This window comes from Salvelinus sp. IW2-2015, linkage group LG13 (assembly GCF_002910315.2).
Source record: "Salvelinus sp. IW2-2015 linkage group LG13, ASM291031v2, whole genome shotgun sequence".
Taxonomy (NCBI): Eukaryota; Metazoa; Chordata; class Actinopteri; order Salmoniformes; family Salmonidae; genus Salvelinus; species Salvelinus sp. IW2-2015.
In genome coordinates, this window is record NC_036853.1 from 44,567,179 (window position 1) to 44,629,678 (window position 62,500).

Here is a 62,500-nt window from a genome sequence, read left to right on the forward strand (position 1 = left end):
AGTACTGAAATGGTGGTCTGAAATAAATACATATACCATACTGAAATGGTCGTTTGATTCAACCACCTGAAATACAAACACACTATACGGAAATGGTGGTTTGTATCATATTGAAATAGTTTTGTATCAACCTGCCCACATTGCCAGTTTAGTRATGAAGTCTTAATTGTCTCTTTATTGACTATATTGGTTGAGTGGATTGTTTTGTGTACAATGCTCCAACTTTTTTGATCTTGTGGTTCATTCACAACTGCAAGATGCCAGTCTGGATCTCAACTGATTGAATTCCACTTTCTCCTCTCGTTTGGGAAAAAATATTACAAAACGATGCACACACACACATGCATTCAACCATCCTCTGAATATTTCCAAAAAGCCTTTTTATATGATTGCATGCATAATTAATTTATTTTCCGTCATGCGGAGAAATTGGATCTTTGGAAAATGATAAAAGGGCCTCTTGATTGCTTTGAGATTCGAGTGGTAATTGTCTTTTTCAAATCGCTTTTTTTCCTCAAGTTTCACTCCATATAACCAATTCAATTTCTATTTTTTCCCTTTCCCGGGTCCTATAAGCATATCCTACTCATTGCCATGCACCACTGCTCATGTGGGCCATTACCGCCAACATCAGATAGGTTCCACAAGTGTTGTCATACAGGGCATTGCGTCTTCATCTCAGCCCTGCATGTGAGGTATGAGGTTAATATACACTTTTCATCCTCAATGTTCTGTTATTTGCATCCTAATGTTGCCCGAGAGAGAACAGCCGTCACAATAGGCTGGGTCTTAAGATCCTGTGGTGCAGAAGACACGCGCTACTCCCTGTACCACAATAGCCCAGGCCGTGGGTAGAAACAGATGGACACTCACATACGGGTAAGTTAAGAGATAGGATGCGTCCCGAATGGCACCGTATTCCCCACATAGTGCACTATTTTTGACCAGGGCTATAGGACTCTGGTCCAAAGTAGTGCACTATGTAGGGAATAGGGTGCAATTTGGGATGCAGCCGTAGTGTTGTACACATATGCCATGGAGACCCTATGGTTGCACGTATAGACATAGAACACGGGTAGTGTCTGTTCCTCTCAAATAATTGATTGGATTTATATTTTAGTGCTTACATAGTAACGGGGAACTCACTTGAGATTGGATTACAGTGCAGGCTACTTCTATGCTACGTATCTCATGAGTCAAACAGCGTTTTAGTATCTTTTTTGTTGTATCTCGCCATTGCATGTACAGCACAAGAAAAGGACGCCCCTAACCTCAAAAACCCGACGATGCATCAATGAAGATCACACACCTAGTTCTCTTTTCAAATACTTGTTCCAGTATCTCACTACAGATAACGACATTATCCGAGTAGCCTTAAGGTGTACCTTATGACAAATATGTAGTACACCTCTCTCCATACAGTACAGAAACACAGCAGCGAAAACATAACCACCAGCAGAACCAGCAGAGTCTTTTTGAAGCTTCACTCATGACAGGCCTACAGTACCGTAGCCCACGGCAGCATTAACTACTCTCTGTGTCTTGTTTAATATGCTGTATTATTCCGCTGTCACGGCCGTAACGCCGGGGAGCAGACAGCAGCACTTCATGTCAAGCCTGTGATACCAAAGGTGACGGCGAGGCAGCCCAGTGTTGTTTTTGAATACCCATGACACCCCTGTGTTGCAGGTCAATTACTTACCCAGAAGATGACAGAAGACGGCAATTAAGACCTCTAGCGTGGTGGAGCGAGGGAGGGAGGAGGCGCGGGGGCGGCGGGGGGGTAACGTATAGTTTACCACAAGGGGACGGAGGTGGTGGCGTCAGTGTTTAATATTCTGCCACCTGCTTAACATCAACTCACCCAACCTTCCTGTCGCAAGCTATCAAGCGTCCCCGCCTGGCTTTGTCAGTGTTAATTCACATGTGTGTTTCTCTCTCTCTCAATTCAATTCAAARGGCTTTATTGGCATGTTAAACATATGTTTACATTGCCAAAGCATGTGAAATAGTTTTTTTCCCCCTTTTGTTTATTGTCTATCAGAAAGGATCCGTAAAAAAAAAAATATGTAGACATTTCAGTGTTGTAACAATGTGCAAATAGTTGAAGTATGACAGAGAAGAAAAAAAATAAACAGATAAATATGGGTTGTATTTCCAATGGTGTTTGTTCTTCACTGGTTGTCCTTTTCTTCTGGTAACAGGTCACACATCTTGCGGCTGTGGTGGCACACTGTGGTATTTTACCCAATAGAAATGGGAGTTTATCAAGATTGGTGACCTGTTGCCACAAGAAAAGGACAACCAGTGAAGCACAAAAAAAAAATTAAAAAAATATTTGTGGGTCTGTGTAATTGGAGGGAAATATTTGTCTCTAATATGGTCATACTTTTGGCAGGAGGTTAGGAAGCACAGCTCAGTTTCCACCTCCTTTTGTSGGCAGCTTTTCTTAATTTTGGGTCAGTCACAGTGGTCAGGTATTCTGCTACTGTGTATTCCCTGTTTAGAGACAAACAACATTTCAATTTGATGTTTTTTTTATTGATTCTCTTTTTGTTTTCTTCTGATTTGGTTGGGTCTAATTGTGTTGCTGTCCTGAGGCTCTGTGGGACATGTCTGTGTTTCTGAACAGARTTCCGGTAACAGCTGTCTGAGGGGAGTCTTCTCCAGGTTCATCTCTCTGTGGATKAATTTTTTTTAATTTGACATTTTATTTCACCTTTATTTAACTAGGTAGGCCAGTTGAGAACAAGTTCTCATTTACAACTGCGACCTGGCCAAGATAGAGCAAAGCAGTGTGACACAAACAACACAGAGTTACACATGGGATTAACAAACATACAGTCAATAACACATTAGAAAAGTATATATACAGTGTGTGCAAATGTAGTAAGATTAGGGAGGTAAGGCAACAAATAGGCCATATTGGCAAAATAATTACAATTTAACACAATTAAACACTGGAGTGATAGATGTGCAGAAGATAAATGTGCAAGTAGAGATACTGGGGTGCACAGGAGCAAAAAAATAAATAACAATATGGGGGTGAGGTAGTTGGGTGGGCTATTTACAGATGGGCTATGTACAGGTGCAATGATCGGTAAGCTGCTCTGCCAGCTGATGCTTAAAGTTAGTGAGGGAGATATACGTATCTAGCTTGAGGGCTTTGTTATGGAAGGTTTGAGAATCGCTTCCTTTTAGGTGGCTGTAGAATTTAATTGCTCTTTTCTGGATTTTGATGATTAGCGGGAATCATCCTAATTCTACTCTGCATGCATTATTTGGTGTTTTACACTGCACACGGAAAACACCAAATTAAACATGCCCCCCCCCCCCTCCAAACCTGTAATGGATATAGAGGCCATGTTTTCATCCTGTCTTTGCTTGTGTGGCAGCAAACATCTCTGAGAGATATAAGAAGTCTGGTTGAAATGATCCAAATTACTCTACAATCAAGACTGATTTCAACAGAAAGCCAAATGAAGGGATTGAATGAATTGCACAGTTACATTTGAGAACTCCAGTGAAGGGATAAATAGCTAATTAGCTAATAGACCAATTAAAACAAACAAACAACAGTCAACATCCCGAACACTGTGTCCTTTAGCTTTGTATGGAAGACAGTGGGCAAATAGGCAAACAACCAACAAAAAACTGGTATCATTTATGTCATTTAAGCAGATGTTTTTTATTATCCAAAGCGAGTTACAACACGTGCGTACATGTTCTTATTGTTGGCCCCAGAGGGAATCGAACCCATGACCCTGATGTTTTTAGTCACCCACCAACTGAGCAACACATCTATTTACCCTGGCGAACTCATCTCCAGGATGATTTAACGCCCTCGTCTCTTGCAGCTATGGAAACGAGATGATTTTCACTGCCAAAGAAACATCCCAAATACATTTTCTAGAGTGCTGGTCTGCCTTTGCAATATATTTTGCATTCTCTCAAGTGCTCCAACATAGAGAATCTTTTATTCATTTGTCATTGTTTATTGGGGAGTCTATTTCCCCATTGGACACAGCCATGCCATGGAATCTGATTCTATTAGGATTTCTAGGTCCAAAACAAAACACTGCTCTATGGATTCAAAAAGGTGGACAACCAAAAGTTTGCTTGACACAGAACCTCTCCGCGCCAACTTTGCCAGTTTTGTGGGATTTTGCCATGGTTCTGTAGCTGTCACGACTTCTACCGAAGATAACCCCTCTCCCTGTTCGGGCAGCGCTCGGCGCTCGGCGTCGCCGGTTTACTAGCCGCCACCGATCCCTTTTTCCTTTTCTGGTTGTTTTGTCTGTGTTAATTTTCACACCTGGTTTCAATTGCGTTTATTTCTGTGTGTATATAGGGCACCTGTTACCTGCCTTATTTCGTGCGGGATTAAGCTTGTGTGTATTTGCGCTTGTTTATCTTTGATGCTTCTTGTTTTCGTTATTACGCACGTGTAGTTTAGTTTCGGAACTGAGTTTGTTCCTCCGTGTGTTTGGCACAAGTTTCTGTTTTTGTTTTCACATTTTTTTGGCACTTGTATGTAGTGTCGGAACTGTGGTTGTTCCTCCGTGTGTTGGCACGAGTTTCTGGGTCCGTGGGAGAGCGTAGTTTTGGATTTTCGTCTGTGGTAATTTTTGTATTGATGGACTTTATATAGATATATAATATTATATATTAAACACGCTTCTCAGAAATCCCTGCTCTCCTGCGCCTGACTCCTACACCTCTCACCGAGACGCACCTTATCACAGAATCCCGCACCACAAATATTATGGAGTCAGCAGGAGCCGACGCACTCCCAGGGTCCGTGGAGGAGCGAGTTCAACACCACACGGCAGTGTTACACCGGCTGGGAACCGCCATGGATCAGGTGATGGCGACGATGGAGAGATGGGAGAGAGGTGGCCTTCCCACACCTTTATCAGCCACACCCCAACCAGTACCACTACCCTCTCCTTCATTGCCTGAGCACAGTGGGATTCGACTCGCCCTCCCGAGGGAGTACGATGGGACGGCGGCCGGRTGCCAGGGGTTCTTACTCCAGATGGACCTATACCTGGAGACCGTTCGTCCGGCTCCTTCGGGAGGTGAGAGCGTGAACGCCCTCTTCTCCTGCCTCTCCGGTAAAGCCCTGGAGTGGGCCAACGCGGTATGGAATGATCCTGACTCGGCGAGGGACCACTACCCAGAGTTCACCCGCCGCTTTCGGGCCTTGTTCGATCACCCACCTGAGGGTCGAGCGGCGGGTGAACGGCTGTTCCATCTGAGGCAGGAGAAGAGGAGTGCTYAGGACTTTGCTCTAGAGTTCCGGACCTTGGCCGCTGGCGCGGGATGGAACGACAGGGCCTTGATCGATCACTATAGGTGTAGTTTGCGTGAGGACGTGCGTAGGGAGCTGGCCTGTAGAGACACCACCCTCTCCTTGGACCAGTTGATCGACATGTCCATTCGGTTGGACAACTTGCTGGCGACCCGCGGACGTCCAGATCGGGCTCTGTCAGTTCCATTCCCCAGCTCCACCACTCCAACACCCATGGAGCTAGGTGGTGCTGCAGCGAGTGCGGCCGGAGGAGGGGGCCTTTCCTGTGCCAGCTGTGGTCGCAGATGGCACACTGCTGACCGGTGTTGGGGGGTCCTCCAGGGAGTCGAGACGCCAGGCCGAGCACTGCTCGGACACCTCAGGTGAGTCGGCACCAGGCTCACCCAGAGCCCCCTGTTGGTCACATGTATGTATGGATTGGATTTTCCCCTCTTTCCCGGCATAAGGCGCTAGTAGATTCAGGCGCGGCGGGGAATTTTATTGACTGCGGTTTAGCGCACAGGTTAGGGATCCCCCTTGTTCAGCTTGACAAACCCTTCCCAGTGCACGCCTTAGATAGCCGACCATTAGGGTCAGGGCTAGTCAGGGAGGCCACGGCTCCACTGGGCATGGTCACGCAGGAGGGTCATGAGGAGAGAATTAGTCTCTTCCTCATTGATTCTCCTGCGTTTCCGGTGGTGCTGGGGATCCCCTGGTTGGCCCGTCACAACCCCAGGATTTCGTGGCAACAGAGGGCTCTACAGGGGTGGTCGGAGGAGTGCTCAGGCAGGTGTGTAGGAGTTTCCATYGGTGCTACAACGGTGGAGAGTCCAGACCAAGTCTCCACCGTGCGCATTCCCTCAGAATATGCCGATTTGGCTATCGCCTTCTGTAAAAAGAAGGCGACCCAATTACCACCTCATCGWCGAGGGGATTGTGCGATAAATCTCCTGGTAGGCGCTGCACTTCCCAGGAGTCACGTGTATCCCCTGTCCCAGGAGGAAACGGTGGCTATGGAGACATACATATCTGAATCTCTGGGGCAGGGGTACATTCGGCCCTCCATCTCGCCTGCCTCCTCGAGTTTCTTTTTTGTGAAGAAGAAGGAGGGAGGTCTGCGTCCGTGCATTGACTATAGAGGTCTAAATTCCATCACGGTGGGGTATAGTTACCYGCTACCTCTCATTGCCACGGCGATTGAGTCATTTCACGGAGCACGGTTTTTCACAAAACTGGATCTCAGGAGTGCATATAACTTGGTGCGTATCCGGAAGGGAGATGAGTGGAAGACAGCGTTTAGTACCACATCCGGCCATTATGAGTACCTCGTCATGCCGTACGGGTTGAAGAATGCTCCAGCAGTCTTCCAATCTTTTGTAGACGAGATTCTCAGGGACCTGCACGGTCAGGGTGTGGTGGTTTACATCGATGAYATTCTKGTCTATTCCGCTACACGCGCCGCGCATGTGTCYCTGGTGCGCAAGGTACTTGGGCGAYTGTTGGAGCATGACCTGTACGTCAAGGCTGAGAAATGCTTGTTCTTCCAACAGGCCGTCTCTTTCCTTGGGTATCGCATTTCCACATCAGGGTTGGTGATGGAGTGTGACCGCATTGCAGCCGTGCGTAATTGGCCGACTCCAACCACGGTAAAGGAGGTGCAGCGGTTCTTAGGGTTTGCCAACTACTACCGGAGGTTTATCCRGGGTTTTGGGCAGGTGGYTGCTCCCATTACGTCACTGCTGAAGGGGGGGCCGGCGCGTCTGGGGTGGTCGGCTGAGGCGGACAGGGCTTTTGGTCGCCTGAAGGCTCTTTTTACCTCGGCTCCCGTGCTGGCGCATCCGAGGCTGGGGTTGGAGCCGTGCTCTCCCAGCGCTCGGGTACGCCACCGAAGCTCCGCCCCTGTGCTTTCTTTTCTCGGAAGCTCAGCCCGGCGGAGCGAAACTATGACGTGGGGGATCGGGAGTTGCTGGCTGTTGTCAGAGCCCTGAAGGTGTGGAGACATTGGCTTGAGGGGGCCCAACACCCTTTTCTCATCTGGACTGACCACCGTAATCTAGAGTACATTCGGGCAGCGAGGAGACTGAACCCTCGTCAGGCAAGGTGGGCCATGTTTTTAATATTGTATTGATGGACTTTATATATATATATATAATATTATATATTAAACACGCTTCTCAGAAATCCCTGCTCTCCTGTGCCTGACTCCTACACCTCTCACCGAGACGCACCTTATCACAGTAGCTCAAACCCAGAACATATAACTAAGAAGTTGGTCAGCGATGCTCCAAATTAGGAAGAAATTACATTTGAAGGGAAACATCTGTCCATCTGGCTGCCTATCCAAAAGGTTGAATTAACGTGACACATGCAGACCCAGGTCAATTAACTTGAGCTCAAAGCCAGTGGACAACAACAACAACCGTGACACAAAGGTCACCATCTTTACAGGCACATGACTGACGGCCAATCAGCTGCTTCTAGTTCTCGCAAAACAGTTGCACATGTCTAGATCAGTGCCACGCGCATCTTTTAATGTGAGTCAAACGTGGCCACCAGGGCTAACCATGAGGACCTCTCTCTCTCTCTTGGAGATCAGGCACAATATTAGACACACACACACACACTCAAACCCCTCCATACTCCATTGAGCATGTTTCTCTCTCTCTGGTGCCCTGTATTTCAAGGTCTTGCGAGTTAATGAGGGCAGGCTGAGGTGAGAAAGCGAGAGAGAGAGAGACTATCAGCCTTTTATTACTCTCCATTAATAGTCTTCTCAGCACCCTCCATGTTTAAGACCTAATGCTAGCTGTGCTAATGCTACAGTAGGCTTAATGATACTGATCATTGACTTTGAGAACTATCAATTCAATGAGACGGCTTAAGTGTATTCAGACAATGTTCACTGTTCAGAACAATCTTTCCTGAGATTGAATGTTGACTGGTCAACGTTGTCAAAGTTTAAATGCAAGATTCAATAATTGTCCCATCTGAATTCATTTTTCAGCCAGCGGCCATTTTGGCTTCAGGCAGACAAGAGGCAAAGAAGCAGAAGATTTGGCTTCTGTGTTTTGTATTCAGTCACAGTCTGCAGGCGGAGATCAATATTCATGAATATGATGTCCAGATCATTACAAGGCCACTGTTCCCACATCAAAGAGAGTATGCTGCATCCCAAAATGCACCCCATTCCTTATATACTGCACTACTTTTGACCAGGGCTTATAGGGCTCTAGTCAAAAGTAGTGCACTATTTAGCGTTAAGGGTGCCATGTGGTACACAACCCACTTTTCATTACCTATAAACAATAGGAGAGTTTAAAGACCCAGGAAACCAAACATTTGTTTCAAGCTCCTGTAAAACACCCAGTTTGGGCAAATTACTCTGAAAGATGGTTGCGTTTGTACTGTGTCTACGGTCAGGAGAGGTTTATTTTCCAGCTAGTTTTTTAATGAGTGTCTGCCCGGGGGCTTGTGTTACACCCTGTAACTCTATTCTACTTTGYCGAGTTTGATATCGTATTGTTGTAATGGTATTGTGTGGCAATGTCTGTTTGAGAGATAGATACATTGCTGGATATGGCTCATCAGCACAGACAATGTTTTCATGCTAGCCTAGATAATTAAATGTGTACTAGTCCATTTCAACCTGGGATCGATTGACTCCAGGTGCTTCTGTAGTGAGGGAAACCACACACACACACACCACACACACACACACACACACACACACACACCACACACACACACACACACACACACACACCACACACACACACACAACACACACACAGTCTGGTAGTTAAGCAATAGGCTCATGTGTTGCACTACCACAGGTCCAAAACTTCATCCATTATTGACCTCCGTGGTCTGGGCCAGCTGCTTTAGAGTGTTAGGAACAGAGAGGAATTTAAAGTATATGCCTATTACCTGTTGTGTGTGTGTGTGTGTGTGTGTGTGTGTGTGTGTGTGTGTGTGTGTGTGTGTGTGTGTGTGTGTGTGTGTGTGTTCCTGCATAGCAATAACAAGTCAACTTCAGTATGTCTTTTCCTTAAATCCCATATGAAAAACCATGACAGGAATTTATCTAAATGATGCAGGGAGGAGAAAGCAAAGTTGTTTTTACTAAAGCAGCAATGTAATATTTGATCTATTTGCGATAGTTACGGTACATTGTTAGCCAGATGAAAATAACAAGAGGGCCCCATGGTCGATCAGTTTTAATATAAAACGACACACATGTAAATTACACAAACATACATGCTGTAATTTTCTGAATTAAAAGCTCATTTGCATTAGAAACACAACCTAACCTTACATGTTAAAACATATACAATCACTCAGCTGTTGTTTTTCTTCGTAGACTGTACTAGACTTTAGGGAGGAGTCACTAATTTAAATGGCTTTTTCAAGCTCATAGAGAATAGCACGTTCAACGCAGCATCTCTAACCATCCATTATTTGGCGAGAGTTTTGCTTACAGACATTAAATTAAACATCCGACATCTGGTAATGTTCATCTGTGTGTCGTTACCGGGAGGTTTCGCTTTATGACATTCACTTTCATCTTGTCACATTCCATGAATATCATTTCTTAACATTCATTTGGATTGTCCCAAAAAAGTGGGGGTCTGACTTAATTGTATGCAAATGTGCCATTTTACTTCATTATGATATCGCTATGAAACGGGATTGCTGCGGGGTTATTGAGAAAACAAATACCTCGGGCCAAATACATCTGGGATTTAATACATGTTTTGTTTTTTTATCACCCTTTGGACAGAGAGCATATTTTGTTCGACTTCTTTGCTATATTGACCTACTGAATCCATTTATTTTAACAAGAAAAAAATGTGCTTTTATTTGTCTCAGGAAAGATCAAGCACATTTAGCATTTCTGTTTTTAAGCTAGAGATATCTGCATTGGATGCGTCTCAAGCCAATGCATCCTCCAATATCGCACTTCTACATCTGCGGTGAAAGGTGGCAGAGCTAGAGCATCTTTGTCAGACCATGAGACATCCCGAAAATTGGTGTTCTCACGAAAACATCTGTAGCGTCTGAAACGGTTTGACCTGCAAACTCTACAGAAAGGGGAGATTCTCACAAACTTGATTGTGTTCTCCGGTTTGCTCCGCGACCCCCACAAGTGTCAAGGGACTCTCTGAAGGTAACCAGTACCAGTTTAAAAACATTTATGGAAGTATGAAGGTACTTTTGTGCCTACCAATTAAATTATTTAAATTGGTTTAATTGAATATACTTATTTCATTTAATATTTCCTTGTTTCTTATGATTTCTTATTTGACTGTCGTTTTTTTGCCATTTATGAATGGGTTATTCAATGCGTCTATCAGGGCTATAGAAGTAAAGGCCAAACTATTTTTTTATTTTATTATTTTACCCCCTTTTCTCCCCAATTTTCGTGGTAATTACTATCTTGTCTCATCGCTACAACTCCCGTACGGGCTCGGGAGAGACGAAGGTCGAAAGCCATGTGTCCTCCGAAGCACAACCCAACCAAGCTGCACTGTTTCTTAACACAGTGCGCCTCCAACCCGGAAGCCAGCCGCACCAATGTGTCGGAGGAAACACCGTGCACCTGGCCCCCTCGGTTAGCGCGCACTGCGCCCGGCCCGCCACAGGAGTCGCTGGAGCGCGATGAGACAAGGATATCCCTACCGGCCAAACCCTCCCTAACCCGGACGACGCTAGGCCAATTGTGCGTCGCCCCACGGACCTCCCGGTCGCGGCCGGCTGCGACAGAGCCTGGGCGCGAACCCAGAGACTCTGGTGGCGCAGCTAGCGCTGCAATGCAGTGCCCTAGACCACTGCGCCACCCGGGAGGCCGGCCAAACAATTTTTTAAATAAAATGTAATCATTTTTGTATTGCTAAATGGGTCCCAAAGTTCTAAATCAAATAGTTAAATGATCCATAGTATGACCATCTTAAAACAATACCACATGTCAGTTTAGACAATTGTAACAATGAATGATTCCTGCTCTTGTTGTTGATACAGGGCTGACAATGCATCATCACGCATTCATCTCCTTTTCCAAATGTTACATATCCCAACCACTTTCTCAGTGAGGGAGGGGAGTGTGGCAGGAGTTTTACATGGTCAGAGAGCCGGAGTAGAGAGCAGCCATCTCTTGTTAGGACTGCAACGCTGCGTTTCCTCAACCAAGGGTGTGATCCGACTGCAAAAATGCCCATTTCGCCTGATCACATCACATCCCAAAATGACTCCTCTCCCTCCACCGARAGCTTGATAAATTGTCGCGCCTCACCGGCAGCAGCCCCTTTTACACCTTGTCAATGACTGAGCATTTCTTGTATGTGGGTCGGATTATTCGTCAGTGTTTTTTATTCTATTTGCCCCCCTTATTTTCTCCAGTCTTTATCCTAAGCTCTTTTCCCCTCTCCTTTTTACAGTTTCCTGGTTACATGACATAGCAAATTCATAGTGAGAGCCACTGAAGACAGCATGTTTTGGCTGCATGTTCTCCCCAGTGATCTCTCACTGTCACACTCCCAGGATGTATAAATGCTAATCCCTATGAATATTTCCATCCCCCTGTTCATCCGTCTCTCTCCTCTACCACTGTTATTGATGCTTCTGTTGCCTCTACCATAGAATAATACTTCATAACCATTACATATAACATGTAACATACCAACGCATTAAAAAACATAGCCTAACTTAATATACAGTGGCTTGCGAAAGTATTCACCCTACTTGGCATTTTTCCTATTTTGTTGCCTTACAACCTGGAATTAAWATGAATTTTTCGGGGGTTTGTATCATTTGATTTACACAACATGCCTACCAATTTGAAAATGCTAAATATTTTTTCTTGTGAAACAAACAAGAAATAAGAMAAAAAAACAGAACTTGAGCGTGCATAACTCTTCACCCCAACTAAAGCCAATACTTTGTAGAGCCACCTTTTTGCAGCAATTACAGCTGCAAGTCTCTTGGGGTATGTCTCTATAAGCTTAGCACATCTAGCCACTGGGATCTTTGCCCATTCGTCAAGGCAAAACTGCTCCAGCTCCTTCAAGTTGGATGTGTTCCGCTGGTGTACAGCAATCTTTAAGTCATACCACAGATTCTCAATTGGATTGAGGTCTGGGCTTTGACTAGGCCATTCCAAGACATTTAAATGTTTCCCCTTAAACCACCCGAGTGTTGCTTTAGCAGTATGCTTAGGGTCATTGTCCTGCTGGAAGGTGAACCTCCGTCCCAGTCTCAAATCTCTGGAARACTGAAACAGGTTCCTTCAATTCTGACCAGTTTCCCAGTCCCTACCGATGAAAAACATCCCCACAGCATGACGCTGCCACCACCATGCTTCACTGTGGGGATGGTGTTCTCAGGGTGATGAGATGTGTTGGGTTTGCGCCAGACATAGTATTTTCATTGATGGCCGAAAAGCTCAATTTTAGTCCCACATGCCTTATAGCGAACACCAAACGTGTTTGCTAATTTTTTTCTTTAAGCAATGGCTTTTTTCTGGCCACTCTTCCGTAAAGCCCAGCCCTGTGGAGTGTACAGCTTAAAGTGGTCCTATGGACAGATACTCCAATCTCCGCTGTGGAGCTTTGTAGCTCCTTCAGGGTTTTCGTTAGTCTCTTTGTTGCCTCTCTGATTAATGCCCTCCTTGCCTGGTCTGTGAGTTTTGGTGGGCAGCCCTCTCTTGGCAGCTTTGTTGTGGTGCCATATTCTTTCCATTTTTTAATAATGTATTTAATGATGCTCCGGGGGATGTTCAAAGTTTCTGATATTTTTTTGTAACCCAACCCTGATCTGTACTTCTCCACAACTTTGTCCCTGACCTGTTTGGAGAGCTCCTTGGTCTTCATGGTGCTGCTTGCTTGTTGGTGCCCCTTGCTTGRTGATGTTGCAGACTCTGGGGCCTTTCAGAACAGGTGTATATTTAATGAGATCATGTGACAGACAGATCATGTGACACTTAGATTGCACACAGGTGGACTTTGTTTAGCTAATTATGTGACTTCTGAAGGCAATTGGACGCACCAGATCTTATTTAGTGGCTTCATAGCAACGGGGGTGAAATACTTATGCACGCACCCGTTTTCCATTTTCTATTTTGTATAATTGTTTGAAACAATCAATTTTTTTTCATTTCATTTCACCAATTTGGACTATTTTGTGTATGTCCATTACATGAAATCCAAATAAAAATCGATTTAAATTACAGGTTGTAATGCAACAAAATAGGAGTAACGCCAAGGGGGGATGTAACGCTCGTCTTTCGGTGGAAGAGAGGAGGACCAAGGCGCAGCGTGGTGAATGTTCATGATGTTGAATTTTAATGATTTATCCAACTAAATAAAACACAAAATACAAAATAACGTGAACAGACCTGAACTTGAGAACATCAAACATGAACGCACGAACAGGAACAAACGAACGAACGAACGAAACGAAACAGTACCGTGTGGCGAACAAACACAGACACAGCAACAATCACCCACAAACAAACAGTGAGAACAGCCTACCTTAATATGGTTCTCAATCAGAGGAAACGTAAAACACCTGCCCCTGATTGAGAACCATATCAGGCTAATGCAATGAACCCAACATAGAAACACATAACATAGAATGCCCACCCAGCTCACATCCTGACCAACTAAACAAGGCTAAACAAAGGAAATAAGGTCAGGAACGTGACAGGGGATGAATACTTTTGCAAGGCACTGTATCATAACATGACACATAACAACATAAAATAAGACCGGCGTTTTTAAACTGGGGCATACAGACCCCCGTGGGACAGCAGGGAAGCACCAGCGGGTCCACAATTATTTATTTATAATATTTGTTTTATTATACCTGCAAAACATGAGTCTTGATAATATGAAATATCTGTCTTTTCTATCCACCCCCTCTGACAATCATGTTTTTCCTATCCAGGGATTTTATTTATGATCAGGTTTTGTGAGAGATGTAGTCACTTTAAATTTTTTCAGATGATGGGTGCTTCGCTAGTCTGTTGTGCTTGTTGCAGTAAAACTACGTGTGGTTATTATGAGGACCACAACGTCGAATGTTGGCTTCAACTTGGCTTGTCATACAAAGCGTTCCAGTACAATATGAATCCGTTTTTTGGTCGCTTGCTTCTTTCGAAAAACATGACACAATAACCCAACATCTCAAATGGCTCGGGTGAGATTCATAGCCACGGGAAATAGTTTGGGGATACAGAACTAGCAAAGGCCCAGTGCACTACTTTATGTGAAATTGTAAACTAAATGTATTTGAGTGTTTACAAGCATTTGTAACTTGTGTCTGATAAGTATCTTTACAAAACAGTTAATCTGATAATGCTTGTGGAATATAAAAATACTTCCTCGATATGTTTTCAAGTTTCTTAAAACACTTTGCAAATGCAACTTGTTTCTACGTGAAAACTGAAATGGTCTTTTCATTCCTTTTCAGTAGCTGCTCTGATCTGGAGGGACGTGCAGTTGTGAGGGCATACATTTTCATACTGGTGTCCAGTGGGAATCGAACCCACAACCCCAGGTACAAACATAGATGAGCAGCCTGTGTACAATACAGTAATGTACATTAACACATTGTGTTTGATAAAAATAATGTTTTTTGATTGTATTGTCTACAGGTACAAACCTAGACGAGCAGCCTATGTACAATACAGTAATGTACATGAACACATAAAAATGGCCTACCCAAGCTGACCCAAAGCCAATTGTGCGCCACCCTATGGGACTCCCGATCACGGCCGGTTGTGATACAGCACAGGATCGAACCAGGGTTTGTAGTGATGGCTCTAGCACTGAGATGCAATCCTTTAGACTGCTGCACCACTAGGGAGAACTGGTTTGTAAGTATGGTGAATTAATACTGCACAAAAGTGGTTGTCTTCCATGTATTTGATCAAGAAAAAAATATTGAATTTAATGTTTATGTTTTGTRTTTTTGACAAATTTTGCACCTTTTGATGTAAATGTTTGAGGACAAGGTTTTGTTCTTTCTGGATTCCCCTAGAATGACAATCGCGGAGAAAGGTACAGTGCAACAACTCTTACAAATCTGACTACTGAATCCTGCAAGATACTATTGTTAATTATACAACTACCTTTTTGCCAAAGCAATTTTTGCTCCGTTTTTGGCCACACTACAGAGGTCTATGTTGGTCGGCGAATACTGGTAAAGGCCCAGTGAACTATTTTTGCGAGAAAAAAAATATTATTAAAAAATCATATTTTCTTTATTGATCATTTTTATTTTATTCTGATTTTCAGCACCCTCAGCGCCCCTCCTTCCCGCGGCTATGGAGAGATGAATGCTTCTGCAACATGAACATAGGCTTCAGCAACATCTACCGGTATTCACATCCCCATGCATGCATCCAATCTATTTCAGCTAATGTACACATTATTCTGACATATTTTAAATGTAAAAATAATTTCACTGCCAATACATTGGAAAGGCCTATAGAACGTATTATTCTTAAAGTGGTAATGCATACTTTTTTTTGCATACTTTATGGGGGAGTTTCTTTCTATATTAGGCCTACAACAATATATGAAATTGAGGTCCTTGAATATTACAATTAAGTGCTTGAAAAATTCCTTGAAAGTTCATGAATTTGACTTGCCAATGTCTGTATGAACCGTGTAGCCTATTAGTAACACATATCGGCCTAAACAAAATTATATAGGCCTACACGTGTACAAGGTGAAAATACATTAGACAAAAAACATTCGTACGGGTTCCTTGGCCATGGGCTCAACATATTTGGGGGTCCCTGTCATAAAGAAATTGGAAAACCCCTGCCATAAGAGACACACCTACACACACATAACAATGTTCAATGCATCAAGGCCTATACTACATGTTTTATTTTATTTAACCTTGATTTAACTARGCAAGTCAGTTAATGATCTCAATCAAAATCTCCATCCGACTGAAAAACACCCCAGTACGTCCTACTGTTTGTGTTTATAGTACCACTGTGCAAACCAGCCACCCGGTACCCTCCCACCACTGGCGTTGCTCTAGCCCCAGGACCAGGCCTCTACACTGGGGACGACGGGCCTCCACAGGGTATGCCTTCACTGGGGCACTGAGAATGAGAAGCCTAGCAGAGCCTGTCTAATTGAGGGAGCGGTGTATTATTTGTAATATTTGTCATAAGAAGCTCCCGCTTCTCAGAAAGTGCCGCTAATACGCTGTAGCTGCTTTCCCACAGCATACTGCATGTTGGTATTGGAAATATCTTGTATCAACAATTTCTCCATGACATCCTAAAGGTAGAGGATTGAAGGGATAAAGCTTTTCATTCCAACATCACTTCTTTCTTCTTCGAGTAGAAAGTATTCACACTCCTTGACTTTTTCCACATTTTGTTGTTACCAAGTGGGATTAAAATTGATTAAATTATGACATGATATATACAAAACAATGTCAGTGGAAGAAAAATTTCAACATTTGTAAAAAACAACAACAAAAAAACATGATTAATTAAGTATTCAACCTCCTGAGTCAATATGCAGTGGCAAGAAAAAGTATGTGAACCCTTCATCAAATTTGATCTGATCTTAATCACAATAATAGACAAACATAGTGGGCTTAAACTAATAACACACAAGTTATTGTATTTTTCTTGTCTATATTGAATACATAATTTAAACATTCACAGTGTAGGTTGGAAAAAGTATGTGAACCCCTAGGCTAATGACTTCTCCAAAAGMTAATTGGAGTCAGGAGTCAGCTAACCTGGAGTCCAATCAATGAGACGAGATTGGAGATGTTGGTTAGAGCTGCCTTGCCCTATAAAAAACACACACAATTTGAGTTTTCTATTCTCAAGACGCATTGCYTGATGTGAACCATGCCTCGAACAAAAGAGATCTCAGAAGGATTAAGGATTAAGAATTGTTGACTTGCATAAAGCTGGAAAGGGTTACAAAAGTATCTCTAAAAGCCTTTATGCGCATCAGTCCATGGAAAGACAAAATGTCTATAATGGAGAAAGTTCAGCGCTGTTGCTACTCTCCCTAGGAGTGGCCGTCCTGCAAAAATGACTGCAAGAACGCAGCGCAGAATGCTCAATGAGGTTAAGAAGAATCCTAGAGTGTCAGCTAATGACTTACAGAAATCTCTGGAACATGCTAACATCTCTGTTGACGAGTCTACGATACGTAAAACACTAAACAAGAATGGTGATCATGGGAGGACACCACAAAAGAAACAACTGCTGTCCAATAAAAACATTGCTGCACGTCTGAAGTTTGCAAAAGCGCACCTGGGATGTTCCACAGCGCAACTGGCAAAATATTCTGTGGACAGATGAAACTACAGTTGAGTTGTTTGGAAGGAACACATAACACTATTTGTGGAGAAAAAAGGCACAGCACAGCACAGCACACCAACATCAAAACCTCAACCCAACTGTAAATTATGGTGAAGGGAGTATCATGGTTTGGAGCTGCTTTGTTGCCTCAGGGCCTGGACAGCTTGCTATCATCGACGGAAAAGGGAATTCCCAAGTTTATCAAGACATTTTGCAGGAGAATGTTAGGCTATCTGTCTGCCAGTTGAAGCTCAACAGAAGTTGGGTGATGCAATAGGACAACAACCCAGAACACAGAAGTAAATCAACAACAGAATGGCTTCAACAGAAGAAAATACGCCTTCTGGAGTGGCCCAGTCAGAGTCCTGACCTCAACCCGACTGAGATATTTTGCCATCTACAGTGGTTCCTCCTTTTAAAGTTGCAAGCTTACACCGCGGGACTTAGAGGAACCAGCGTCACGGATTCATTCCTCGAGACCCTGCAAGGGGGAGTTAGAGCACTCATTATGCATTTGGGTTCCAATGACGAATTTGACACGAGACACCCATCCCTGGTGACTTTCTTCAGCAAAGATGGCTGACATAACATTACGGTGGAAGCAAATGTAAGTAATTATAACGTCATAACGAGTCAAGCAAAACATTTACAATTGAGAGGAATATGTTAGTTAATGTAGAGACAAATGATTGTGCATATGTTTTTGTCATAAAGTTAAATTACGAAATTCGCATTTAGCAAGTTTTTTTTCAGTCATATCCAATACCAGGTGTATCAAACTCCATTCTTTGAATGATGCTGTGTCTGCATGTATGTATTACAGTTATACACCTCAACAGTGGTTTCCACTCCTGCCCCTGGGACATCAAAGATCACACATTGTAACTATGCAATAGACTAGAAACAGTGAAGTTAAGGCTGACTTGTAATTCGTATATAGTACAGAAAATAACAGTACACTACACTTCCTATGCATATCTAACTCCCTTCGTCTGCATTAATCGGAGGAGGTTCTCCCAGACATGTGGACGATTGAAAACAGGGCAGCAAAGTTTGTTTGTCACGTGAGCGGTTTAGAGCATATTACTACTTGCCTGTGAATACCATACCTTCTCCGCTATGAAATCTGGTTTCAGAGCTGGTCATGGGTACAGCACAGCCACGCTCAAGGTCCTAAACGATATCATAACCGCCATCGATAAGAGACATTACTGTGCAGCCGTATTCATCGACCTGGCTAAGGCTTTCTACTCTGTCAATCCCAACATTCTTATTGGCAGACTCAACAGCCTTGGTTTCTCAAATGATTGCCTCRCCTGGTTCACCAACTACTTCTCTGATAGAGTTCAGTGTGTCAAATCGGAGGGCCTGTTGTCCGGAGCTCTGGCCGTCTCTATGGGGGTGCCTCAGGGTTAAATTCTCGGGCCAACTCTCTTCTCTGTATACATCAATGATGTCGCTCTTGCTGCTGGTGATTCTTTGATCCACCTCTACGCAGACGACACCATTCTGTATACCTCTGGCCCTTCTTTGGACACTGTGTTAACTAACCTCCGGACGAGCTTCAATGTCATACAACTCTCCTTCCGTGGCCTCCAACTGCTCTTAAATGCAAGTAAAACTAAATGAATGCTCTTCAACCCGATCGCTGCCCGCGCCTGCCCGCCCATCCAGCATCACTACTCTGGACGGTTCTGACTCAGAATATGTGGACAACTACAAATACCTAGGTGTCTGGTTAGACTGTAAACTCTCCTTCCAGACTCACATTAAACATCTCCAATCCTAAATTAAATCTGGAATCGGCTTCCTATTTCGCAACAAAGCATCCTTCACTCATGCTGCCAAACATACCCTCTTAAAACTGACCATCCTACCGATCCTTGACTTTGGCAATGTCATTTACAAAATAGCCTCCAACACTCTACTCAACAAATTGGATGCAGTCTATCACAGTGCCATCTGTTTTGTTACCAAAGCCCCATATACTACCCAACACTGCGACCTGTACACTCTCGTTGGCTGGCCCTCGCTTCATTCTCGTCGCCAAACCCACTGGTTCCAGGTCATCTACAAGTCGCTGCTAGGTAAAGCACCGTCTTATCTCAGYTCACTGGTCACCATAGCAGCACCCACCCGTAGCACGCGCTCCAGCAGGTATATCTCACTGGTCACCCTCAAAGCCAATTCTTCCTTTGGCCGCCTTTCCTTCCAGTTCTCTGCTGCCAATGACTGGAACGAATGACTGGACGCGTGGAAGAGGACAGGGAACGAGATGGGAGTAACATTCCAGGCTATTTGCTCTGAGACCGGCATAATAATGTAATGAAACAAGCATAAACTTTAATGAACATTCTATCCCAAAGTTCAGCACACTATTGACTGTGCCCAAATGTATTAATTGGGGTTGGGGCCAACAGTGGCTAAAAACACTATCAATTGGAATCTTTAACATGTGGAAAGGGGAAAAAGTCTCACTAGTGTTGAGTAATGTGCTGTTAAAATTGGTGTAGGTATTATTTATTTAAAGAGCATATTGAAGTTAGAAGCAAAAGCCTACAACTATTTTAGCACCGTTTCACGCTGCTCTACGACAAGCATGGGGACTGGTCTTGATAAGTCAATGAGATTTTATTTTCACTTAATCTCTGTTTGGGTAATGGTTAGACTAGAATTAGAAAACGAAGGTGCAGAAATGTTATGCTCTTAGTGTAACCTTAATTTAACCATGCAAGTCAGTTTAAGAACAAATTCTTATTTACAAGGACAGCCTACTCCTTCCTCCCCGTCGGGGAATTGAAACCCTGTCTCCCGTGTGCCCTGTCCGCACGACACATTCTTTAGCTAAATAGCCCAGTACTGTACTGCCGACCGTCACGTTGTACAGCGCCATATTTTCCGTTACATCCTAACGGAAACCCAGAGGGTTTTTCGTTTTTCTTGGAATAGAAACACCATAATATTAATCGAATTAATTAAGTCAAATTTCTTAAAATCAATCCCATATACTATGTTATTACAAAAAAAGTTTTAAATTCTCTGGTAACGCCAATATCGAAGACTATCAAATGTTTCTCAAAGATGCCCTCTGGTGGTCAAACTAGCACTAACTTGCATTAACAGAAAGAAACTGCTGACAATTAGATAACGTGCCACAGGATGCTGCAGCAGCCCGCAAGGTGACACAACTTTTAAAGGAGCAACCACTGTATCAATAGGTGTCCTTTGCGAGGCATTGGAAACCTCCCTGGTCTTTGTGGTTGAATCTGTGTTTGAAATTCACTGCTCAACTGAGGGACCTTACAGATAATTGTATGTGTGGGGTACAGAGATGAGGTAATCATTCAAAAAAATCCTGTTAAAGACCATTATTGCACACAGAGTAAGTCCATGTAACTTGTGACTTTCTGAGCACATTTTTCCTCCATTTCAGCTTTTCATTTTGCATTCATTTGTAAACATTTCTAAAAACATAAGTCCACTTTGACATGATGGGGTATTGTGTGTTGATCAGTGACACAACATCTACATTTAATTCATTTTAAATTCAGGCTGTAACACAACAAAATGCGGAAAAAGTCAAGAGGGTGAATACTTTCTGAAGGCACTGTATTCTGCTGCTGTATTCTGCTCTGGGTGGCAGGCAGCCTAGAGGTTAAGAGCATTGATGATGTCAGTTACGGCAGCCACTCCCCACATCTCTCTGATTCAGAGGGGTTGGGTTAAATGTGGAAGAATGCACATTCTGTTTGAATGCATTCAATTGTGAAACTGACTAGGTATCCTGTTTCCCTGCTATTCTGCTTCATCTAGCCATTGGTTAAAAACAATATCTGAAAATGGAAATGATAGACAGCGAATATCGCCGGAGGTGATCCAAGTAGCCAGAATAAGATGTATGAGAGAAGCGAGGCATTTCAGTAAAATCACTTCCTGCCCCCAGACAGTTCAGGATTTTGTTCATTATAACCATAGCGATACCGCATGGGGTTATGGGTAAACAAATATTGATTTCTACAATAAGACTAATTACATTGGACATACTGTTGTAGTACGATGGCGCACAATATCTATTCACACCACATATGCTGGCACTCCGCATGTTGACACTGTTTAGCGCTGTAATGGTTTTTGTACTCATTTTCTGAGGGGTACAGCATTTTTTGAAGGTCACCATTATGATGCCAGTGTTTGCATCGCAGTGTTGTGCATTTGGGGGCAGACTGATGCAGTTAGCGGGATGTCCAGATTGCTAATTGACATTGAAAAGCACCATGGAATGTGGCGCCCAATTTCCTCTCGCAAATGTTTTCTCTTGTCGAGCTTCAGACATGACTTTGTTTTTCACTGCATTCTATTTGCACCGGCTGCTGCTGGTGTTGGCAGACCAAGGTTTTGGTAATCTGGCATGCCAAGATTAGCTAAATCTCAAATGCTAATAATCCCAGGGACAAAGATGCTATGAATGTGATCAGCTGTGAAAATTGGACTGACACTGATTTGTTTAGTCAGTGGAAGAATGATCATGAATGATACAGTTGCTATATACAGTAGTTGGCCATTTTCCCATTCATGATTATGACTGTGTCCTTATGTGACTGACTGGGGTTCAAACCTGTGGCTCCTGTGTGCCAGTGCATGTACAGTGCATGTACAGTGCATGTACAATGCATGTACTGTGCATTCGGAAAGTATTCAGGCCCCTTGACCTTTTCCACATTTTGTTACGTTACAGACGTATTCTAAAATATATTAAACTGTTTTGTTTTAAGGAGTGGCTTCTGTTTGGCCACTCTACCATAAAGACCTAATTGGTGGAGTGCTGCAGAGATGTTTGTCCTTCTGGAAGGTTCTCCCATCTCCACAGAGGAGCTCTGGAGCTCTATCAGAGTGACCATCGCGTTCTTGGTCACGTCTCTGATCACGGTCCTTCTCCACCGATATCTCAGTTTGGCCTGGCGGCCAGCTTTAAGAAGAGTTTTGGTGGTTCCAAACATCTTCCATTTAAGAATAATAGAGGTCACTGTGTTCTTGGGAACCTTCAATGATGCAAAATAATTTTGGTACCCTTCCCTAATCTGTGCCTCGACACAATTCTGTCTCGGAGCTCTACAAACAATTCCTTTGAGCTCATGACTTGGTTTTTGCTCTGACATGCACTGTCAACTGTGGGACCTTATATAGACTGGTGTGAGCCTTTCCAATCATGTCCAATCAATTGAATTTACCACAAGTGAACTTCAATCAAGTTGTAGAAACATCTCAAGGATGATCAATGGAAACAGAATGCACCTGAGCTCAATTTCAAGTCTTATAGCAAAGGGTCTGAATACTTATTTAAAAATTGTATTTCTGTTTTTTATTTTCATGAAATCTAAAAAAAAATCTAAAAAATGTTTTTGCTTTGTCATTATGGGGTATTGTGTGTATACCCCATTGATGAGGATTTAAAAAAAATCTATTTTGGAATAAGGCTGTAACATAACAAAATGTGGAAAAAGTCAAGGGGTCTGAATACTTTCCCGAATGCACTGTATTAGCCTGCTGAGCTAACACCTAGGCCTGGTCACAGAGTCAACGCAGACAAATTAACTCATGTTACACTAAGAGCACTCTCACCATGGTGTACAATGAAAGCAATTGACTCTTTGTTATGTATTGGGGTTGTGCCGCAGAGCATTATGGGGGTTGAATGTGTTGAGATAAGCACGTTCTAGATAAATGGTTGAACTGATTCCTGTCTCCCATCCCATCATTATTGAATTGTTATAAAGACATGGTTATATAACCAACAAAACATAACATAAAAGACAGGCGACGAGGAAGTATGAAAATAAGGGAACTATTCTGTCGGGAAGAAGTCGGTTTCTACAAGTTTAAAACTTATTCTCCATGGTAGCACAGTGTATTACTAGCAGAGGCAAGTTCTTAGTCGAGCTAGCTAGCTAAGAGTGAGTTATTATCATCATGGACAACAAAAAAGGATCTGACACAAGCGTCGGAGTGGGAAAACAATGTGATTAAAAAGGGAGGAATGAGTAAAGGAAAGAACATTTACTGTGAAGACAAATTTGGAATTAAAAACTGCTAAATGAAAGAACTTAAGGATGAGACGTCAGTGAGTGAAATGAGTGAAGATACGTAGCTGAGGAAAATATTGACTTGAGTGACAATCAGGAGCCTATTGAGAAACAAAAAATGTATGGAATTGTTGGAAGCATGATGAAAGTGTTGAGCAGTGGAGCTCATATTCAGAACGTTTCGGATATTTTGTTGTATTTTATTAAGGAAGAGGGAGAATTGGTGACAATGTTTGCTGCTGCATTAATAAATAAACTATCAGAGCACTGTGAGTTTAATGATGTTCTAAATGACACCATTAGAGAAAGACTGGTATGTGGGCTAGGGAGTGAAGCTACACAAAATAGTCTATTGACTGAAAGTAATCTGACCTTGGCAAGGGCCATTGAAATCAGCGTGTCCAAGGAACTAGCTGCTAAAGAGGCTCAGCAGTTGAGTTCATCAGGCCGAGTGCACAGAGTTGGAACTGAAAATCAGAGACAGGGAAATCAAGGAAACTGCTTCCGCTGTGGCAAGAGGGACATCAGTCATCTATTTATACGCTGGTGTAAGGACATGGATTGCAGAGTCTCTGGTAAAAACAAAAGTCCCCACATCGAACGAGATTGCAGAAACAAGAAAATCTTGGAGAAAACGTCAGACTGAAAATAACTAAGGGACATTCCAGTGAAAGAAAAAGGGACATTGTTCACGCTGTTGAGCAGGAGAACACTGAGGTGAGTGACTCTTCAGATGAGGAAGTCACACTGAATATACTGACTGCTGCTGGTGCGCAGCATGGGTACTATGTCTGTCCCTTGCTAGAGGGGCACCTGGTGCGTATAGAGATTGACACAGGGGCAGCTGTGTCCTGTGTCAGATAGTCTACAAAAAGACACTAAAACACCTCCCACTTCAGCCAGCACACATTGTGTTAAAGACTTATACAGGTGAATCTGTCGCGGTGAGAGGCATCACTGAGGTGATAGGAGACTATCCATCACTACTGGGATGTTCATGGCTGGAGAAAATCACACTGGCCATCAGTGCTACAATGACATATGGAGACACAGGCCTCTTAAAGAAACATGGAGAATGATTTAATGGAGAGCTGGGTAGCATGAAAGACATTACAGTGAAGCTTAGCATTAAGCCAAACAGCAAACCAAAGTTTCTGAAAGCACCTTATGCTATGAGACGAAAACTCAAGGCTGACTTGTACGCTTAGTCAAGAACAAAGTACTGGAGCCGGTCAGAGTGGGTGAATGGGTAATACCATCATACCAGTCCTTAATAACAAGGATGGTATATGTGGAGAATATGTGGATATGTGGAGACTTTAAATCAGGATATGTGGAGACTAAAGTCACAGCTAGCGCTGTGTTGTCCGCTGAGCAGTATCCACTACCACAAAAGTTCAGCAAAATCGACCTCTGTCAAGCCTACCTGCAGATGCACATGCAGTAGATGAAAAGTCAAAGGAGCTGCTCGTCTATCATTTTAAGCGCTGTTCCGAACGGTGATGGACCTAATCTTGAGTGGATTGCCAGGAGCACAATGCTACCTGAAATGACATCCTCATTACTGGAAAGGACAAGGAGGACCATCTCCAGAACTTGAATGCAACCTTACAGAAATTGAAGGACTACGTACTGTGAGTTCGTAAGTACAAATGTGCATTCTTCAATTCCTCAGACACGTCTTTAATGCAACGGGCCTCCACAAGTCTCCGTTCAAGGCGCGCACCATGATGCGTTGACTTGTAAGGTTGTTCATAATTGCCGTTCATAGGAATAGGAATAATTCATGTAGGAGGGGAGGAGTTGTTGTGTATTGGGGTTGTGCCGCAGGGCATCATGGGGGTTGTTTTGAGATGAGCACGCTCTAGATAAATGGTTAAACTGATTCCTCTAACCCGTCTCATTATTATTGAATTGCTATAAAGACGTGGTTATGAAACCCATGAGACATAACATTCTTGTGCACTGCACTTAAGACAAGGTCTTGTTGATGGAAAAATCTATTGACTTTACAAGATCATTTAGCCCAGGGCTCTCCAACCCTGTTCCTGGAGAGCTACCCTCATGTAGGATTTCGCTTCAACCCCAGTTGTAATTTACACGATTCAGCTTATCAACCAGCTAATTGTTAGTATCGGGTACAGGATGGTAGCTCTCCAGGAACAGGGTTGGAGAGCTCTGATTTAGCCTATTTAGCTGCCTCTGTAATAATTAATTGAAATTCGAGAGTTTAGGACTATAAGGTTCTATCTGCATTTTTCTCCAAATGTTGTTATTGACAGTCTTGTTCTGTTCGATGTTATCTGCCTATTTAGTATTCTAAAAACCCCAATTCATGTTTTTCACATTCAAAAGAATACAATATACAATTGCTGACACCATTCAAATACTCTTTTTGCAGATAAAACCTTATAGTCCCAAGCTCTCGAATTGTATAGTGTGTGTGACATTGTGGGCCACCACCCTGCTCACTACAAGTCCCATTAGCCTACAATCAGGCCACAGCACAGGTGCATGCAATTATGGCTCGTCAAGCTTTGCTGACAGCTTAATGCAGCTGTCAATCACGACAACTATCAACAAAGGACTGCAGCCACTTTTTGGCCTGATATTTGAAGTTTATGTTGTACTTCGGTGAAGTTTTGKTTTGTTGTTTTACATTTGAGTTCTGCGGTTTTTGTATGATGACAATTTCTTAACATAGTTAGGTGGATACCACCTGGGCTGGGTAATACCCATACAGGTAGATAGAGGACTCATCTTTATAGCTGTACCATTATAGTGTCTGTAACACAATGGGCAGTACCATTGAGGCTACAACCCATAGAGCCCCACAGTGGAGGTGTCATAATACCCATAAAACCTAGCAGTCAAACAGGGAAATGGTTCCAATCCACACCTCACCACACATCAGCTATCACAGTGGAGAGGTGAGGACTACTTTATGCCAATTATGAATCAGGAGTATCTGTAAATAAATGTAAACTCCAATGGTGGATAAACTTAGCTCGATTGTCGACTGTGTTTCAGTGCAGTGTGAGTTTCTCTTGGAGTCAGTAGTTGGCAATATTGAGTGTCAAACTCATTCCATGGAGGGCCCAGTGTCTGCAATTTTTTGTGTTTTCCTTTCAAATAAGCCCAAGACAACAAGGTGTGGGGAGTTCCTTACTTGTTGACCTTAATTCATCAATCAAGTACAAGGTAGGAGCAAAAACCTGAAGACACACAGCCCTCCATGGAATCAGTTTGACACCTGTGTCATATGCAATGCTTTGAAATGTGTTGGGCAGTCAGCTTGTGTGGTCTACAACCCTCATGGGATTGTCATTATGTAGACTGAAGGATAGTTATAGACCTACAGCTGTACATTTTCTTATGCATTTAGCAATGCGTAGAAATCATTTTCATTCCATCAAGTGATTCCATTTTGATAGGATTTTTTCTCCCTCTTATTATGACCATTTTAATTGATGAATATGGTTGTTCTAAGGGCAATCGGTTGCGGCGGGTCCTCAATTAAACAACCCATCCCCTGTACCACTGTGTACACCCCGTGTCTCACGTCTGGTTGAATTAACTATCAAGGAATAAATGATGAAATCAAACAACTGCATATCGAGCCGGGGGAAATCATTGCCATTTGTGCTCAGCAGTAAGTGCAGAAATGGCAATGGCGCAGTAATCCAATACTATTAGCTTAATAGCGTATGGCAGGCATAAAGGGGGACAATATTGGCATGTGTGTCATGGGATCCTGTGTGGTAAATGATCGAAATGAATAACATAATGCAATATAGCGACGCCCCCTCCCCTCCTCACCACATTAAAGATGGGTTATTCAGAACAGTGATGTATATCACAGAACAAAGGCCCTTCGAGCATTTAGACAGAGGCTGCTTCTCAAATGGCACCCTATTCCCTATAGAGTGCACTACTTTTGACCAGGGCTGATAGGGCTTTGGTCAAAAATACTGCACTGTATAGGGAATAGGGTGCCATTTGGGATGCAGGCCTAGCGGTGAATGATGTACTGTAGGCCTACAAAGCCTAAAGATAAAAACCCTGGCTGTCGCTGTAATTTCCTGCCAAACATATGACACCACTTGATCTAATGTCTTAATCGGAATGCATCTGCATATGCAATTTGTGGTAACTGAATAATCATTGAACATTTGATTTCTTAAGGTCTGAATTCTCTGACTCAATTATGCACATCCCACAGTGCGTTGTGAGTTGCAACACGGACGTTTGAGGGTGTAGTGCTAAATAATATTTAACAATCTACATTTGATAAACCGGACTATCTGACTCCATTTGATATCATAGTAAAACCATGTGCAATCAAGTATTATGCCTTTAGCTGACTCATATTAAGAAATGGTCATGAGAAGCACATTCTAAATACAAGTTATAATAACTGTAACATTACAAGGCATTAAGCTTAAGTTCCAAAGCATTAACAGCCATTACAAGGCATTATTCTAGGCAGATCTTAAGGTTAATATACAAGAAAAAGTATCAACTAATCAGACCTACTCAGGCCAAGGGCCTGGGTTGCATGCAAAGTTAACCTTATTCCATAGGCAGGATACAGGAGAAGAGAGAGAACAACAAACCATTCCATTTATTCCAGATCCGACTTGTTTAGTATTCAAAAACAATTGTTGACCAATCCACAGACCAAACCTAAGGTGGTACAACTAAGATATCCAATCAGATCAAACCAGCCAACATCYTCTAGGAAGGGGGTCACATCTATGTGGGATGACCTGAGGGAGGGGGTGGGCTGGTTACAATAGAGATAAGACAACATTCCTGAGAGGACTGTTGCATACGGTTTCGTCACAGTTCACTCTGAACAACTACAAGTTACCACAGATACATCTATATAGATGGCATCAGAGTCCTCCTTAGGGGACAAGTTTGAGATATAATAATACTATAGTATCCATGTCTAGTATCCATGTCTGGTATCTATCACACATTCAATGGTCAGTCCTCTGGATACAGTAGAGAGATACATTTTGGCCTCTCAGAGCGGGGAAGGCTGATTGGTCCTTGGGCATTGTCTTCTGTGTTTTGTTGAACCATTTGTCACACAGACGAAGGTGACAGAGAGCACATAGATTAGGGCCAAACCTACAAATCCCCCTTGGACAGAAGCTGTACATAATTGTGCATGAATAGCCTGTGTCCAATACAGGAAGAAACGGCCTGCACCACATGAGAGTTTATTCTTGAGTCTTCAGTCCACTTTATGCAATCCAACCTCTAGTCCCTGGGCCCATGGCATCAGGAGTATCTTCCGGGGGAGTGTTGACAATGTGCTTTACAAATGTAAATGTCCCTAGGTACACATTCCTTTAACCCTTTAGCTCAATAAAACATCTTTGTTCTTTGTTAAGGGCATAGAGATTACATCAATTATCAACATTTGGTGAAACATTATCACAGTCAAGCGTTACCAGTCACTGTTTTGCTCTGTATGATGGTCAGATCGGTTGGTCTGGGCAAATGGTAACTTCAAAGTTTATGAAGTATTAATTAGATGAATATAAAATGGAATGAAAGGCGTTTAAATGTATTATTAAAGTTACACTCTATCATGAGTGTTAAGTTATACTTTTCTTTGAGGAAGGGAAAAAGTTCAGATTGAAATAGCCTCGACCTTCTGGGAGGAGATTTGCCTTGAAAATATGAAAATCATATTCATGAGGAGAAAAAAAATCACCCCAAGATCAATTATTGAGTTTAGATGAAAAGAAACAGARCATATTTCTAAGCCAACAGAGGGTCTGCGAAGTAAATGTGCYGAAATGTGTTTAGACCCGATCTGGAAGTCGAGACTTGACCGCGTCTTTATTAAACATGGATTAAATGGTATAGAGACAGAGCAGTTGTATGCAACAAAAACATTTTTTTAAACCTGACAAAATCACCTTCAAAGATAAATTAATCAAGTCACTTATCAGATGAGGATGATAGGAAAATTCGAAAATAAACTTGAGTGAAATCCAAAGCTCACCCACTGCTTGTGTAGATCAAATCGGAATAATTCAGTGGATATAAGATACCCCCCTCACCTTTAACACACACATCAAGGTGGGTGTGGTCAACAGGAAGATTTTACCATATGCGCCATGTCCTCATTAACTGGTCCCTTGCACATCCACATAATCCAATTTGTCTAGCATTGTGTGTGACAACAAAGGTAGAACAGTTCAATTTAACGTGTCCAAAGCACTGAATTGCCTAGTTTTATATAAAGGTTAAAATAAAACAATGGTTGGAATTGTTTCAGCGTAAACCTAAAACAAGACATGTTAGCTGTGTGTTAGTAAGGGTGTCAGCATATTCTTTAAGCAAAATGTTCTCAAGACAGGACAGAAACATTCAACAAGTAAGACATGCAACATATACGGTAACATGGGCAAATGTAGGCCTATATATATGGGACAAAGTGAAGGAGTTGTCTTGGTCAAGGACTTCTATCAAAGTCAGTTAATTTTTTTTTAAATAATCATAATTTCCCATTAAAAACACATTAACATCCACTGTTTTATATTGAGAGCTGAGTTTGGCATGGAAAACCAACCAGGTTGACGTGATTCCCTTTTATTGTGCACATAAAAGGGGCGTAGAGCCGAAGCAAATAAATTTGCGCAAGGACTGAGCTTTSCATATTGTCAGTGACTACCTAAAATCCAAATAAATAATCATAAACATTATGGATAAACTTTTATGTACATACAAATGTCTTATATCGGTTGAAAGCTTAAATTCTTGTTAATCTCACTGCACTGTCCGATTTACAGTAGAATTCACACGTAAGCATGCCATGTGATTGTTTGAGGATGGCGCCCCACATCAAAAATATTTTTCCACCGGCACAGGTTTCATAAATTCACAAATAGCATTTAAATATTCACTTACTTTTTGAAAATCTTCCTCTGATTTGTCATCCAAAGGGTCCCAGCTATAACATTTAGTGTCGTTTTGTTAGATAAAATCCTTCTTTATAAACCAGAAAGTCAGTTTAGTTGGTGGCATCTATTTGAATAATCCACTCGTTCAACATGCAGAGAAAGGAATCCAAAAATCTACCGCTAAACTTTATTAAAACAAGTAAAAGTACGTTTCTATTGACTCCTCAGATACCCTAAAATGTAATCAAACTATTATACATCATACGGAAAGAAGTATGTTCAAAATGAAAACGATATTAGCAGGTGCGTCTCCTCTTCATYGCGCGCATACACGAATTTCCAAGACTGTGTCCCTGCAGTAAAACTCATTATTCTTACTCGTTTTGGAAGAAACAAGCCTGAAACTTTGAACATTGAGTGCTGACRCCCAGTGGAAGCCATAGGAATTGCATACTGGGAGCTAGATGTAATTATTTCCCTATACTTTCCATTGTAAGAGCATGGGCTCTCAACAACAAAAAAATTCTGGTTGGTTTTTCTTTGGATTTTTCTCATACCATATCTATTGGGTTATAGTCTCCTACATTATTTTAACATTTCTACAAACCTCAAAGTGTCTTCTTTCCAATGGTACCAGTTATATGCATATCCTGGCTTCAGGGCCTGAGCAACAGGCAGTTTACTTTGGGCACGTCAGTCAGGTGGAAATTGAGAAAAAACTTCATCTTCATCTTTATAACAACAAGCAAACAAATGTAGAACAAAAATGTCTGAGCTCTGTAGCTTGGCCTGTCTGGTTGCTGGAGAAAGGCAAGGATGTGGCTGCCACCAGGGACAGAAACATTTGCATAAAGATAGGTATATTCCCGAATACAAGGTTCCAACACTTTGATGCTAGATGACCCGTCCTGTGACAGGCAGTACATTGACTGGGAGTATAAGAGTCTACACCTTGGCCGAAATGCCTGGGGGCAGGGCCCCTTCCCAAGTCCCAACCAGTTTTCACGATATGTCCTGTTTGTTTGCAGTGAGTACACTGTGTAGTGTTCTGTTTAGGGATAACATATTTAGATGCAACAGAACATGCCTAGTTTGGGATATCCTGTCCTAGATTCAATATTAGTGGCCCCTGTAACAATTTCTTAGAATGTGTTATCTGCAGAAACCCCCCCAAGTCTAATGCTTTACTCAGGTGGGGAGCCAGAGTTGCGTGTTTGCATTGTCCGTAGCACGTCACGGTCACGTGATAGGGTTTCTTGGCCAGAACATTCATAAAATAGTTTCCACAGTCGCACTGTGTACAGCTCGAAAGGTTCTTGCGTGCCCTGCTTACAGGCCATGACCCTAGTCCAGTCTGCATGAGATGGACCCCCGAAGAGCGAGCAAGTTTGCTTTGAGCCACTCTAAAATGTCTGCATTGGTTTCATTGTCGACAGCTGGTCGACAATTGTGCCATGGTTGAAATCATCCGTGGCTCTGTGGGCAATTTCATTTTGAATTGAGAGCCAAAAGTGCTTCCCATACATCTCACATTTCTATACTATACACATTATACTGGGTCTTCACCTGTTCCCATTATGGTGTGAATAGAGATTTCACTGGGAATGGTCCGATGCTATTTTGGTGAGAGGTGGTCTCATTGGGTGTGAACCGGTGCAAAATGACAGATGTGCCTGCATTGTTTGCCAACGTCCTAATGACTGAAAAATGAGCTGCTACTGCCCTAAATGGACTCGCGAGTCTATGAGGAGTACAGCAGCGGCTGAGAGTTCGAATATGAGGTCGGCAGAAAGTGTTTTCCCGGAGTGCAGCTGCGCTCTCCAACGTCGCCTGAGAGGCCAACACCACTTTTTTCTAGCACTTTACATTGACGCTCTAAGGGGGCAACATTTTCAACATTTTGCTCATGTTTATTTCAACAAGAATAGTTTTTTTGGAACGCATCTCGTCAGAGAGGAGTTCTAAAATGCAAAAAAAATAAATGATTTTGTTGATTGCTCAGCAAATGCACACTAACCTCCTAGAATGTGTTTTTTCTCCACCTCCTTTTTATGCATGGCAATTGTTTAGCAGTAATCAAGTATTCGCTTGTCAGATTAATACTAAGACAATTCTTATCCTTCTTGATCATTTGTTGAGCCGAATCATGAATACAAGATTCACTTAACTGGAAAAGGTCTGTAGTTTGCACCTTATCCATTAAGTAGGCTACGTGTTCGTTATACACTGTGTACCATCTTTTGGGTGGTGGGCACTTCTTGATACACACGGGAAAACTGTTGAGCATGAAAAACCCAGCAGGGGTGTAGTTCTTGACACAAACCAATGCACCTGGCACCTACTCCCATACCCCCTTCAAAGGCACTTAACTATTTATGTCTTGCCCATTCATCCTCTAAATGGCAGGCATACACAATCCATGTCTCAATTGTCTCGAGGCTTAAAAATGCAATCTGTCTCCTCCCCTTCATTTATACTGATTGAAGTGGATTTAACAAGTGACATCAATAAGGGATCATAGCTTTTACCTGGATTCACCTGGTCAGTCTGTGTCCTGGAAAGAGCAGGTGTTCATAATGTTTTGTACACTCAGTGTATATCGGGGAATTAATAATAACCTCCTGAAGCCCAGCAGTTATACAACACTGAAGGATACTTAAATGTTTTACATTAGACTTACATGCGCATGTGCACTGTTCCAAAATGCAAAAAGCTAGAAGAAAAAAATAACGCACTCGAACCGGACCAGACTTCCAGAGTTATCAATAATACTACAAATGATCCATAAGATCAAATCACATTTTATTTGTCATATGCGCCGAATACAACAGGTGTAGGCCTTACCGTGAAATGCTTGCAAGCCCTTAAACGACAATGCAGTTCAAGAAATAGATTTAAGAAAATATTTACTAAATACTTCACTAAACAAACAAATAAAATAGAAAGTAACACAATAAAATAACAATAACGAGTCTATATACAGAGGATACCGGTACTGAGTCAATGTTGCGCCTTCTTCACCACGCTGTCTGTGTGGGATGGACCATTTCAGTTTGTCTGTGATGTGCACGCCGAGGAACTTAAAACTTTCCAMCTTCTCCACTGCTGTCCTTTCGATGTGGATAGGGGGGGGTGCTCCCTCTGCTGAAGTCCACGATCATCTCCTTTGTTTTGTTGACRTTGAGTGAGAGGTTGTTTTCCTGACACCACACTCCGAGTGCCCTCACCTCCTCCCTGGAGGCTGTCTCGTCGTTGTTGGTAATCAAACCCACTACTGTTGTGTCGTCTGCAAACTTGATGATTGAGTTGGAGGCGTGCATGGCTACGCAGTCGTGGGTGAACAGGGAGTACAGGAGGGGGCTGAGCATGCACCCTTGTGGGCCCCAGTGTTGAGGATCAGCGAAGTGGAAATGTTGTTTCCTACCTTCACCATCTGGGGGCGGCCCATCAAAGTCTAGGACCCAATTGCACAGGGCGGGGTTGAGACCCAGGGCCTCCAGCTTGATGATAAGCTTGAAGGGTACTATGGTGTTRAATGCTGAGCTGTAGTCAATGAACAGCATTCTTACATAGGTATTCCTTTTGTCCAGATGTGATAGGGCAGTGTGAAATGCGATGGCGAWTGCGTCGTCTGTGGACCTGTTGGGGTGGTATGCAAACTGAAGTGTGTCAAGGGTGGCCGGTAAGGTGGAGGTGATATGATCCTTGACAGGTCTCTCAAAGCACTTCATGATGACAGAAGTGAGTGCTATGGGGCAGTAGTTATTTAGCTCAGTTATGTTTGCCTTCTTGGGTACAGGAACAATGGTATCCATCTTGAAGCATGTGGGGACAACAAACTGGGATAGGGAGTGATTGAATATGTCCGTAAACACAACAGCCTGCTGGTCTGAGCATGCTTTGAGTACGCGGCTAGGGATGCCGTCTGGGCCAGCAGCCTTACAAGGGTTAACACGTTTAAATGTTTTACTCACATCAGCCAAGGAGAAGGAGAGGGGGGGGCGCAGTCCTTGATAGCGTTCCCGCGACGTTGGCACTGTATTATCCTCAAAGCGGGCAAAGAAGGTGTTTAGTTGGTCTGGAAGCGTGACGTCTGTGTCTGTGACGTGGCTGGATTTCTTTTTGTAGTCCGTGATTTCCTGTAGACCCTGCCACATACGTCTCGTGTCTGAGCCGTTGAATTGCGACTCCAACTTGTCCCTGTACTGGCATTTCGCTTGTTTGATTGCCTTGCGGAGGGAATAGCTACACGGTTTATATTCAGACGCATTCTCTTTCAAGATGCAACAAGAGGTCAGAGGTCGCCATTTACTGTAGCGCTAAATAATACTTAACGATCTACGTTTGATAAACCTGACTATCTGACTCCATTTGATATTATAGTAAAACCATGTGCAATCAAGTATTATGCATTCAGCTGACTAATATCAAGAAATGGTCATGAGAAGCGAATTCTAAATATAAGTGTATTTAATTACTTTGTCAAATGAATGGATTCACATACAAGGCATGACACTTAAGTTACAAAGCATTAACATTCATTACAAGGAATTATTCTAAGCATACAGATCTTAAAGTTAACTTAGATAAAGCATGAACTAATCAGACMTTCTCAGGCCATAGGCCTTGGTAGCTCACAAAATAAACATGTCCATACAACCTTATTCCATGGGCAGGATACAGGAGAAGAGAGGGAACAACAAACCATTCAATTTATTCCAGATCTGACTTGTTTAGTATTCAAAAACAATTGTTGACCAATCCACAGACCTGTCTCTTATACACATCTAGATGTGTATAAGAGACAGGGCCTTGGTAGCTCACAAAATAAACATGTCCATACAACCTTATTCCATGGGCAGGATACAGGAGAAGAGAGGGAACAACAAACCATTCATCCATTAACACCTGTCTCTTATACACATCTAGATGTGTATAAGAGACATGGTTACAATAGAGATAAGACAACATTCCTGAGAGGACAGTTGCATACTGTGTCGTCAGAGTTCACGTCGGAACAACTACAAGTTACCACAGAGATTATACAGTACATCCATATAGATGGCATCAGAGTCCTCCTTAGGGGATATGTTTCAGATACAGTATATACYAGACATGAATACTATAGTATTATCAGTCCTCTGGATACTGTAGGGAGATACGTTTTGGCCCCTCAGAGAGGGGAAGGCTGACTGGTCTTTGGGCATTGTCTTTTGTGTTTTGTGTTTTGAGCCATTTGAGCCATTTGCCATGCGGTCGAAGGTGACAGAGAGCAAATAAATTAGGGCCGAACCTACAAGGGTCTCCGTCTCTCAATGCCATCCTCTCTTGATGCCCAGTATAATGGCCATGTGTAACCCRTTAAAGGTTAGTCAAAAGGCCTCTCCACTCGCATCCCTGTCAGAGGGGYGGCCTATATTTTCATAACCTTGTCACTTTCATTGCGCCATCAATCTCGAAAAAGGTCAGCMGAGTCTTGCCTGTGCCGAATGGAATGAGGGGCCCGGGGTTAATTGAAAGACCGTGCGTCGGTGTATATCCAATCCCCCTCCCACCGAAGAGCTGATGAAATGTGGAGGCGCCGCCACGCCGAAGCCTGGCACTATCCGACACTTTAAACCCATCAGGGCGTTTAATGCAATCCTACCCTCTCACGTAACGTGGGAAACGCTCTCCTTCTCTCTCCTTCCTCCTCACCGCCTTTTATAATTTTGGGGTTTTACAATTTCCTCTGACGCTCCTTGTTAGTTTCTCTCTTCCCCCTTACTACTGTTCCGCCAGGCTTGAAATTAGCACACTTTAGCAGKTATGTGGCGCCACATAGCGTTTGAGCACGCCCTGGCTCATACACACAGACACACGAGAATACACCTGGCCACCACTCAAAAGCATGGACATACAGGAATATAAGCATTATCAGTTTACATGAATGAGCAGTATTTGTGTGAAACAACTTTAGCCTGACATTGTTAACAGGTCGAGCAAGGCGCCGTACCTTTGCCGCTTTCCGTTGCCTTTCCTGCCGCCATGCTCGATAATGGCAAATAAAAAGATAAACAGATAAAGCCCTGATGGAATGCAGCGTTGTAGCGATAGGGGGGGGGGTGTCCAGGCTGATCCATGGCCTCTATTATAGCCAGTGTTTAGTGACTCCGACACCCTGGATGCCAGGCGGTGCTCTCCCCACTTATGTGTGCAGTTGCCTGGTGCATTTGTCAATCGCATCCAATGTGTAGCTGTGGAAAGAGGGAGAAAGTGTGTATGTACATGTTGGTTTAGTTTCTGTATTTCTATGAATGTGTCTGTGGGGGTGTACATACATTTATACCAGTGAGTATCCATGCTCACTTGTTTGTGCATGTACGTGCACGTGCATGTGCTTGTTGCATCTACTCGTATGCACGTGCACATTGAACGTGTGTGAGTATGCACTCTCCCTCATCGTATCCAATTACTCCAGTGAAGGGATGCCTATCTCTCAGAGCAGAAGTGACCGTCAGAGACGGGTATCTGCGTCCCAACTGGTACCTTATTCCGTTTATAGGGCACAACTTTTGCCCAGGGCTCATAGGGCTCTGGTCAAAWGTAGTCCAATATACAGGGAATAGGATGCCAATTGGGACATATCCCCAGTGTGATTTAAGCCACAACCCCACCAGATCCAACCCCTCAGAGGCCGAACAGAGCAGAGACATGACAAAACCATACGTCAGTCTGATTAGGACATTCCAGCTGCTAACCGCCGCTGGCTATACTTTCCTAATTAACGTGATTACAATTCATTACCAAAGGAGACGTGGGATTTTGTCCCGGGATCACTCCACAGCTCAAAGTTTTGACACTTCCCAATTCAACAGATGGAGGCCTCACTTAAGTTCTCTGACTCCCTGAAGATGGATAGACTGCTTCTCAAATGGCATCCCATTCCCTACAAGGTGCACTACGTTAGACAAGAGCCYTATGGTCAATAGGGATTAGGGTGGCATTTAGGATGTAGACATCAAATCAAATTTTATTTGTCACATACACATGGTTAGCAGATGTTAATGCGAGTGTAGCGAAATGCTTGTGCTTCTTGTTCCGACAATGCAGTAATAACCAACGAGTAATCTAACCTAACAATTCCACAACTACTACCTTATACACACAAGTGTAAAGGGATAAAGAATATGTACATAAAGATATATGAATGAGTGATGGTACAGAACGGCATAGACAAGATGCAGTAGATGGTATAGAGTACAGTATATACATATGAGATGAGTAATGTAGGGTATGTAAACATTACATTAAGTGGCATAGTTTAAAGTGGCTAGTGATACATGTATTACATAAAGATGGCAAGATGCAGTAGATGATATAGAATACAGTATATACATATGAGATGAGCAATGTAGGGTATGTAAACATTACATTAAGTGGCATTGTTTAAAGTGGCTAGTGATACATTTTTACATCSAAAAAAAGACATAGTGCTATGATGGTGATTAGATTAGTGAAATGTTGGAATTGTCTTAGCGTGTTGTGCAGGGTTTTCCAAACTCGGCCCACGGGACCCCTAGGGGGTGCATGTTTTAGTTGTTGCCATAGCAATACACAGCTGATTCAAATAATCAATGCATCATCAAGCTTTGATCATTTGAATCAGCTGTGTATTGTTAGGGCAAAAAACKAAACGTGCACCCCCTAGGGGTCCCGAGGACCGAGTTTGAGAAACGCTTGTGTTGTGACTAGAGGCTGTCATGRCATTGTACATGGAGATATYGTACTGTATCTATAKGCCTCCTGAAGACCTGGTTGTATGCTCAACTAGCTGTTGTTTCCCACAAGTAACATTGTCTTTGTGTGTTATTACCCTCATATATAATGTGTGTGTGTGTGTGTGATGGCCAGTTTTTTCCACCTCATTTTCTATTAGCTGTTGAGTCCAGAAAAGGAGGTATGCAAGGGGAGGAGGAAACGCTGGGCTTGAGGAAGCTAATCCAAAGCATGGGGGAGGAGATAGGAAAAGCAAATGGGGAGAATGGAGAAAGAGGGAAGACGAGGGAAGTAGACGAGTTAGAGAGGGTGTGCGTCCCAAATGGCACCCTATTTCCCTAATAAAAAGCTMATTTAGACCTGGGCCCATTAGAGCTCTGGTCAAAAGTAGTGCACTATATAGGGTGCAATTTGGGATGCATACAGAGAAGTGGAGGAGAGAACAGAGGAATAAGACAGTCCTCATCTACATTCCACAGAGAGACCTATCAGGCTATCCATGGGTGACCACGACCCACCGAGCACGGTGCCTTCAAATCTCACRTAGCACGCCACTGCCTGCCTGCCAGCTCCAGTCATCCGTGACCGCCGCTTTAATTGACCAACACTCGAGATGCAACACCGTGGAGGGAGAGGCGTGGAGGCATGGGGGCACTCTCCTTCATCAGGCCTGACATTAAGAAGGTTTCGTATTGCACCAGGGTCTCAAATGTAATTACTTTCCCTCTCCCTCTCTCTTGTTTTTTCTCTCTCTCTTCCTCTCGCTGTGTCTTTCTCTCATCCAGTCTCTCTTTCCCCTCCYTCCTGCCTCACTCCCCTTTTTTCTCTTTTTTCAAAGTCTCTCTCATCCTCTTTCTCCTCTCTCCCTCTCTAACCAGCCCTTGTCACTCAACCGGAAACTTCAACGYTTTCTTCCTCCGTGGTCCATGGTTACTTAAGGCCTGACATCTGTGGAACAGGCACTGATTATGAAAAATTAGCTCCCTTTACGAGCCTCTACGGTGAGCGACACCACAGCCAGGGCCCCACGCACACAGCACACATACATCCAAATGTTTTGTACCTGCTCCAGTGGTTCTGTTTGGAAACTGCCTTTCAGCTAGCTCCGCCATGAATCCTAGAAACCATCCCAGATCAAAATTCACCATCGACCTGGAGGTTATATTTGTAGTGGTGGAAGACAAAAGTATTGAGGTTGATGGAGRTGGCTAATAAATGGAAAGCATAGCAGCGATAGTGCAGACCTCGGGAGTATCCCTCGACAGTTTGCTTTGTAATGTACGTCAGTGCATTCCTCTGGGCTTTTGCATCCAAAGAGCTCTGTTTTGAATCAGCAGAAGGACATTAACTGAATGGGCAAGGGGAGAGCGTCTATCCACTTTGAGAAAATGTGTTGAATGACTGGCAACGGCACCTTTTGTGTATGTTATCGTGTACTGTACGGCAATCACATCACTCAGTCTTCCAATCTTGACTCATTCAAAGYGAACGCATAAACCACTCAACGTGTCATATCCTGCATACTGTAAATGTACTCTAWACATCGTCAGTCTACTCTAGAGTGAGCAGCATGGTATAATCGTATTAAATGKTCTTACCTTCTACTTACAGTAGCAACAGCAAATAAATGGATCATGATTGTGCAATGTACTGCAGTTCAAGGMCTACACTGTAAAAAGTGAAACCTAAGCAAGCCTAAATCTCCTATTTTGAGTGATAATTGAAAAGAAAAACACATTTTAAGTGAATTTTTTCCTTAAGTGAATTATCACTCAAAATAAGAGATTTAGGCTTGCTTAGGTTTCACTTTTGGCAGTGTCCCCCCAATCATCCTCCACACTGGTATTCAAACTACGTACTTAGCACATCACCACATACTCCCATACCAGCAGCCCTCTAAGTGAAATGCCATTATCCTTCCAAGCTGAAGCCGCCCAGTTACCCAGCTGTCAACCTTGACAATGCAATTTCACACATCTGTCATTCAGCAGCCACACACTGATCTCCCAGTGCTCTCCAGCACTTCTCAATGACTGGATTGGCATCCCCAGTCTCTCTCTCAACACAACACAGTACAACACGCGACACGCTCTCTACCAAATAGGATTCCCCGAGCCTTCCAACAATGCCTCATCCTTCCAGAGCTCCTGGCATCGCCGTTGTCAATTCCCTGTTGGAGGCAAAACGGACGCTATTAGCAGAGCCAAAGGGGCATTCGACATAAATGATAACAAAGGCTTAATCGGCCCATAGTGTAGGTTCAGATGAGCTCCCTGCTGCCTGAGTGCCTAACGCACACAAAACCAAACCCATTTGTGTCATCTTTAAACAGATGGCAGTGGGATATGTTTTAGTATATATTAATGAAAGGAGGCCCAGTACCGCATGAGGAATTTGTCTTTCTGACAATACCGCCGTTGGTTGTCCACCGTCCCTATTGAGGACTTACCAAAGTTTTCCTTGCATCGATTTTTTTTACATAAGTTATTGTAGCTCTGGCCTGGGGGAGAAGTCATTTTTAAGGCCGGGTGGACGTGCTTTGCGGTGGTCACAACATTTGAACCCAGAGGTAGAGATAGCAGTGTGGCATTCAAATGGCACCCTATTTTCCGGTCAAAAATAGTGCATTATGTAGAGAATAGGAGGCCATTTGGCCAATGTCAACGTCAAAATGGGGAACACTCACAGGGATGCTATACATGGGGCCTATTTGAAAGTGGTTTGGAGACAGAATGTTCTTATCAGTATCAGCCTTATTGGTCAAAATAGTATTCCCCCCCCCCCCCCTTCAAATACTGTACAGGTGCTCAATATGCGTAGTCTGGCCAATGGAATAGTCCCAAAAGTGTACTCACTGCTAACTAAAGTTTTCTTCGAAAGATGGAGTATGTTATTATCAATCCGTTTAACATGTTTTTGGGCTGTTGTTAAAATTCCTCTCCCACACCTGTGTTGAATCATCATATTAGCCTGGAAACAACAACAACAAGTCCACCTTTTCTCACAATGCTGCTGAATGAGTCATGTCTTCGGATCTTTTTCGGGTTTTAAGTTATTCAATAACGCAAGCTCACGTTTATGAATAATTTGCAATGTTTTGGAAACAGCCAGCTGCGGTGTTAGCTTGTGGCCATGCGTTTGCTCGTTTCCCCGACACCCGCTGCGCGTCGAACAACACTCCCCCCCCCCCCCCCCCATAGACTTAGCAGAAACGTTTAGGTACTTAGTTCACTAGACAGTAAAGTGAGAACATTCAAACCCAAAATAAACCGGCATGATTCTCACCATGTCTGTATTTGTATGTACACATTTAGGAATTCATCAATGGTTTTGATTTATATTAAGCTTTTCCAGGTGCTCAAAGCACTTTACATTGTTCGGAGGAAAATGTACTTCATCAACCTGTTAAACTCGGATCTTACAGCTGGCAATGACATGAGAATCTCCACAACCCCCCCCCCCCCCCCGCCTCCCCCATGAAGCCATAAATCCATGCGCTATGGTCATATTCATAGAGTATGCAATGTAGGTCAAGCCACCAAAAGTACAAGCATTTAGTAATCATGGAAAGGGTACACCCTGACGGTAATTGTGCATTTCCCTCTCCATCCATATTACCTCGTATGCATCCTCCCCATGCACCGTTGATCTAGCTCATTGTTTAATTGTTTACAACAGGAAAAGTGAATAGGAAAATATGTTTGGAGTTTCCTCACCTGTGCCTTATATTACAAAACGAACCCCTAACTTGAAAGCCCCGATTGCTAGTGTCATTTTAAGATGTCAGGCTTGAAAATCCGTTCAGCCATTTTGTCTCAGTGACTCACTACCCRAACCAGACACAACTGGTTCTGCAGTAAGTGGCTAAGAGGCATCATGGGATCTCCTACTGCTCTCTAGTGTATGAACTGGGAATCATACAGGGGATATATCAATGGATAGGTAAAGGCTTCAGCATTCTCCTCATATGTATGCAGATTATTCCTGTAAGATGACAAATGCAGGCATGCACAAGCCCTACACTTTTAAAATGGCCGTGTTCCTCAGGGAATTTGCACATGTTTAGAGAGCTACCATTAGGTAAAAGATTTGGGGGAAAATTACATTTTAGAACAGTAATTGGTGACATTTTATTTCGAACCTAGACTCAGGCTCTGTATTTTTCACCTTTATCGGAATCGTTCATTTATTGCCTTTCTAACAATACTAAGCATCTGTGGGACTTACAGCCTCGAAACAGAAAAGTACTTTATGAGGGTAGAATACAATATTATGCATTGTTTACAAATATTTCCCCAGAGGGCTTCAGAGTTTGAGGTTTTTAACATGAATCCACTATCGACAAGAAGAACCAAACTGCACAGAGCAGTGGGCCTGGAAACTGAAGATCTGGCCAGTGGAAGTTGGGTGCTGTGGATTTGTGACTTCAGGAGCTGCTGAAAGCTAGTGGCCCTGGCTGAAGGCTCCAGCTGGGTCCCAATGTTGTCAAGAAGGAGGCTGGGGGAGGWAGAAAGAGGAGTGGATCTGGGATGCCATAATCCACTGTTGACTCTTCTTGAGTTGTGGCTCAATCAACAAAATGTTGATGGTGGAAGGTGCCCTCTTGAAACCCCAATGACCTAGATGTTTCATGGGTGTTGCTGCTGCTGMAAACTCAGGTTTTCCAGGTTGTCCTGTGGCGAGTTCAACAAGGCGCCTGTTTGAATAGAATGTCACTTAATTATTTTTTGRCCGCATTTTAGACCCGAAACAGATACTGACGTTAGTTCCCCAGCAATCCAGATCAAGTTAGTTAAAATTAGCTAGATGGAATTTTCCTCCCATTAAGCTAGCTAAACACCATTCCTCTGTTCCTCTGTCACAATAGTACCTAGCTAGTTAATTAGCTAACTTAACTAGCTAGCTAACTTTTCAATGATGGAAAGTCATCATTTATGAAGTAGACCTACTTTAGGAACCCCTGCATATAACGTCATAGAGATAGCTASCTAGCTACTACCCTTATCGCCAAKGAGATTCCCTCCATCTCAATCATGGCAATGCAGGTAATCCCAGGTTGCCGTTAAATGCAATCCCTAGCCTGGCTGACATGACTCACTTTGGTTTGGTATCACCCAGACTAGGGAATCCCATGTTGTCTTCACAAATGATGACAGGCAAAATGTCCTTTCTATGAAAGCTACCTAGCTAGCTACTACTTGCAACCATCATCTAASTATTAGCTAGTACTCCATCATTTTAATCACCCAGGGCTAGACAGCTAAACCCTTTTGGATGCTAGCCTATTGCTGTCATATACCCTAGCCTACATGCAAGAACCAAATCCCAATTCATTACAGCTGTTACCCATTTTTTTTTTAMCTCAGTTTAATGCACTTTATCCATGTTATATGCCTTGTACACCAGTAATCCATTTTTTTATTTACTCCCCAGGTGGTCCCAGAAAGAAGAACAAGCTCCAGATGGCTGTGTGGGAGGTGTCGTCCATGGTCACAAGGCACATGGAGGAGTCAGAGAGGCGCTTCTTCGAGGAGGAGATGAGGTGGGACGCTGACAAAAAGCATGGTAGAGAAAMCTAACAACCGACTTACAGAATTCAGAGGGAGAGGCTAATGCAGACGGGCACCATACAGACRAACATGGTGCTAGAGTTGGGGAACATGTTGAAAAATCTTTCAACAGCCAGCACAACTTCAATCACCTATGTACAGGGGGTATTTACCTCCCCAGGGCTGCCGCTTCACTCAGCCACCATCCATTTCCACATCCATCACAGTCAATCAATTAATTGCAAGCTGCCTGCCTGCTGCGTGCAGATCCCTCTCCACTCTCTCCTAAAATGTGTTAGTTTGTTAAATACCATAACTAATACGTACCAAGACATTTAGAAAGAAAACACATCTGGCTACCTTTCCATAAAAAAAAACGTCAAAACAACAAAATAGTGAATGATAGTGTTGCGACYTGGAGTAAGAGTGAAGTAACTCTTCTTCATCTAACGGTAGATGGGTTAATAACTGCCCAAATTGACAGGACCGCCAGGGACTCAGCTGTCTATGGGCAGCTGGAAAGGCTTTTGGCAGACCGAGGAATCACTGAACAAAAACCCCCAAAATCATTTCAAAACTGAAGTCACAACATCGGGGACAACAATAATATAAGTGGTCGGATCAGGGAGGCCCACTTTGATCTGTTCGGTCAGATTTGGGGGCACCAGGTCAGTGCTCAGCCAGTCAATTTAATGGGGGCTTAACCTGCTACCAGAGTAAGACTAGGCGGAATTAATGTGTAAGGACACAGACACAATATTGACACCTCGTTAGAGGTATCGTTCACATCATCTTAAGCAGGGCCATCATTGAGCGTTAAGGAACAGCTAACGTTAGTTCCCCAGCAATCCGRATCAAGTTAGTTAACATTAGCTAGCTGGAATTTCCTTCCTATTAAGCTAGCTAAACACCATTCCTCTGTTACAATAGTACCTAGATAGTTAACTAGCTAACCTAACTAGCTAGCTAACTTTTCAAGGATGGAAATTCTGTCTGCCATCATTTATGAAGTAAACCTACTTTAGGATCCCATGCATTTAACGTCATAGAGATAGCTACCTAGCAAGGAGATTCCCTCCATCTCTATCATGACAATATAGGGAATCCCAGGTTGGCGTTAAAGACAATCCCTAGCCTAGCTGACATGAACCACTTTGGTTTGGTACATGCCAGAATAACTAGGGAATCCCATGTTGTCTTCACAAATGATGACAGGCAAAATGTATTTTCTATGAAAGCTACCTAGCTATCTACTACTTTCAACCATCAACTAACTATTAGCTAGTACTCCATCATTTTCATCATCCAGGGCTTGCTAGCTAAGCCCTTTCTGGATGCTAGCCTATTGCAGTCCTGTAGGTTAGCCTACATGCAAAAAATGGCCCGGTTTAAATGTTCTTTATCCATGTTCTGTGCCTTGTAAACCAGTAATACATTTCTTTATTTACTCCCCAGGTGGTCCCAGAAAGAAGAACAAGCTCCAGATGGCTGTGAGGGAGGTGTCGTCCATGGTCAAAACACACTTGGAGGAGTCACAGAGGCACTTCAAGGAGGAGTTGAAGTGGGACGCTGAATGAAAAGCATGGCAGAGAAACCTAACAACCGACTTACAGAATTCGCCATATAGACTAACATGTTGAAAAATCTTTCAAACAGCCAGCACAACGTCAACCACCTTCTATGTACAGGTGCTATTTACCTTCCCCAGGGCCGCCGCTTCACTCAGCTACCACCCATTTGACCACCCATTCCCTTCCACCATACATCTCCTCATCAAAAATGACCCCAGGAAGAGGCGGAAGAGGGGCCACAACTGTATTTTCGTTAACATACACAAAATAGATGACATGGATAATAATCATTCTTCTGCTGTTCAATTGATGAATAGTTTTGTTTATTTTTATTGTTACAAGATAAGAAGATTTAAAACAATTTGAAAATAAACAATTTGAAAATAATAATATGGAATGTACTAGTAGATGTACTAGYTTTTACATATACCTACAACTTAAATAATCATTGAACTAATACATTCGTTTTTTATGTTTGTTATAAAATAATTATAGATTTAAAAAATCTTTATGAAATGAGACAACATTGTGAACATTTTATCCTGGAGTAGTTCAAGACACAAGACAGTTAATTTAAAATGCAAATTATTAACCCATAAGAGTGGTCTTTTGCAGCTCAGTTAATAAGGCATGGTGCTTGTAACACCAGCGTAGTGGGTTCCATTCCCATCACCAACTATATGTAAAAATGTATGCACCCATGACTMAGTCGCTTTGGATAAAAGTGTTTGCTAAAAAGTATATTTCTCTCTAAGCCCTGTCTAAGCCGAGGGGTTCTTCAAACTCTATGGATTTTTTTTAAGAAGGTCATACCAAGGATAATTTTGCTGTTTGATTTTGAATTTTAAGACCCCTTGAAGTATCCCAAAAATATGCAAAAAAGTTTGAGGAACATTTTTATTTGGCCTTAGTGCTATTGGCCCATACAAACACATTGAATAACAAACTCATGAGATGGAACAACGGAGAGTCCCCCCCAAAAAATCTAAAGGACGTTTGTTCTGAAGTCAGTTTTCTTTACATGTATTTAACCCCTTTTTTGGGCACTAAACAGTCTCCATATATAGGGTACTAGGGGGTACCTAGCCCCCACTAAGAACAATGTCTAATTACTGACACAAAAAAAGCAACATTTGGGGGGAAAAAAATTGTGGATGAAGCTCATGCTCAGGCCAACATACTAGAAAGGGAAATAAATGGCTACAGTTTACACTGAGTTATTTTATGAAATGTTGTTTTTAGAAAAACGGGTGTTTTTTAAAGTACCGGGTTAACTGGAATAAGGTTTCACACAAATGTGTTAATACATTTAATCAGTTTTATTTAGAAATTCTTTAGTAATACTTGAAAGCTAAGTCTAGTTGTCTTATTTAAAAAAAATATGGGGGGGAAATGGTGTTGCACATGTCACCATTAATATCCTCACAATGAGATTTGATGTGAAGTCCCTCTTTTTAAATAACTAAGGTGCACATGCATTTTCTAGCTATCTGACATAAAATGCTGTGTAAAATAGCTAAAAGGCTGTAAAGTAGCATTAACTGTAAATCTATCAGTCACTAGTGGAAACATTTACAACTGCAATTAAGTTACGTTATCTTTTTAATGTATTTAACTCTGAYGATCTGGTAGTGAGGTTGCTAGCTAGCACTCCTAGCAGCTTATACTAACTAGTTAGCTTATACTAACTAGCTAGCTCATTCAACATATTACTACTTTACTAAAAAAGTATCCACAATTCTCTCAAAACAAGTGGATTATTTATCTTAAGGCTTTCCTACTTGTATATTTAAAAAATAATTATAGCTCTAACTTCCATGGAATATATCTACAACTTTTTCTAAAAATTWGATCAACTTACCACATAATAGTTTTGTTGAAATATCTCCAGAAGTTGTGACAGAGGAAATGTTATGTTGCGCAAGAGCAGTGGCAGCCAGGATAAATGTTGGGAAAATAATTGTGACATCTTGTTGTCTTAATGTGAATTACTGGGGGGCTAGTTACCCCCTAGTACCCTACATACTTCTATAAAAAAAAATCAACTGGTATCGGGGACCTTCAGATGAGTCTTGTGGTGGGCGTCCTAGAGCAAAACAGTGTTAGTGTGTATCCCAAACTGTTCTGACGCTACAGACAGAAGTTGGTAAAATCGGATGTACCCATGAGTCACAAGACGCTTCTGGGGGTTGTAGAGCAAAACTGCTGTGTTCGTGAGAGTCTCATCTTTCCATAGAGAGGTCATAATAGTTTGTATGCCAAACCGTTTGGACGACAAATTTTCGGGTTGTCTCATGGTCTGACAAACACTGCTATAGCTCTGTCACCTTTCACTGCAGCTGCGGAAGTGCGTGTAATGGTGGGGCGGTGAGTCGGAAGCAGGTGAAACGTGTTAATAAAACCAAGAACACGACACGAACAAAAGGCAGAACGCCGATACACAAGAACAATACCAACTGTTGAGTGAACCTGGGAGAGTGACATATAAAGGGGAGGAAATTATGATTCACAAGTGCGCTTAATGATGAGTGCCAGGTGTGCGTAATGATGAATCCCAGGATCGGTGGTTAGTACTCGTACGCCAGAGGGGAGGAGCAAAAGCAGACCCCGAGGATGAGGAGCGGGTCGTCCGGGTGGCAAAGGTGGAAATCACTGATAATGTTGGGGTCAAGAATGTCATCCACCGGAACCCAACACCGCTCCTCTGGGCCATACCCCTCCCAGTCCACCAAATACTGGAGCCGACATCGGAGTCCAGTAGGGATCTGACAGCATGCATCGGGCTCCCCTCGATAGACTGAGGCCGATACCCGGATGTGAGACTAACCATGACCAAGCTTCTCCAAGAAGGTCCTCCATACTCGGGATGTGAATTGGGGGCCATGGTCTGAGACGATGTCCTCGGGAAGGCCATAATGCCGGGAGACCTGCTGGAAGAGTGCCTTAGTGAGCTGGGGAGCAGTGGGAAGACCAGGAAATGGGATTAAATGACATGACTTGGAGAGTCTATCCACTACCACCAGAATGGTGGTGAAACCATCAGCAGGGGAAGATCAGTAACAAAGTCAATGGATAGATGGGACCAAGATTGCTGAGGCATGGGAAGTGGCAGGAGCATTCCGGGGGTGATTTGGTTTGAGCACACATGAGTTGACATACCGTGTAACATCCTGCACCAAGGTCGGCCACCARTATTTCTCAGATCGAATGGATGGTGCGAGAAATACCTGGATGTCCAGCGACGACAGCTGTGTGTGCCCAGGTCAGCTGCCGATCCCTTATCCCTGTGGGCAATAAATAGGCCATAGTAGCAAAATCATTACAATTTAGCAAATTAACACTGGAGTGATAGATGTGCCGATGATGATGTGCAAGTAGAAATACTGGTGTGTAAAAGAGAAGAAATGAGGTAGGTATATTGGATGGGCTATTTACAGATGGGCTGTGTACAGCTGCAGCGATCGGTAAGCTGCTCAGATAGCTGATGCTTAAAGTTAGTGAAGGAGATATAAGTCTCCAATTTCAGCAATTTTTGCAAATCAAGCAATTGAAGCAGAGAACTGGAAGGAAAGGCGACCAAATGAGGTGTTGGCTTTGGGGATGACCAGTGAGATATACCTGCTTGAGCGTGTGCTACGGGTGGGAGTTATGCTGACCAGTGTGCTGAGATAAGGCGGAGCTTTACCTATAGACTGCATCCAATTCTCTGAGTAGAGTGTTGGAGGCTATTTTGTAAATGACATCGCCGAAGTCAAGGATCGGTAGGACGGTCAGTTTTACGAGGGTATGTTTTGCAGCGTGAGTGAAGGAGGCTTTGATGTGAAATAGGAAGCCAATTCTAGATTTAATTTTGGATTGGAGATGTTTAATTTGAGTCTGGAAGGAGAGTTTACAGTCTAACCAGACACCTAGGTATTTGTTGTTGTCAACATATTCTAAGTCAGAACCGTCCAGAGTAGTGATGCTAGTAGGGCGGGCAGGTGCGGGCAGTGATCGGTTGAAGAGCATGCATTTAGTTTTACTAGCGTTTTAAGAGCAGTTGGAGGCCACGGAAGGAGTGTTGTATGGCATTGAAGCTTGTTTGGAGGTTTGTTAACACAGTGTCCAAAAAAGGGCCAGATGTATACAGAATGGTGTCGTCTGCGTAGAGGTGGATCAAAAAATCAACCGCAGCAAGAGCGACATCGTTGATATATACAGAGTAGAGAGTCGGCCCGAGAATTGAACCCTGTGGTACCCCCATATCGATGGCGGTTATAATATCGTTTAGTACCTCGAGCGTGGCTGAGGTGCACCCGTGACCAGCTCGGAACCCGGATTGCACAGCGGAGAAGGTACGGTGGGATTTGAAATTGTCAGTGATATGTTTGTTAACTTGGCTTTCGAAGACTTTAGAAAGGCAGGGCGGATATAGGTCTGTAACAGTTTGGGTCTAGAGTGTCACCCCCTTTGAAGAGGGGGAAGACCGGGGCAGCTTTCCAATCTTTAGGGTTCTCGGACGATACGAAAGAGAGGTTGAAGAGACTGGTAGTAGGGGTTGCAACAATGGCGGCAGATCATTTTAGAAAGAGATGGTCCACATTGTCTAGCCCAGCTGATTTGTACCGGTCCAGGTTTTGCAGCTCTTTCAGAACATCTGCTATCTGGATTTGGGTGAAGGAGAAGCTGGAGAGGCTTGGGAAAGTAGCTGCGGGGGTACGGAGCTGTTGGCCGGGGTTGGGGTAGCCAGGAGGAAAGCATGGCCAACCGTAGAGAAATGCTTATTGAAATTCTCGATTACCGTGGATTTATCGGTGGTGACAGTGTTTCCTAGTGCAGTGGGCAGCTGAGAGGAGGTGCTCTTATCCTCCATGGACTTTACAGTGTCCCAAAACATTTTGGAGTTAGAGGATGCAAAGCTACAGGATGCAAATTTCTGTTTCAAAAAGCTAACCTTTGCTTTCCTAACTGACTGTGTGTATTGGTTCCTCACTTCCCTGAAATGTTGCATATCACGAGGACTATTCGATGCTAGTGCAGTCCGCCACAGGATGTTTTTGTGCTGGTCGAGGACAGTCGGGTCTGGAGTGAACCAAGGGCTAAATCTGTTCTTAGTTCAATTTTTTTTGAAAGGGGCATGCTTATTTAAGATGGTGAGGTAATTACTTTTGAAGAACGACTAGACATCCTCTACTGACGGGATGAGGTCAACGGGATGAGGTCAATATCCTTCCAGGATACCCGGGCCAGGTCGATTAAAAAGGCCTGCTCGCAGAAGTGTTTTAGGGAGCATTTGACAGTGATGAGGGGTGGTTGTTTGACCGTGGACCCATTACGGATGCAGGTAATAAGGTAGTGGTCGCTGAGATCCTGATTGAAAACAGCGGAGGTGTATATGGAGGGCAAGTTGGTCAGGATAATATCTATGAGGGTGCAAATGTTTACGGATTTAGGGTTGTACCTGGTGAGTTCCTTGATAGATTGAGGGCATCAAGCTTAGATTGTAGGTCTGCCGGGGTGTTAAGCATACTGTAACAAATGACCCTAATGATCTAGAACCCCTGACTCCGAACCATCTGCTTCATCTGAAAGCAAAGCCAGTCCTGCCACCAGGACTATTCCAGAGAAGCGACCTATACTCACGAAGGAGATGGAAGCAAGTACAATATATCACTGACCTCTTCTGGAAGAGATGGATCAGGGAGTATCKTCCACTTATGCAKGAGCGGAACAAGTGGAACAAAACTAAGAGAAACTTCAGTCCTGGTGACCTTGTGGTCATCGTCGAYGACACCGCCCCAAGGAACTCTTGGCTAATGGGGCGTGTGGTGRAGGCTTTGCCAGGGGCCAAAGGTCTTGTCCGGAGCGTCATGGTTAAGACTAAGACCAATATCTTACAGAGACCTATCAATAAACTCTGTCTGCTCCTTGAGGTGACGGAGTGACACACACACACACACACACACAGTGCTCCATCTTTGAATCAAGTGCACCTCTGATTCGTTGATGTTGTACTCTTACATTCTTTGATGTCATACATTTTTGGACGTCAAACTCTTGACATTTTTGGAAGTTGAACACCTTTACACTTCAACTCAGACTGAGATCTATGGACTATTTTCCTATATGGCACCTTGTATATTTGTATATAGCTATGAACTGTAATAGTGCTCTGCTATAGAATGTTTTGTCTATTGGCTCTACGTTTGAATATTAAGTAATTGTTGTGCGTTCAGTGCAGTCAACAATTAGGGGCCGGTATGTTAGAGCCGATTTGGACATATTTGTATAAAAGACTGAACATACATGTACATTTGTGTAAATATATAAAATATTAATGTATATGATGAAATATTAGGTACATACCTTTATGATTTATATTTACCTGATTGAGATATATTCATTCGTTGTTAGTGTAACTCAGTTTTTGGCCCCCCCTCTTGCCCATTCATTGTACTGTGTTAAGTGTGTTACTATAAAGGCAGGAAGTTGGGCTTTCGGGGGAGGGAGTCCTTGCTAGACGCGGGAGCGGTATAGTTTTTTGACCATACAGACATACATACAGACAGGTCATATTATGTATTTTCCATATCAAGTAATCTATGCTTTAAGTTGATTGGAGAATATTWTTTTTTGTTACATATAAGAAGAATAACATTTTTTGTTGCACCATATCCCTGGATGTCATTGAATGTTTGGACGTTTGGAAACCTTGGAGTGTGGACTGTATGCGTACGAAACAAACCCGCTTCAGGCTTGGGCAGTGGCTATGGTAAAGAGGAAAGGAAGCCATTACAGGTTGTCATGTCCAGACAGAACTTGCCTGCCGACCTCCTCACGCAGACCTCTTCTAAATAACGTACTGAGCGGCGGCTCATTCCATCCACTGGAAGCTGCTACGGTCCGGAAGGTAAGCGCATACTTAGCAGCCATCTGATTGCCCTGCTGTAGCTGAAACAGCCGCTCACCTCCCTCTCTGCCCTCCGCGGGATGATCTAAAATACATTTAAACAGAGCCATGAACTCTTTCATAAGACTCAAGCTCCTCCTCTCTCCCAGATGTCCGTAGCCCATTCCGTAGCCCATTCCAGTCAGCGGAGAAATAACCGTGGCAACCTTAGACCTCTCGGTGGTGGGAGCTCCCATCTGATGTGCGAAATAGAGGGAGCACTGAAGGAGGAAGCCACAGCATTTGGATGGTGTCCCGTAATATTTCTCCACGGTAAAAGATGGATCAGAGACCAGCAGTCTAACTAGCCTACGAAACAGTAAACACAAAGCCTGGTAATAATACCCTATCTTCTGTGGGAAAAGGTAACTGTGGCAATGTTCCTCTGCCAAAAGTCAGAGTTGACAAGCATACTTGTATCCTGGGTCTTGCCAGGCCATCCAAAATAGGTATCTGGGAAACTGATATGTTGTATATACTTAAAGATTGCAGAATTGTAACATTGGCTAACCTTGAAACGTCATTTTACATATCTGTTCATCTTTGAATATTTTGTTTTATTTGATTGGTATGTTTGAATGTTTGTGCCATCTAAAGCACAGGTACACATTGGAAAGCCTCTTCTCTGGAATCCTGCTATGGTTCTGTCAAGTTGCATACACGTTGGCATTTCGACGTGCTGTATGTTTTGTAAAGAATATAATTTTATTTCCTGCAGACTAGACCACTTAATGTTGATATGCCAATACCAAAGAGAGTTGCCATGGTCCGGTATTCGCAAGTAGTTGCGAGCCACCACAACACAATGACCGTGCGTTTCTTATAGCAAATGGCATTTCTCCATCTGGGGTTCTGCTTTTCAATGTAGGGGCGAAGCTGGGATGCGAGGTATTCAAATGTAGATTTACTCATCCGGAAGTATGCCATCCAATCACTTTTACCGTAATTGAGTAGCAAGCCCCTCCAAAACGCATGCACACGGCAGCGATCCTTCATCCAGATTGATCTTTCAGACATCAGGCCGCAGTCATAGTTATGTAAATCATCTTCCTCCTCTGATTCATCTTGAAGGTAGGAAGTTGTTTTCTCTTTGTATTAAGGTACGTCTGTCTTTTGTGCCTTAACTGCACATTATAGAACGCTTGAAGGTGATGCACTCAAGAAAGAAAACATTACTTTAAGTTGGAAATAGCAAGGCTAAAAAAAAAAACACGGAAATGATGCAACCATTTACATCTCCATATCTTCAGCGGGTGGCATGTTTCTCAAATGTAGGAAATTATTTGACATTTGGGAGCTATTTAGGCCTAAAATGAGCAGATTTTTTCCAACATCAATCAGACAAAGAGATTCACTATGACAACAACTATGCAGCCTGAGGCTGGTAGTTTTTATGGTAGTATGGAAGTGAAAATGAGGTACATTCAAATGTGTTACTGGTCTGCTCTAGGGGTGTAATCTACATGCATCTATATGGTACATCTATATGGTATATTTAAGCAATGAGGCACGAGGGGTTGTGGTATATGGCCGATGTACCACAGTTAAGTGCTGTTCCAGACGCAATTCGTCTGGATACAGCCCTTAGCCGTGGTATATTCACTATATACCACAAACCCCCAAGGGGCCTTATTGCTATTATAAACTGGTTACAAGGTAATTAGAGCAGTCAAAATACATTTTTGTTATACCCGTGGTATACGGTCTGATATACCACGGCTGTCAGCCAATCAGCATTCAGGGCTCGAACCACCCAGTTTATAATATGGTTTACAGGGTATACGCTACATAGAACACCACAGGTACATTCTACAGGTTAAGATTTGGGCAGAGGTTATGGTTCTACGGCCAATGTTCACTGGTATCGGTACGGCTAAAAGCCAGGGCCATTAAGCTTAACAGTGGCCATGGGGAGAATTGAACTAGGAGCCATGTAAGTTCCTATTTGTGGGTTGCATCTAAGTCTATGGCTACAGATGTGTCGTCTCCGTTGCCACACAACACCAGAAGCCAATGCCACCAGCTCGACCCGCTGATTGACGCTTCAAACCAGCTCGCCTAGCTTATGTCATGAGCATGTCAAGCTGGAGCAATCTAGACCCAAAGGAGTGCCGGAGCATGGTGCAAAGGGAGATCGGGGAGRCTGAGGAAGAAAACCAGCAAGTCACAGCTTTTGAAAAGAAGAAACGGCAGCTGTACACATTCGGTGCACGTAAGGAAGAGAACGCTCTCTAGAGATAATGTAGCCTAAAGACCATCAGAGGAACATAGGGAATGGACCCAAATGCAGCTTCTTTCTCAGGGATACTCAGAGTTTGCATTACAGGTCTATAGAGCATATTTCTGCAAGAAGTCCAGCCCCAACAGCAGTCTGTATTGTTTTTTGTCTATGATTGTTTTGCAATGTGTTTTGGAAGAGTAGCTGTTGCAGCTAATGGGGAACAAATAAATAAACGACAGACGTCGTTGTTTTTTAGCACTCGCCATACGTTAGCTACAAAACAGACTGGCCTCAATTTTTGCCCTGAAATGACCTTTATTTATGCTTTTTTTATGTAAGTGCTGTTTTGGTTCTGACTAAGCATTTTCCTTACATTTAGTGGCTATTAACCATATCCGATTGCTAAGTGCAAGAACCTGACGAGCAGGGGAGAGCAGAGAGCGGCAGTCAGATGAATAGTGAGGTAGAGTGAAAAGAGATGCAGGGAAAGTAAATTGCTCTTAGGGGAACGTTTAAAAGCCTTCTCCTTCAAAAGCCAATGAGCATCAATTCAGTGATTAATGGGAGGAAGGTGGAATGAGTGTAGTTATATGTTTATGAGCAGTTATTAGCACCTATGTCGTGTAATGTCCATGTAGTGCCTTAACCATAGCTCATATGACGTTATACATGTGCTTATAATGCATTATGAAGAGAATATTCCTAGGAAGTGAACCGGTTGAGCTAGCTGTGCTCTTCAACGCCATGGCTGTGTCCCAAATGGCACCCTACTCCGTATTTAGTGCACTACTTTTGACCAGGGCCCGTGTAGATCATTGCATAGGGAAAGGGTGCCATTTGGGGCGTAAACCCATGCTTCTTCAGCACATGAGCGTTAAAACCACTGACGCAGGTCGTAACATAGCCATCCAACGAGAACATGGCAGGGAACAGACAGAGACACCGGGGCCAAGTGATAGGACAGATGCTTTGCTGGTCCTGTTTAACAGGGTAGGAGGGAGCCACCCGCCAATGCCCAGGAGGACCTGAGTGAAAGCATGCCGACAGGCTGCTAGGCCCTGCGGCAGAGTGGAGAACCGCGGTAAATCCCCTCTGACAGCTAGGGAGTGGAAGAGTGTGGATATGGAGAGGGGGAAGGAGTGAGAGACGGAGAGCGACACGACATAGAAAAAGAGAGAGAGAGACCGGGAGAGAGAGTGAACAATGAGGCAGAGGCGCAGGGGAGGGAAAGAAGGAGTTGGCGAGAGACCGAGACAGAGAGAGAAAGGCTTTCGACATCTGCATTTGAATTCCAAGAGCAATCTGTACCCTGTAATGTCCTCATCTCCAGTGTGATCCATGGATTTCAACAGAACCAGACTCCATTCATTCAATCCATCTCAGAGTATGTCTGTGAACGCCAGCACATCCACCGAGCGAAAAACCCAATATGACAACCTAATCGAATCCTCCCTCCTCTGCACACCGCTTCTCTGACAGTCTGTCTTTTATGATTTGCCAAATGCGCCTCGACTTGAAAGACGCCTCTCCTTCCACGTGGATCCCTTTGTCATATTGTACATGGTATGTTGCTTTTGTGATTTTTTATGTCTGGAGCCAGACAATTAATGGACTATAAACAAGTGACTCATTGTCTCATTGAGTTTGTGGACGGATGTCATTAACTGTGCATCATACATGTGCGTTACGAAAATGCATAGTGGCACAGAGCTAAGGGGAATAAACGACTGCCCTGAAGCAGTGGCGTGTGTGTGTGTGTGTGTGTGTGTGTGTGTGTGTGGTGTGTGTGTGTGGTGTGTGTGTGTGTGTGTGTGTGTGTGTGTGTGTGTACTTGAATGTGTGTGTGAGTGAGTCTTCACGAGACGCGTGGGTTGTCTTTGTGTGTTCTGCCACAGCGTACAAGCGTTGGAAAAGTCCACACATCTAAAAGCCCCGCGTCTCCGAGGTTCGCAACGAGAGAGCTTAATGGTGCGCCGAGTAAGAATACATTAAATCAAAGCCCTAATTAATTAACATTTCCTACCCAGCCAAATGGATTAATTACTCTAATATTCATATTTTTCTGCCCAAATCATTATTCTACATCGAATTAGATTCTCTACATTAACGCCTCGCGGTTATACAGATAAGCTCACGGGGTGTGCGGTAGAGGGGCACAAAGTCATAGCTAACCCACCAATGACAAGTGTCACCGAGTCCTAACGCACCAATGACAAGCATCCCTCGGAGCCCGTTTTCAATGGGCGACTGATCTCACGATAGAACACCAGCCGAGTGCCACAGTGGAGCCATTGGTACAGCTGCTGCAGCCATGAAGAATGACAGAGCCGGAGAAAGAGAGGGGGAGAGGAAGAAGGGAGCGAGAGAGAGACGGGGAGAGCGAGGAAGAGAGGGGCATAGACACAGAGAGAGAGAGAGGAAGAGACAGACCGAGAGAGGGAGAGACACAGAGAGAGAGATGATAAAGAGAGAGAGAGAGACTCCTCCAGTCCTCTAGCCCCCCTTTGGGCGGCCCTGGCAACTTCTAATGAGTTGGTGGCGCTGAYCTGTGAAGGAAGGAGAAAATGTGGCAGTTTAGGAGGAGAAATAGCCAACCTGCTATTCCTTGTCCATTGTCTGTAGCTTTAATTGAGAACATCTATTAATCATGACACTTTGCCGATAAAAGTAATTCCCCCATTTTCTCACCGACCCTCATCTGTTATGTACAGTAGGCTTAGTCTCTGAGATGGGGTTATTTGTGATGCCTGGTTGCACACTCACTCTGAGATGACCGCACACACTGAACACACACACACTGGCACACACCATTACAAAAAAAATTCTCGCAATTTAACTCATTCATTCTAAATACACTTTTCTTCTTCTTATTTTGGGATGCAGACACCACACAGAGAACACACACACACACACACACACACACACACACACACACACACACACACACACACACACACACACACACACACACACACACACACACACACACACACACACAACACATTCAAGCTCAGTCAGGGTGAACTGACACAGGGATGATATGTACAGAGCAGGGATTTGGAATGTGCATTAACAGGAATCGTCCCGGCATCATCGTCAGTAAAATGCAACAGTTTGACACGAGTCCCCTGCCGAGGGGGGGAAAAGAAGGAAGGAATTTATTATCAGGGAAGAGATCTACTTATGATGGCCAGCCTGACAAAGTTTTCCCCTGCTCCAATCAATCAGCGATGTCCTCCATGAGAGGGCACCGTGCAGAGACCCTCAGAGGCTTACCGTACAGATTACTCACAGGCTCTCCTCTCCTCCACTCTCTGCTCTTCTCCTCCACTCCTGCTCTCCTCTCTCTCTCTCCTCACTCTCTGCTCTCCCACTCCTCTCCTTTCCTCTCTTCTTCCTCTCCTCTCTTCCACTCTCTGCTCTCCTCTTCCTCTCCTCTCTTCTCCTTTCCTCCTCTCTTTCTCCACTCTCCTCTTCCTCTGCTCTACTCTCTTCCACTCTCTGCTCTGCTCTCCTCTTCTTCTCCTCTCCTCCATCTCTCTATCCTCTCCTCTTCCTCTCTCTCCACTTCCTCTCCTCCTCCCTTCCACTCTCTGCTCTCCTCTTCCTCCCTCTCCTATCTTCCACTCTCTGCTCTCCTACTCTTCTCCTCTTCTCCTCTCTTCTTCCTCTCCTCTCCTCTCTTCCACTCTCTGCTCTCCTCTTCCTTTCCTCTCTTCTCCTTTCCTCCTCCTCTCCTCTCTCTCTCATTCCTCTCCTCCACTCTCCTCTTCCTCTGCTCTACTTCTTCCACTCTGCTCTCTCTTCCTCTCCTCTCCCCCACTCTCCTATCCTCCTCTCTCCTCTCCTCTCCACTTCCTCTCCTCCTCTCTTCCACTCTCCTCTTCCTCTCCTCCCTTCTCCTCTTCCTCTCCTCCACTCTCCTTCTTCCTCTCCTCCACTCTCCTCTCAATTCCTCCTCTCTTCCACTCTGTGCTCTCCTCTTCCTCCCCTCTCCTCTTCCTCTCCTCTCGCTCCACTCTCTGCTCTTCCTCTTTCCTCTCTTCTTTTCACTTCTCATTTGTTCTTGTCTTTTTCTGCCTTCTTGTATGGTGTATTTCCCTGTTTTGTGTTGTACTAATCTCTCTCTTGGTCTCTTCTCTCTTTTCTATGTCTCTCTCTTCGCCTCTCCTCTTTACCAACTTAACAATTGAAATAGAATGGAAAAGAAGAACTGAGAGAGACAGAGCCCGGGAAGACGGGAGGGGAAAATAGCTGGGGTTAGAGTGGGTCGAAAGACTGAGATGGAGAGCGATATACACTGAGTATACCAAACATTAGGAACACCTTTCTAATGTTGTGTTGCACCCCCTCAACTTGTCAGGACATGGACTCTACAAGGTGTAAAAAGTGTTCCACTGGGATGCTGGCCCATGTTGACTCCAAAGCTTCCCACAGTCGTGTCAAGTTGGCTGGACGCCCTTTGGATGGGGGACCATTCTTGATACACACGGGGAACGGTTGAGCGTGTAAAACCCAGCAGCGTTGGAGTTCTCGACACAAACCATTGCGCCCGGCACCTACTAACGTACCCCGTTCAAAGGCACATAGATGTTTTGTCTCGCTCATTCCTCATCTAAATGGCACACAATCCATGTATCAATTGTCTCAAGGCTTAAAAATCCTTCTTTAACCTGCCTCCTCCCCTTCATCTGCGCTGATTGAAGTGGATTTAGCAGGTGACATCAATAAGGGATCATAGCTGTCACCTGGTCAGTCTATGTCATGGAAAGAGCAGGTGTTCATAATGTTTTGTACACTCAGTGTGTGCCTAATGGTAGCATCTAGGTTTGAAMCTGTGATGGCGAGGCCTTTGGTGAGCAAGAGCTTGCATCTAGAGGCAAAGAGACACATTTCGCCTCATCTCATCTGATGTTTTGTGTCCTGGAGGTAGAACTGGGCTGTTTGGTATCAAACATATGGCTCCTATTTCCTCTTTGCCCATCTCATTATCATCGTTATAACCCTTTGGATACCGGAGGGGAAGGATATTGACACCCCCCCCCACCCCCCCAAAAAAACATTAAAAAACATTTTGCACTCACTCCCAATATATAAATGAAGTGCTTCAGGAAAGTAGCTATATCACCGCGAAGCTAGGTTTGAACTCCAAGGCCCAGACTCCTCCACTTCCTCCTCTATCCCAGCGGTGCCCCCCCCAAAATCCCACCAAATGTACCAATTAACTACAAAGTCTTCCAGAAAGTGACTATATCACTGAGAGTTGTGGGACTTGTCTCAAAAGGCAACATATTGCCTCCGTAGTGCATTGCTTTTGGTAGACATTTTGCCATTTCTGGTCAAACGTAATGCACTATAGAGGTATTCCTGTGCCGTTTGTGACACAGACCCAGCCCCCCTCCTTCTTCTCTTTCCCATTGGTGCCCCCCCCAAAAATGGCACATTGTTAATGATGTAAATGTAGTGACCGACACACACACACACAAACCTGTCCACACACACACACACTTTCAATTTCCAGCAGTCAAAGCATTACCAATACCAATTACCTTGGCTCTGACCACTAGTACTAATGCCAACAGCTTTTGGCAATCCTCCCTAACCCAATATCATGTACCATTCACTATGGGCATCCAGGCACAAAGCCAACCATGCTGTGTTAATACCAGTTAGCCTCTCCAATCAGGAGGGCCAGTCTGCACACTGTCTGCACACTCGGACCACTTAAGTTTGGCCATGACCTTACTTTCTGCTTACACACATTATAATGTGACCACTCGCTTGTCCGCGCTCCAGTCCCCAGTATTCGTTGGCTCACCTCTGCGCTCTTTGCTAACTGGGCTTAATAAGTTGTGATCGGTGGAGTTGGAGGGTTGAGAGATTGGGGGTTGAGCCCCACCGTATACAGTATAGATGACATTGGAGTCAGGCAAAGGCAAGGAGGAGGTAGGAGGAGAGGCGTAGGAATACGGTAGAGTGAACTGAAGAGACCTCACCTTGGGCTGTGTGTGTCGGCCAAACTGACGCCAACTCTGTTTTTTAACAGTGAAATTGGATCTCTTTTTCTCTCCCTCCATTCCTCCCTCCCTCAGGCACTCTTCTCTCACTTTCTCTCCCTCTCTGTCTCTCCTCCCCTCTTTCTTCCGCTCTCGCCCTCTCTGTCGACCTCTCTCGCCCTCTCTCTTATTCCTTCCAGGAAGCTAAGAGGCAGGTGTTCTTTCCTTTCCGACACTCACTCACTCACTCACTCACTCACTCACTCACTCACTCACCTCACTCACTCACTTCACTCACTGCACTCACTCACTCACTCAACTCACTCACTCACTCACTCACTCACTCACTCACTCACTCACTCACTCACTCACTCACATCACTCACTTCACTCACACTCACTCACTCACTCACCACACACACACACACACACACACCACACACACACACACACACACACACACACACACACACAACCACACACACACACACACACACCACACACACACACACACACACAACACACACACACACACACACACACACACACACAGATCAACCCTTCAGTCGACGTCACCTCTACTCAAAAAATGTGTTCAATCGAGGGTGTGTGTGTGTGTGTGTGTGTGTGTGTCACTTATCTGGATCAGTGAGGTGAGCCAATGACAAGACGGCATCACAAGCTCTGCTTCACTTCAGGAAGCTGTTGTTGTTGTTACTACCAAGCAGAATTTATATTTAAAGATTCATATTTATATTTAAAGGTGAAGTTGTGGGTTGACAAAGAACACAAAGTACTTCAGTAGTCTGTAATGCACTTTGGAGTGACATATTTAGCTAAATAACACGAATGAGGCTAATTGCTTAGAAAATTGGCAAGACAAGAAAAAACCTAGAGGGAAAAAATATCAAGGAGATTTTCAGAGCAGTGTTGGTTTTAAAAGTTGGTATGACAACTAAAAGAAACTCAGATGCGAATCATTAGCTCGGCAAAGGAGAGCAAGTGACATAGGAGCACTTTATTGTTAAATGGATTTCAACATACACCTTCTGTTTATGCATCATGGTGTATTCGTTACATCACAACGGCTCCATCTCCCTTTCTCCCCGTTCCCAGGGGGCACGGCAAGCACCCGTGGGGATTGTGGGTAATATGACTCTGGGGAGCAGCTAGTGTGGCGTTGGTATCTCTCACAGGAAGTGCCCTCAAAGAGAGCGAGAGAGAGTGAAGAATGCCTCTGGGGATAAGATAGGGCCGAGATTGGACGAAAGGAAAATGACTTGGCCTGCGAGTCGTGATTCACAGCGACGTGTTTTGATACTGTCCCGGTGAGCTACAAATCTAAAAGCGAGTACACTGCCCACTTAATATTGTCTTAGGAAACAGCCACCCTACTGCTTTTTGGAAGGGGGTACATGTCCCGATAAGGACAGTGACATGTTGGTAAAAATTGTGTGGGAAAGGGGTTTTGCATTGTCTCATTTGGTAGAGAAACCATGTTGACGATGTACTGTTTTGCTTCTGCATTCAGTGAACACTGTGAAGTCATCATTTGACCACGGTGGCCACTGTGACATGTCACATTTGCTAGAATCCCCAAAACGACTTTTTGTATTTTCTTCAGGTTAATCATATACCTATCATCTAACTTTAGAAGGGCCCTATCTAATTAAGCCTAGCGAGTGCGTGTTCGTTATTAAAAAATCAAGGAATGCTGACATGTAACCGCTTCCCATACTGCCGTTGTTAACTTTTCGGCCTTATCATTAAAGCAAGACTTACCTCAGTTAATTTAATTTCAGTTTCAGTCAACTTTATTATCCCACGTGGAGA

General features: G+C 43.6%; 1 long non-coding RNA gene across 1 annotated transcript; it reads left to right on the forward strand.

The window, feature by feature from the left end:
* The first annotated feature begins 26,379 nt into the window (after positions 1-26,379).
* On the forward strand, positions 26,380-45,864 carry LOC111971538 (uncharacterized). The gene is made up of 3 exons (XR_002878273.2): positions 26,380-26,649; positions 43,837-43,945; positions 45,408-45,864. It is a non-coding gene; the product is annotated as an uncharacterized lncRNA (long non-coding RNA).
* The last annotated feature ends 16,636 nt before the right edge of the window (positions 45,865-62,500 follow it).